The sequence below is a fragment of the Aegilops tauschii genome, chromosome 1 (assembly GCF_002575655.3).
Source record: "Aegilops tauschii subsp. strangulata cultivar AL8/78 chromosome 1, Aet v6.0, whole genome shotgun sequence".
NCBI classification, from domain to species: domain Eukaryota; kingdom Viridiplantae; phylum Streptophyta; class Magnoliopsida; order Poales; family Poaceae; genus Aegilops; species Aegilops tauschii.
In genome coordinates this window covers 45,238,199-45,310,287 of record NC_053035.3, presented here as the reverse complement: position 1 = coordinate 45,310,287, position 72,089 = coordinate 45,238,199, and the positions used below count along the sequence as shown (strand labels likewise).

Genomic DNA, 72,089 nt, shown 5'->3' with positions numbered 1-72,089 from the left:
ATAAGCAATATATAAGTATGCAACAGAACGATCGGAAGAGAAAAGCAAGACATTAATAGCATCGATTACATCTAAGTTGAACGACTCTCGAAACCAAAGAGACATACTACAAGTTTATTAAAGTTTAATTACAACATGAGCCAATCGATGTTTCAGAACTAGACACAGCATCACTGCTTTCGACTCGACTCAAGGGACTGGAGCGTGGATGAAGCCGCCGTCTATCGTGGGAGTCATGAAACAACGGGCGTTGTCAGCCTGCATTTGTAGGATTGTGTCGATGTCACTGTTGGACGGTTGATTTCTGAGGTAGAACTGCCCCGAGGTACGAAGGACATCTTGATGGATGATTTCCGCAAACTCCGACTGGATGCGAAAGAATTCTTGTCTGATGTCCGCGTCCTGGATTGCCGACACACTCGCGGCCCAATCTTTGAGTCTACTCGGTAGCAGAAGTTGATGATGGTCCCGTACGATCGCCCGCATGTGATGGATGGCGTAGTAGGCACCCTTCTGACCGCCAGGCGGCTGCTTGACGCAGCAGAACGTCGTATTGTGGGAGAACACGTGCTTGCCGTACTTACGAATAGGCCTGGTGAAGGTGCCTCCAGATTTGACGTAGCCGGGGAGAACATCATCAAGAACCTTCTTGACATTTGTGTAGTCTACGTTCGACTGACGGTCCGGGTCGAAATACGTCGCCATGGAATATTTGGGGCTTAGGAGGATGAGCGTGCAATGTGTGTCACTGCAGAATACACGGAATGTTAAAAGAAAAACGATCGAAATCTAAGAATTCATATGTTACGGGGCGGTTGAGGGGAGGACTTACTCGGGAAAGTAAGGCACGAGGAAGTTATCCTTATCTTGGTTTGCCAGAATGACGCCTTCGAGGTAAGAACTCGCGACTTGCCGGTCCCCAGCGCTGCCCAAGATCTTGGCACGCATGTAGAAGGGGTCGACTATCACGATGTCCGGGGTCTTGTCGCGAATGATCCGCATCTCCATACTCAGCGAAAATAGCCGAACGAAGGTGTAGTGCAGCGGATGAAGGTTCAACATAGCGTGGATGTCATCAAACCGCAGGACGATCGTACCCCCAATGGAGTTATCCACAAAGCCCTTGCCCTCTGGCACCTTGGCCGCGAAAACCGGGTATGCCACATCCTTCTCTCCGAGACGCCGCTTCTCCAAAGAAAGAACACTGTCATGCAGACTCCGCATAGCACCGGTTGCAGCATCGAGCATATTTCTCGGTAGCATCGGCCTACCCGCCACATGCACCCTCCTCGAGATATGCTCAGTTGAAGGTGGCCCGTCCTGAGCACGGATCGTACTCGGTGCCGGCTGGCCCGCACCCTTGTTAGTCTTTCTTTTGCGTGCCTTCTTCTTCTCCTGTAATGGGACCGAGTTCTGCTCACAGACCGCCTTCTTGAGTGTGTTGGGGCTGATCATATTTCGCACCTCGCCTATCTGAGGCTCGGTGAAGTCGGCAGCTGGAGGCGTCTCCTGAGAGCTGAACTGCAGACGACGCCTGTTGCAACTTGGCTTCTCCGCGGTACCAGCTAGATCGCGCACGTCTTTTGTTGGGTTGGGTTCTTGAGAAGGAGGCCCCATGAAGTCGCCACCGTACCCATGATCGGCAAAGTACTGATCGACGTTCGCAAATGTATCATCGTCGTCGTCGTTCTGATCCTGTGCCATATGCATGTTTGGATCCAGTGGCATAGGGATGTCCGGCACCGTTGCGGCGGTCTGCCATGGGGCCGACTTGGCGCCGGCACGACTGGCGGTGTTGTCTTTGGGGTGGTGTCCCCCGCCCCCAAACGAATCTGGCTCTTCGGCCAAAGCAGGGGCCAGCTCAGGCAGGCGCTGAGGGTCATCACGTCATCATCGTCGGCCCCGATGGGTCGAATCGGAGGTAACAACTCGTCGCAGCCTGGCAGCACCCGAACCAGTTGAACCCTAAACAAGTTGGGTGGCATTTGGGTACCGTGGAACAAGGGGTTGCCCGGTTGAACGATTTTGCCCTTGGCGACATCGACCAACTCGTTGTTCACGAAGTGCAGGAGAGTGCACGGAACGTCGGCGGCGCCCTGCGAAAACATGTAGGGCGTTAGGGATGCCCAGTCAAAGGCAAGGAGATGAAGTCCTCGGCCGAGAGAGGCTTAATTAGTTACCGTGATGATGGCGTCGAGCTCGGCTAATGTCGAGGCACCGCCAACGGCGGGCGTGCAGTTGACGGAGGGGCCGCTTGCTGCAGAGGTGCCGGCCGGCGTACACCCGGGTGCATTAAGCTCCCGTGCCGGCGTCGGAGACACCAATGCCGCCTCCGCCGGAGACACCAATGGCCCCGCCATCGCGTTCTGCGAGTTGCTGGCCGTGAAGCTAGGAATCGGGGGCGGCCCCTGTTGGCCGCCCGCAATCCACGCACTAATCCCCTGGATCAAGGTAGGCACAATGGCGGTGATCGTCGCTCCGAGTTGTTGTTGCACTTGCTCTTGGACAATCTCCGGAATCCGCGCCACCTGTGCCCTGAGTTCTTGAACCTTGCGCGCCTGGCTTTCCGAGCTGGTCTTTTTCTCCTTTCGCCCACCAGTGTTATAGTATGACGACCATTTCGTCGACAAGCCTTTGCCGGCCACACGACCAGCTGACGTCGGCTTACTGAGCTTATCCTTGTTCTTCATTACATTCAACGCCCTATTTAGAGTGGTGTCCCAAGGGTTGCTCTTAGTCGACCCCGCGCTACTGCTTTCAGTCGCCTGCGGAAGGAATGTGAACCATTTAGAAATTTGGCTTCATTAATTAGAATGCAACCATATGGAGCTAATTACGCGGGGGTGTATTCCTTACCAGAACAAGCTCAAGCGCCCTGGTCTTCGGATCCGTGGTAAGCTCCTTTGTTTTCGGGTCCTTCTTGTACCGGGCCCTGACAAAGTTCCTGGTCTGCTTGTCACCGTATTTATCGAAGAGGGGCGGTAGGCCTTGATCGGCACGGTCCGCCTCCTCCTTGTCCCATATAGGCTCCGCCACTCTGTAACCGCCGGGACCGAGTGTGTGTTCTCCTAAGTTCAGCTCCCGCATTTCTTTCCCCCACTTACTTGATTCGGAGTTTGCGGTGCTCGAGCAATTGATCTTGAAGTCGTTGTAGTCATCTTCGGTGATCGAAGGATTTTTCTCCTTGATCTTCTCATAACTCTCACCTTTCTCGATCATTCTCTTCACATTGCTTTTCCAAGTAGACAGGGCCTTGCTCATCTTCGTGAGGGCAGCATTGTTCACTTTATTCCCTTTGAGGCTTGTGTTTTCAAATTCAGCGGGGAACTTGTATCGTTCGTGCAGCTTCGTGAAGAGGAGGTTGCGCAAATTCCCTCGGTCAGGATGCCTCAGGTTCTCGGTGTTGATCGAGACGGTGCTCCGGAGAATGCACCCGAGCTGAAGCGAGTACCCCTTGACTATTCGTTCGGGCGCCGTTGGATTCCCGTCGGAGTCCACTTCAGTAACTTCCTCCTTGAGGGTGCAGAGCACGGTCGGGCGCCGGTCCTTCCGTTGCCTCTTCGGTTGGCTGCCATCTGTGCGTGCGCCGCCATCATCAGTGGTGGCATCCTCGGCGGCACCATCAGTGGTGGCATCAGTGGGGTCATCCTCGGCGGTACCATCAGTGGTCTCAGGATCGGTGGGGAAGGCGGCGTCCTCATACAAGTGAGGTTGTTCCTCCGTCTCCTGGGACAGCTTCCAGAATGCCTTGACGCCCGAACCCCCGGCCTCATCGTTGTTGGCCATGTTTCTCTCTAAATAGGAACAAAGTTTGGTCAAAAAGTTGGTTATTGTCAAGGAACAAGATCATGGTCTCATCATTTAGGGTTTATCGACACCGAGGCATCCTAAAAGCTAAGCTTTTATCATTGAGGGTTTTTCGACGCCGAGGCACCCTAAAAGCCTAAGCTTTCATCATTTCGGTTTTTATCGACACCGAGGCACCCTAAAAGCCATGCATTAGTCACAAGTACGCCGGGGCACTTGATCCTACTTAATTAACTACTAAGATACCCCGACCCATGCATTAGTCACAAGTACCCCATATGTCCTATTTTTAGCAAAGTCATGCTAAAATTCACGGAAAATTTCAGCATGACCTTTGCTGAAAATAGGACATATGGAGTACCCGAATTTGCCGGAACGGAAATTAATCGACATTCCGGCAAACTCAAGGGCCTCTCGGGTGGACAAGGCAAAAAAGGCCTCCATCACAACATGGAAAATACATTGGCATGTGAAGAGGTGAAACAATATATGCATCTCCAAGCAGTATCATTCAACATTTTGGACAAAACACTACAAGCAACATGAGACACTGAAAACAATTGCTACCAATGAATCTACACTTCTATAACAAAATAAATCAGAAACTTAGTCTGTCATCATTAGGCAGCCACCATTAGTTATTCCGTTATGTTAAAGCAGAAATAGAAAAATAGACTGAAAACACTAAAATCAGAAACAAATCCAACTGTACAGGCCAATGCATATAGGAAAAGTGAGGGGTTGAACTTCATTTTTTTCCAGGTTTTCTTGGGTGTATGAGGTCTGCTCTAATTTGTTTTGAAAAGTGAACCTGCTGTACTGGCCAATGCATATAGGAAAAGTGAACCTGCTGTACAGGCCAATGCATATAGGAAAATTAAGTCATGGAGAGTTGTTCATGATGTTCCTTGCCTTTTTTTGTCGAACTGTACAGGCCACTTAGCATGAAGGAGCTTGATCAAATTGAGAATCAAACAGAAATATCGTCAAGCATATCAGGTCAAAGAAGGCAAAAAACTTGTTACATAAGGTAAGGTTCAATAGCTTCAGAACTTTTTCTGTGATACAAATACTGCTTCAGTTTAAGAACATGTCTTAGTTTTGAATTCTCTTAGTGAAAACCTACTTCAGAGCATCAACACAAGTTGGGATACACAGCCAGACAGACGCACATGAACATAAATGAATTCAGATCTAAAAAACTCATACAAAATTCGTTTTGCAGGAATTCGTTTACTCCCTATGCACACTCTATCAGTATAACAAACTTCCAACTAAACAAAGAAAGAAACTACGGGTGTTGGTAGCAAGAAACAATGCAACCACCTGAAAACTTCTTATGTTTCAGTCAATCATCACAACCAATATGATTTGCTTGGAGATTCAGAGCACAACCATGATACTGAGGATATCAGAGTGGTGGAGACATTGACTGCAATAAAGAACAATTTCAGTTGCCCGTGCTGATAAGCACTCCCTTCCATCGCATGAGGTTGATTCAGATAAAACAACATCACCGGATAAAATCTCAGTTGCCTGTGAGAACAAGCTCTTCTTATTTAGAGCAGTGACTCAAGATCTTAATTGTGACCATTCCAGCTATGCAGGTTCATCTCAAAACAATACTAAAGGGCAGCCCCAGTGCATGTAGCTCCTGCTTGCGCAGGGTCTGGGGTATCTCAAAACAACACTGCAAGATAAAATTATACATCTGAAGATGACTAAAAGAGAACTTTTCTGCCTCCTTAGATCTATCAAACGAAAAAGTGTACAAAATGGGTTGTCTTTGAGTGGAATGCATTTTCTCAAGGTAAAACAATCCAAGGTAAACCAGATATAAAGTTGTATTCCTTTATGCTGATCTTGACCATCAAAACTACTCCTCGAAAACAATTATAATGACCTGGTGTTTATAGTGATTCCATCAGGACTCGTGCATAAGCTACTCATAGTGTACAAGCTGATTTCTCTTGCTAACCCCATCCTCTTTAAAAGGCAACCGAAACAAACAAGACAAGAAACACAATTATGTTCCTGAGCTTTCTTAGTTTTCCCATGAGCACAAGAAATGAGACGCTACTAAATCAAACAAGAATTAGCAATTGTCATAATGAACATGAAGCAATAGACAAGTCCGGGTGGTGGTGGAGCTCACGGGGGCGGTGGTGTGGACGGGGCGACGAGGTGGGGCGACGAGGTCCGGGTGGTGGTGGTGCGATGAGGTCCGGGAGGCGACGAGGTCCGGGTGGTGGTGGTGCTCCGAGGAGACGAGGAGAGCGGCGCCGAGGAGACGAGGACGACGGGGCGGCGGCGTCGGGAGAGGAGAGGGCGGCGTCGCGGCGTCGGGGCGTCGGGGCGTCGGGAGAGGAGAGGGGAAGGGGATCGAGGGCGAGGGCGAGAGAGGGGATAGGTTTGGGCCGGGGATAGGAGAGGGGAAGGGGATCGAGGGCGAGGGCACAATACTAATGGCGCACCACCCCTCGGTGCGCCATTAGTATTTTTTTTTGATTTCTGCTCGAGCCAACAGGTTATCTTCCACCTGACCTGATCCACACCAAGTTCCCTCTACTAGCTCGACTGGTCAGCAGCCAGTTCTCACACCAGGAGGTCCTGGGTTCGATTCCCAGGCTCCACAATTTTTTTATGCATTTAAAATGTTGTTTGATATTTATTTGTGTTTAAATATGTTCAAACTTGTTTAAATCATAACAGTAATATTTTTCAACAGCTCGTCTATTTCCTCGCCGCTCCTCGTACGCGGGCGTCCTCGGGGTTCGGTTTCACCATCGAATAGATCCTTGCGTTTTTTCCACGGGTCATCGTCGCGAAGCCACCTTCGATGTCCCATGAACACGGTTTTCGAAGACCCGGGATCTCTATCTACTGGCGATACGTTGTGTCATCCATGCACCTGACGCATCCAGAAAATCCGTGGACCACCTGCCCCGCGACATATCCGTAACCGAGATAGTCGTGCACCGTCGTGAGCGGCGCGGCTCTCATAGGGAAATATTCTTTCTCTGCGGCGTCCCACGTATTGGCTGGCGTTTTCCACAGCGTGTCAAGCTCCTCTTTCAGCAGCCCCAGATACAGATTGATGTCGTTCCCTGGTTGTTTCGGTCCTTCAATTAGCATACTCATGTGAATGTATTTCCTCTTCATGCACAACCAGGGGGAAAGGTTGTACATCCACACAAACACAGGCCAGGTGCTATGTGTGCTTCTCTGGCTGCCAAACGGATTGACTCCATCGGTGCTCGCGCCCAGCACGATGTTCCTTGGATCGTTCCCAAATTCTAGGTCTTCGAAGTTCAACGCTTGCCACTGGCTCGCATCCTTAGGGTGACTCAGCATCTTGTCTTTTTTATCTATCTCCAGATCATTTGCGTCATCTTCTCGCTTCTTCTCCTCCCTATCCGCGTGCCAACGCAGGAGCTTTGCTACCTTAGGGTCCGCGAAATACCGCTGCAGACGAGGAGTGATCGGAAAGTACCACACCACTTTTCGAGGAGCTTTCTTCCTCTTCTTGTATCGAGTGACGCCGCACACCGGACATATGGTAGACTCCGCGTGCTCGTCCCGATAAATGATGCAATTGTTCATGCACACATGGTATTTCACGTGCGGTAAATCCAGAGGACACACGATTTTCTTCGCCTCCTCCAAACTGGTCGGGCACTTGTTCCCCTTGGGAAGACGTTCGTGCCAGAATGACATGTTCTCGTCGAAGCATGCGTCGGTCATTTTGTGTTTTACCTTCATCTCCAGAGCCATGAGCGTTACTTTCAGGCGGGTATCCTCGGGCCTGCATCCTTCATACAATGGAGTAACCGCGTCTAACTCAAGTTGATCCATCTTGGCTTTCTCTCGGGCGGCAGCTCTTGCGTTATCCGTCTGCTTGAGAAGCAGCTCTTGAATATGAGGGTCCTGCACCCAGCCCATCGATGGTCCAGCGTCGTCTGCTCCGCCGGCATCATCATCTTCATGATCATGCCCGTCGTCTGCTCCGGCATCTTCCTCATCATCATGTCCTGCATCTTCTACATGATGACTGTGTACAGCATCACCGTCGTGATCATCTCCTGGGGATTCTTCGTCTTCTCGCCCGCCCGAGCCGCGGTGGTTGTCTTGCTGCCCTTCCTCATTTCTTGCCCGGCCCCCATGGACGACTTCGTAGTCATCTTCATCACCTTGCCACTGATAGCCATCCATGAAACCACGCAAGAGCAGGTGGTCCCGCACCTGCCCGGATTCCGGGTCCGCAATAAGGCTCTTCAGCTTGCATCTTCGACACGGACATCTTATCTCCGTCTCGTTCTTTTGAAGCATCTCGGCCTTCGCGGACCTCAAAAACCTATTCACGATGCCTTCGGTCATCATGCGGACCATGGTCGCCTGCGGGGTAGAGCAAAACGATATTTTAGAACCAAGAAAAAATTTGGCATGACTTTCCCTAAAAATAGGACCAAAAAGAATGCTTAATGCCAAAATTCTCGCCGAAACGGAAATGAATCAACATTCCGGCAAAATATTGGCAACTATCGCATTTCAAATACCGGTACACCTCCAAACACAAAAACATATGCAACACCACAAACATATGCAACACCACGAACATACATAGATCTAGCTAGGCCATAAAAAGTGCATGTGCACATTGTTGTAGGGAGAACAACATAAATATAGCTTCCCCCCTTACTTACCTATCAAAACAAGGTAATTTAACCACTTAAATTGAATGAATCTATGGTGAAAATGAGGTGAAAAAGAGGAGGCACCCGAGACAAGGAGGAGGTGGAGAGAATGAAGTGGGGAGAAAGTGAGTGTGGGTAGGAGAGGCTGTCCAAAATATCTTGTTGCTGCCCACTTACTAATGGCGCACCAACTCTAAATGCGCCATTAGTAATCCAGGTTACTAATGGCGCACCTTCTGGTGGTGCGCCATTAGTAGTTTTGCAAAAAAAAAAAAACATACTAATGGCGCACTGTTCCACCGTGCGCCATTACTAGTTTAAACTAGTAATGGCGCACTGTGGAACAGTGCGCCATTAGTAGTTTTGCAAAAAAGGGAATAAAAAATATAATAGAAAAAACAACATTAGTGGCGCACTTTCCGGCAGGTGCGCCATTACTAGTTACAACTAGTAATGGCGCACTGTGTCTGGATGCGCCATTAGTATGTTTGGACAGGCGCACTAGTTAAAAAAAATATTGATACTAATGACGCACCCTGGGCCAGGTGCGCCATTAGTAGTTTCAACTCTAATGGCGTATCAGAAGGTGGTGCGCCATTAGTATATACTAATGGCGCACCGCTTGTCTGGTGCGCCATTAGTGTCAATCCCATCTATAGCCCTTTTTCTAGTAGTGTATATTCGAAAGAATACCCAGTCTTACAATTAAGGACATGGCCCTGTAGAGAATAAAATATGGATTTCTGCTTGACAATAAAATTGGATATTAGAGAATGGAAGGATTCCAGTAAGACAATTTTCACTAACACTAAAGTAAACAATAAAATATTGATAAATAAGGGCAGCTATCTGAGTTGGAACATTGTCTGGTCTACGTGATGCGATTATCGGGTTTTTTCCCTATCATTTGTGATGCTACTGGCATGTAGAAACAAACTGAACCTCAGATGTGTTATATTTTGTGTTTGAAAGAATATCCAGTCTTACAGTTAAGGAGAGAGCTCTGTAGGGAATGAAATGGGGAGCTAACAACGGTAAGACAAACTTTGTACTTGGTGAACCCATCTTTTGGACATAATTGAAAGATTAAGCAAGGGGTGTGTGAGAGGACATAATTTGCATACCTTGAGAAGCTGCAGTGTAGTTGCACTTAAAGTATGCCAAAAAAATCGGTTCCTGTTGGTCTTCAATTATTGTGGCACTTTATAATATATGTCAGCCTCTTAGAAAAATGAGATATTGTATATGACCATAGTAAGGCTTCACCACTGGTAGACTCAGAATACTGTAGGCTTGATTCAACAAAGAACTTAGTACATGCTTTGATGTACAAACATTGATAGAGATTATGTCATCATGGAAGATACACTACACAAAAGTAACATAATCAACTTTCTGAATTACACAATGGTCATGATCACCTCAGAAGTGTTTTTTTTCTGTATCTCTTTGTGCCATTTTAGTGCTAGCAACACTACTTAATCAGTTTCTATATGAGAGTGGCCTTTTAACACCGGCACCCGCTTATCATGACCGTGCAGTCAATACGTATCTCGTTGGGATATGTGCCTCGCACTGCAATTGTGTTTTATTTAGCAGGCCTAGTTTGAACAGTAATGCTAGTCTAACGAGCATCGCAGCTGCATACGGTTCTTTCTAGCTGCATGAATTGATTTGACTACACAACTTTAGCCCAGAATCTTACTCCCGTAGCTAGATTCCAGTGCATGCTCCTACTTCCCCATGCACACACTGTACAAGGCACGACAAGTCACATCTGAGATGTCCGTGCACAGTTCAATGTTTTGCTCCTGTGGTGAAACTTTTACTGCATCATGGAGTTACCGCATTGACAAGTCGCTAGCTTACAAAAATATTGTTGCATGTGAGCTGCCAGGGGTGTTCCTATGTGTCGTCAAAAATAAGAGATTAAGCAATCATTCGTGTTTGTTCTCCTTTTTATATTTTTTTGTGGTCACTCTGGAAAGAACAGGAACGCGCCTCTAGCACACGTCACACAGCAGCAGGAACAGTGACCGTCATGTCATACGAGGCATCCTAGTAAAAAAATTGTGCCTATTGCTCAGTCCTATCTGCCATCATTAGAATAGTCAAATGGGCTGACAAAACTGACCGCAGCTGCAAAAGGTCTGTCCCTGGTTAAGCCTCAGCACGAATCGAACGGCGCTGAAAGGGCCTGATAAGGGGTGCCGGGGCTCCCGGGTGCTACCACACCTTTCTCTTTCTATATACTCCAGTACCACTATAGATTGACACCTTCTTTCGGTATAGTTGATTGCAATATAAATAAACTGAGCAGGTAAATACACAAGAAATGATGATCTTCTATAAAGTAATATTGAACATCAATTATACCATAAGTTACCTAAGCACTGCCAAAACTTTAATTAGATCACCTTTAGCTTTGCTAGTAGGAATTGTAATAATTTAGCTCATGTACTTGCACACAAAGGATGTTCCATGAACCTGTATGATGAGCTAAATGCAGACAATGTAACTGCTGATGTAAAAGCTTTAGTGGCAAGCGAGTGTCCACGTAGTAATGCAGATTTTGCATTTCTTTTCAAAAAAAAGCACTAATAATCACTACAATATATTGTCTGACTGAATATTAGGTGGTTCTGCAATGATTAGACAAACTCGAATCTTTTTATTTGCATTCATGAACCAGCTGTAAACCACTGCGGTGTGAGTTATGAAGAGTTCCATTCTATTTACTCTATAAATTTCCGTAAATATGTTTCAGATGCAGTCCAGCGACACTTTTAGTCTATGTTGTTTTTTATTTTTGGGTGCTCTATACTCAAGTTGCTTCAAGAATATGGTTACAGCTACACAATTAACAATTCAGCAGGAGCAAACATCCCAGAACCACGGCAGGCCAGATGAATATAACCACCTGCCTACCTGGCTACATGTTCTAACACTTCCCATCATTGTATGATGCATATGCACTTGGTCTTAAAGATGAGGTTTTTTGGGCACAGGGAGAACATATGAAGTGTGTGTTTACGGACATAACTACAAATTAAGCTAGCATAAACTACAATTTAATGTGCGAGCATGTAAGACATGAATAACAGTTCCAGGAAATATGTATTTCTTTCTCCTTTTTTCTACCAGAAGCTATGGGTCTCTCAAACTGCCATGTTAGACAGAAAGATGTGTATACTTTGGCATGTATTGGGACTTACTTTTGTTTGACGGTGCACCTCGAGTGTTTTGTGATTTAGCGTGAGCATGATAAATATTTGGCTGCATTTTCTATACTTGCACATTGTTTTGTAGTACGACAAATGGACAATCATTTGATATTCAGCCTCATGGGTTGTGGGAAGAAGCTACGGCCGTAGCCCGTAGGAGAGTGGAGGCGCGTGTTGATCAAACGTCGTGCCTGGCTCGAGGGGAGTAGTGTTGCAGATGAGCTTATCAGGACAAGTTGCCCAGGACCCCAAGGCGGCCGATGAACTCGAAGAGAAGCAACCTCGTGGATGTGTGACTGCTCACCTTTGCGATCCCTAGACGCTGGCTTCCGCTGCCAGGCCAGTCATCTTGGAATCCCACTCGAGCAGGTCATCATGGTCGTGGCTGGCAATGCTGCGCGCTTCACTTGGATCTCGCTCGAACGCGTCAGTTGGATCCCAATAAAATCACTTTTGTCCACTTTCGTACTGCACCAGTCAACATATTACGAATCTACTTCATCGCTTGATAATCAAATATCAACTTGTTTAACTTGAATACTTTTATCCTACGCTTAGGTGCACAGTTTGGAAGTAATGATAGAAACATCAAAATAGAGCAGATGCTGCCGGTTGAACATGAGAAATTTAGAGTAGGATATACTCACATTGTAAAGTAAAGTTAGAAGAATATCCTCTTTTGGATGTTACTATGTGCCAAATCATAAATCATGGTATAGAACATGCCCTTCATCTACAAATTTCAATAGCTGGAAAAAGAAAAATAATTATAGTTCACATGAAAAAGATAAGCAGGACTTATAAGCAAGACTTATAATTCTAGAGCACAAACCAAGTATTGCAATCTCATTTGCTAAGTGGATTTGATAAAACTTTCCAAATCGCATTAGAAAAATATTATTGTAATTTGACCTGACAGAGAAAAGAGATCAAGAAAACGTTACACTTCTAACTGATGGAACCACCGGCTTGTCACCCGTAGCCTGCACACATTAAAATCCCAAGAACAATCTCTCTCATAACGAGAAGGAGGATTTTCCTGTAGGTACATAGGCTGCCGAACCATCTGGCCGGGAGGAGTGCTAGCGGCCGGTGATTGAATTCTTAGTGGGCGAACCCAAGGTGGAGAGTTGGTGCTAGCGGCTGGAATCAAACTCTGGCAGGACACACGGACAGAGAGATGAACAGACAGAACAGTGGCCTGTCCGCCGCTGGATCGAAGTCGTCGTGGTCGCGGCCGGCAACGCCGTGCACTTGGCTTGGATCCCGCTCCTGGACAGATCACCCGCGTCGCCCGGCATGGCTCGCGCGCTTTACCATCCTGCTCGAGCGCGTCGCGCGCGTCGGGGGCGGCTGGATTCCCCTGTCACCGATCCACCTCCTCCACCTCCTCTGTCCAGCGAGCAGCGAGCGGACGATCCACATCCCCTGTCGAGCGAGAACACGGTGTTAGCTTAATTGGCTGGCATAACCAGCCCAGTTTACCACAGGGCTTGGATTCGGCCTCTGGAATAGCAGTCCATAGGACAGCTGGGCCAGTTGCGGAAGAGTTGATTTTACACATTAGATCTGACGGCCAGAAACGTTTAGATCGCGAAAAGGGACGACTAGAAACCCAAATCGCTGAGAGAGCTCGCTTTAGGCTCGATTATACTGTCCTTAATAGATGATAAGTGATTCAGATAAAACAATGAAATGCAAGATTGTAATAAATCTTAAATATGACCTTGTTGAAATTAGCAGAAGATCCAAGAGGAGCTGACAATGCATCCTGGATTGTTTCATATCTTCAGTTACTTTGTTAATTCCACCCATAGTCTTTTGAATGCACCAATATTCCAACAATATGCATGTATGAATCAAAATGTCTAATTTGCAAGGCTGAAAAGCTACACATGATGCATCTGCAAGACCGAACGAAATTGGAGATTACACTGACAAAGCATAATTAAAGTAAGTTGGGCACAAGAGAAAAGCTCCACATACAGTGAGTTGGCATAAAGTAAGTTGGGCACAAGATACCTGACAAGTATACCATAGACAGATGGAGGAAAGATGATCACATGACACGCTCAACCAAGCCTCCTCCCATTTTTGATGAAAACTCAACACTGATGTAAAATGTGCTGCAAAGGAAACTCGTCTATGTGGCTTCTCTGAACAGTTTACACTGCCATCAAGAGAAATAACAAGGGGTCCTTGCCCACAAGCCTTCCACAATCTACCCATCTGTATCACTAACCATAGTCAAAAATCATTATGATGAAAACAAGGAACACCATGAAACGACTTAAAATTAACAAAATGACCAACAAAAGGACCACACTTCATCAGACTACCCATAGGTTTTCAAATGATTTACATCACTGACAGCAAAAACATCATTGCAACTAACCACGAGTCAAGAATGATTTACATCGATCCGATTACAAAATTAATTCACTGAAATTACACAGGGATTTACATTGAAAGTACACTGACAATCCAGTGTAATTACATATAATAGAAACCTCGAATGCACCGATATGGATACGTGTATCAATATCGGGCCAATACGGATACGTAAATTCGTCATTTTGAAAAAGTGCCAATAGGGATACGTTTTACTATTTATTTATTTTTCAAAAAAAGGGATTCAGAATGTAAACCGTGACCTTTTTACATGCATGGATTCCATGGTTCCATGTTTTCTTTAGCAAATGAGCAGAAACTCTAGAGTAGCTACTCAAAGCTTCATGACCACAGTAGTCGCATTTCCATTTAGTGTTGCCCCGTCCAGGTGATTTCTCTATGATTTGAACATGGCTCCACAATGGTGCCCTTAGACTTGTAGGTACAGGAGGAGGTTCAGCAGGAGGAGCCATATGGAGGAGATGAGAAAAATGAGATCTTCACAGATCAGAGGAGAAAGAAGAGGGGATGAGCTTGGCTGGGCAGGAAAAAGAAGAAGAGGTGTTGGTGAGGAGTAGCAGCTCGTCGCCGGCTAGCCGCCGCTGCCGCCGGCCCTGGGTGCGTAGCTGCTAGGTACGCAGCCACCAGCCGCCGCCTGGTGTGAGCTCGGGAGGGAGGAAAGAAAACTGGGAGGGAAAGGATGGGGGGCATTGGGGTACTAGCGTTGTTGTCTGCCTCTTAACTGGGCTGAGTGGTCTTTTAGATGGGCTGGGCCGTATCCAAAACGAACTGAAAAAGTATCCTTCAAGTATCTGAATTGTTTTAAATCGTTTATTCATGAATACTCCTTGGATACGTATCGGGGGCGTATCGGAGGAGTATCGGTATCCGATACCGATTCGCTAGTTGCCTGAAGTATGGGTGCATTCGAGATAGAAACCAAATAAAGAACCGTAGATTACATGATTATGCACGATAGTCAGCGCAAAAAAAAGTGATGACATACATGTTAATTACACTAAATTTACAGTAGAATTACACTGCAATTTAGACTGGAAAAATACAGTACATAGACTATAAGAACAAAAATTCAGATTAATTACACTTTATACACAGGTTAAACACTGAGTGTAATTATATTGCAAATTACACTGAATTTACAGTGTAATTACACTGCAATTTGGACTGCAAAATTTTAGTACATAGACTGTAACTACAAAAAAATAGGTTAATTCACTGAAAATTACAGTGTATTTACATTGCAAATTAGACGGGAAAGTTTCAGTGCATAGACTGTAAGTACAAAAATTCAGGTTAATTACAAATAATGAAAAGATTAATTACACTGAAAATACAGTGTAATTACACTGCAAATTAGACCGGAAAATTCCAGTGCATAGACTGTAAGTACAAAATTTACAGGTTAGCTACACTAATTTATAATGTAAATTAATGGTGGGGGTTAAGCCCTTGTTCAGTTTAACACAGATTGCAAGTTACAAGAAACGAAATTACAGGGAGAGAAAAGACTATATACCAGAACCAACAGTAAAGAATATCACTGTAAATTTGAACTGAAAACTGCATTTGTACTAATACATTTACACTGGACTACAAATGAAACTATACTGAAAATCCACTCAAAATTACACTAGAAATTACAATCCCAAACACTGAAACTAAAACTGAATTTTTTTTAGACCAACACGTACACATCACGAGACTCAACCGACTAGGAGATTCAACATTTGCATGCCTACATCTATCATCATTAAATTACTTTCTCTATGTACTGAAAAATTCAGTTAATGTACCACCATGTAAACAAAAGTACAACACACTGGAAGCACACAATTCAGTTAAATGTACCACCATCTACACTGTAAGTTACACAGAGATATCGTGAAATTTGAACAGAGATATCACTATAGACTGCAAAATAGTACAGACCAAACGACTGTTGCTTAATATGAAGAAATTCAGTCCAGAATAAAACGTAAAAATTACATTTACACTGGCCATTTACAGTGAAAAACCAGTGTAAGATAGACTACTATAGACTGAAACTACAGTAGAGATATCACTGTAATTTTAAACATACTATTACTATTACACTGGCCATTCACTATTGCAGTCTATAGTAGCCAAACAACTGGGAGTGCGGCGAATCTGCACCCGGGCTCAGCTGCACCCACGCTCACGGAAAAAATCAAAACAAATACAAAAAAAATTCAAAAATTCCAATTTTTTTTGTGTGGTAGATAATTAGATGCGTGAGGTTCGCTGAAAAATTCAACTCGTTTGGACATTTGAGCAAGTGTGTGCAAAAAAGACAAAATCGGGGTCTGTAAAAAAGTTTACTGTTCATGAACTGTTTTGACCCGATTTGTCTTTTTTGCCGAGACCTATTCAAATATCCAAATGAGTTGAAATTTGGTGCGTACCTCACGCATCAAATTATCTACCACACAAATTTTTTTTGGAATTTTTTGAATTTTTTACTGACCGGGAGCAGCTGAGCCCGGGCTCCAGGATGAATTATCGAACAACTGGTACTTAATTACAGTGAAATCCACTCAAAATTTTCACTAAATTTACATATGCAACAAGTGGACGAATACAACGAGACAATCAACCAGATGTAGCAAATCGCAGAGATTAGCGAGTGAGGCCTCCAACCAAAATCACCATGCCTCTCTGTCTTCGAGCTCTCGCCGCGGAACGATCCGGTCAAAGGCAGCTACAGGGGGAGAAGACGAAAAAAAATCAAAATGAAAGGAACAGTGTGATTTGGACCCGATAAACGACCCACGCGCTGGGAGAAAAAAAGAAGCGCAGGAATCTCAACAGAGGGATCGACCGGACAAGAAAACGGACGAAAGCGAATTAGTAACATCCGATACTTACCGTGCGGGAGGGGGGCTCCCCCCCGCTCCACTTCGGCCCAAGCCTACTGGTGATGGGCCTCGCCCACTCACTTGTCAGAAGTTAGCATTTATCTTTATACTTGAATTTGGATCACAACATAACAGGTGAAGAAATGAATGAGGAGGAGTGGTGGTGCTACAGAGCTTTGTCTCAAGCGGCCATTCAGTCCACCGACCAAAGCACATTTATTATTTAGCTACCACTGTTCGGTCGTTGCAGGATCTTGGCTCGTTGCGATGGCAGTTGCTCGGCACACGATGGATTGTATCCTCGGTTAGATTACACCATTCTGCAAATCATCACCGTTCAAAGCTGGCATCGTGCAAATTTCGTGCATGCACTGTGTAGTTTCGCTTGTGAGCTAAGCTGACACATGATACTATTAAGTAGACTTTACCAAGGGTGTTTTGGCTCCAGGAGCATATGCTCCTGAAATGAACAAAAGATTCAAAAAAAATGTAAAAAAACAAAAAAAAAATTCTGAATTTTTTTGATTTTTTACACTTTTTTGAATCTTTTGAATTTTTTTATTTTTTACGTTTTTTTGAATCTTTTGTTCATTCAGGAGCATATGCTCCTGGGAGCCAAAACACCCTTGGTAAAGTCTACTTAATAGTATCATGTGTGTTTGTATTTCCTGAATGAACAGAAAATTCAAAAAAAATGTAAAAAATAAAAAACTTTTGAGATTTTTTGTAGATGTTTGTATTAGTGTCGCAAGCATGCTTGGCAAAATTCATGCGAAACGGGGCAGCAATGTTTCGTCGGTGAAAAAATAAATTTGGGGTGACATTTGGTTTTCAATTTTTTTCACAGGCCAAAATGCTTAACCTTTTTTGCCTCAAAATTTGGACATGAAAATTTTGTCTTGATTTTTTTGACATTTGAAGAATTATTTTTGCGCCCAGGAGCATCTGCTCCGGGAGCCAAATTGAATTTTCAATCTAAAAGGTCTTATAGAGGGAGTACATGGCTTGCTGGGCAGGTGCTCGAAAAGCATTCAAAAATCAAACTATTGTCCCCCCTCAAAAAAAAAATAATCAAACTACTGTACATTGGTGCATTGTTGTGTCCCTCCCATGGCCAAAAGCACGTACGAGCGTCTCTGAAGCTTAGTAGTGCAATATCTCAGCAGCAGACGTAGATAGCATGAGAACCTAGCTACTACTCAGCTAGTAATTCAGGAAAGCTAGATTCAAACATCATATCGCCACATAAGTCAGAGGTTCAGACTAGTCCAAGAGAGACATTGTTACTAACCAGACAATGTATAATACATTTCACACCGACTTCTTTTTTTCATGGATACCTATGGCTACTGAGCCCTCATCATACAAGGAAAAAACAGTCAAATGTCAGCGATACACACTGCTTATTAAGCTTAACCACAGAGCTATAGCCCCTACAAGGGCACCTTTCTCGGCAACATGTAACACAACCTTAGGGTTGTTGCAGGTGTTCTTCCAATGCCCTCCCACTCCGCGGTTCCAGCATTTCTCATCGTGTGTTTTCAACTTGGATTTATAAGAACAACTTGCTGTCAGTTTTCAGTAAAAAAGGTACTTCTCCGCCATTTGGCCAAATGTGGTCAAGTGCAGAATGTATCAAGACAAGATTTGTTTGCCACTTGTTTGTCATTAAGCTTCTGAGTATCTGTGCCATGTGGCTAGTAATGAATGGTCAAAATTACTCTGAAGCTTAATGAGAACATGTTTTCAGTAAAAAAATATTAATCGTGTATTCTGAAAGTTACTGGCACTGCATTGCGGCACTGGGTTATCATCTCTCCAAGCTTGAAGTAGTACTGAACTTTCAACATACTGTACTACTGTAATCAACAAGCGAACATAATCAAAAATTACCCCATGCCATGCCAGCATCCGCCGTGGCCCGCGCCGGCGCGCCCGACCACCTGTGAATTGTCACGACTCACCTCCGCCGCCGCTCGCGCTGAGCTGATTCCCGCATCCGCCGCCGCCGCCTCTCCTCTTCCACCTCGCCGCCCTCGAGCTGCTGTGCTCCTGGCGACGCCGCCAAGCCTCCACTCCACCACGCCCATGTCCCGCATCCGCCTTCGCCGCAGCCGCCTCTTCTCCTCCTGCGCCACCACCCCGCCGCCCGCAGGCTCCTGGTCTCCCCACGCCGCCTTCGCCGCGGCCACAGAGCGCGCCCTCGCCGGGAAGCTCAGCGGGGAGGACGCACACCACCTGTTCGATGAATTGCTGCGGCAGGCCACCCCGGTCCCCGAGCGCTCCCTCAACGGATTCCTTACTGCCCTCGCCCGTGCACCGGACTCCTCCACTTTCAGAAATGGCCCTGCCCTCGCCCGTGCACCGGACTCCTCCACTTTCAGAAATGGCCCTGCCCTCGCCATCGCCCTCTTCAACCGCCTGTGCCGAGAAGAAGCCGGCTCGCGGGTGGCGTGGCCCACGGTCTGCACCTACAACATCCTCATGGACTGCCGCTGCCGCACGCGTCGCCCGGATCTAGGGCCTGCCTTCCTTGGGCGCCTCCTCAGGACGGGCCTGAAGACAAACCAGATCGTCGCCAACACCCTCCTCAAGTGCCTCTGCTACGCCAAACGGACGGATGAGGCTGTCAATGTATTGCTTCACAAGATGTCCGAGCTCGGCTGTGTGCCTGATGCCATCTCATACAACACAGTTCTTAAGAGATTATGTGAAGATAGCAGAAGCCAGGGAGCACTCGACCTGCTCCGGACGGTGGCAAAAGAAGGAGGTGTTGGCTCTCTCGATGTGGTATCCCATGGCACTGTCATCCATGGCTTCTTTAAGGAAGGCGAAACAGGCAAGGCATGCAATCTATTCCATGAAATGACACAACAAGGGATTGTGCCCAATGTGGTGACATATAACTTGATTATTGATGCGTTGTGCAAGGCCAGAGCAATGGACAAGGCAGAGCTGATCCTTCGGCAGATGGTTGATAACGGTGTTCGACCCGATACAGTTACTTGCAGCTCGATCATGTCTTCCCTTTGCAAGCATGGAAGAAGCAAAGAAGCTGCAGAATTTTTTGACTCCATGACTGCCAAAGGCCTCAAAGCTGATGTTTTCTCATATTCTGTTTCATGATATGCCACTGAAGGATGCCTTGCTGATATGATTGATCTCTTCAATTCAATGAAAAGCAACGGTATTGAAGCCACCTGTCATGTTTTCAACATATTAATTGGTGCATATGCTAAATGTGGAGTGATGGATGAGGCTATGCTCACATTTACTGAAATGCGGCGACAAGGAGTGAGTCCGGATGTATTCACCTATGCAACTGTAATAGTCTCACTTTGTAGAACAAGTAGGCTGGCCAATGCTATTGACAAATTCGATGAGATGATTGCCATGGGAGTACAGCCAAACAGACCTGTTTATCAGTCCCTAATTCAGGGTTATTGTATAATCGGTGATGCGGTTAAAGCTAAGGAGCTGGTTTCTGAAATGATGAACAAAGTTATTCCCCATCCTGACATTGCGTTCTTCACTTCAATAATAAACAGTCTATGCAAAGAACGAAGGGTTATGGATGCACAAGTTATCTTTGACTTGGTTATAATGTGATTGTGGAATGTAAGCACAATGAGTGCCAATACAATCTTTTCTAGGGGCCACCTAAGAATATATGATCTCTCCAAAACTGCCACTTTCCTTCATTTCCAGATCTGATATGTATGCAAAGGGTGGATTTACTTTTTGTTTGAGCAATCCGTTTAATATGTCAGGGCAAATGGGTCCTGGAAGAATCGATGATTGAGGTTGCTTATGCTATGTTTGGGAGGAGAACTGCCGCCAGCCTCGCATTGGTTCACCTTGCTTTACACCTCTCCACTTCAGGTACACACAGATGCACAACAAGGACTACCTCGAGTGATGAGTGCCTCCACCATACCCTTCCGTTTTGGTCTTCCGCTTTTTCAAATATCAACTTCTTTTTACCCCATGGAATCCCGAAAATAGTAGAAAGTGAAACTCTTCTCATGTTCTTGCTCACTATTTGAGGAACAGTGTGCTTGAATGGAAACTGACTTTTCAAGGAGTTGGGGTGGATTAGGAGACGTTGTTTAATTAGTTGCAATTGAAACTCTGAGATTGGATGAAGAAGTGGAAATATGAACTCTTAACTATCTGCTGGTGATTGTTCCTTAGGTCAGTGAAAACGTCTTCACTATGTATGTTACTGCAACTACAGTTACATTACAAAACTTGCTTCAGTCGCATAGTTACCTAAGCTTCAGCCGAGTTACTCTTCATATGCAGCCTGTACAAGTTTGGATTTAGCCATTTTGTGGCATAATTTGATATCTACTTCAACACTTCATTCAATATGTCCATGGTTATGTTGTAACTGCATTTAAACAATAGTAGTTACACAATATTTGCATAGGAATAGTTGCACAAGAAACAGGTGTCCATTGTTGCTAACTGATAAAATGGTTTATTTGGTACAGTTTTAGAAGTAATCGTAGTCAACAAATGCTTTTCGAGTGTAAACGTTTGTATACATTTACATTTACAGATTTGTTCTGACATCATTTGTGATCATGGCCTAGTGTGATGAAGCTCTGGACATGGAAATATCCATCCGTAGAAACAGCCAGTGGCGAATCTAGGAACAAAATGGAGGGTAGGCTCAAAGTTAACGCTGAGAGAACTAAACATCATTTTAAAGAAACAAATCATTGCCTCATAATCCCATGGTCCAACTAAACTTCAATTTTTCCAAATTAGCATCGGAAACATGTATTTTCTACTGGAATTTTTTATATTTTTTGACAAATATGAAAATTTAACCAAAGTTTGGATTACACATGCACAAGCTGGGATAGGTTCAGGACTAGTTGCAAAACTATGCATATACTCGTATGTTTTCTCCTCAATTCTTTTTGCGAATCTGCAAATAGTTCCATTGGACACTAAATTAGTTAACAGTGCATCCGGTTCAGTTACCCAGCCAGCAGCCGCCCAGCTCGTCCCTGGCTCCCTCCCGTTCACGACATGCGCCCCACACATGTCGGCAAGCCGGCGAGCTCCTGCAGACTGCATCCCCCGCCTAAATCAGCTGTGGCTACGGCTGAGCTCTACCACAACTGTCTCCCCTGGAGGCACCCTGGTCCCCCGCGGGCGGCGCTAGGGTTGGAGTATGAGCATGAGCGCATGGCTGCCGCCGCTGTGAGTCGCCTGTTCTGTTCTCTGTGGGTGTGCGGCGTTGTTTGTTCGGTACTGGCTAATACATAGGCTGAGAAGTTGGGCCATTGGGCTGGGACGAGATTAGTTTAGTAGTAAAAGAAAAATTTGTTTTTCTGGAGGGTAGGCTTCAGCCTGTCGAAGCCCCCCTGGTAGACTCGCCGCTGGAAACAGCCATGAATAGCAATATAGCATCATTTGGATACTGAGGAAGGTTATCAGGCAGGTTTGTAATATCATCCCTGTCTTGATAACTTTCTTCTTGCTTTTATAAGCTTGTAGAATTGTTTAACCTGACCATGCTTCTTAATAGGAACACTTTTTGGCATGTCCAGCTTAGGGCCTGGACTTCTGTGTCGCATTGACATGGAAGTATCCATACTCCAGAATGCCCCGAAGAAAATCATTGTTAACGGTAGGACTAATTATTACCCGAAACCCCTTTCAAAATACATGGTTCATCACTATGTTTTGAGCATTTTTCTTGTGCTGATGGTGTATGGCTTTTTTCAGACCTATTCCCGCACTTATAGATGGAGAAGGGCTCACTCTAGGTAGAACGCGCCGTCGAAAAACAAAATCTACGCAGGATATTTTTATTTCAAGATCTAATGACCAGAAACGGTTACCAGAGCTGAATCTGGCTCACTGCCGGTTAGAATATAAGAATACTGTCGAACGAAGCAAAATCAGTGAAGATTGTCTGGTTGAAATCATTTTAAATAACAAGCGAGTGTGTCCGCCAAAAGAGATTTTGTTTGAACAAGCACTTGTGTTTACTTATAATGTCGTGCCGTCAAATATATGGTGCATCAGTTATATAATTTGATTTTTGTTTCAAATACTAATATACTCCAGTAAGTTATGTCATGACATTTGTAACATTGCCACTTTGAAATCAAATAAGCGCGGATTTATATCCTTGTTCATTGGAAATTTATCCAGAGCACCTGCGTAGAAGCTTGAATATTCATTCTTTTTTTACTTATATATTTCTGGCAAATCTCAATCCAGAAAAGTGATCAGTTGATGACGAGGCTTTTTGCCCTCGTTGCTCTGATGAAACTTGTTCACGACTTTGGAATGTGAAAACGAATGTGATCTTGAAATTGCCGTGGATTGGGGTTGACAAAATCCCTTGGCCCAGATGGCCTCTTGGCTATGTTTTTGCGATGGCGCTAGTCGTTGCTGCAAGGCGAGGTTTGCCAAGCAGTTCGGAATTTCTTGGAGGGCAAGGATATACCGCCAGATTTTTAAGACACGGTTTTAGTGCTCATCCTGAATGAAGGTGAACTCCCCTAAACAGCTGAACTCCTCGCTCAATGTTGGCCCCATAACCTTATGTGATGTGTTGTGCAAGCTACTCCCTCCGTTCCATATTAGTTGTCGCTCAAACGGATGTATCTAATACGTCTAGATACATCCGTTTGCGCGACAACTAATATGGAACGGAGGGAGTAGCATCTAAGGTGGTCGCAAATAGATTGAAGATTTTTTGCCGATTATGATCTTGGAGACGCAAAGTTCTTCCATGCCAGGTAGACTCATCGCTGACAATGAGCTCTGCAGTGCGTATAAGTGCATCCATTCTATTCGGACCAGGAAGATCGCCGCTTTGTGTGGTCATGCTGCATATGATGAAGGCCTACGGTAGCATGATCTCCCTGGAAAATATGTTGCTGAAATTGGGGTTTTCACCAAGCTGGATCAAAATGGGTATCTCGCCGGCTAGGAAAACTCTGATGAAAAAAAAGGTTTAGAAAGAAACCGCTCTGATTTGAGACAAGAGACTTTGCTTGTCTGGTTTGTAGTACTCCCTATTTCATAATGTAGTGCATATTTTTTTTCACAAGTCAAACTTTGAAGCTGTTGACACCCTTGAAATATGCTTTAAAAAATTAGTCCCAACCTTAAAAAGCTTATTAAACACCGTAAAACTGATTTTGGCTTCCGAGCTCCGGTGACCTTTTTATATCTCTAAAATATTTTAAATTCATGGGTATCAAAAGAAATCCACAAAATTGTCAATGTGTTATTTGGGGGTACGCTATCATAGTGCCAATTTTCATAAAAATGCCAAACATACAAATTCATGCCAACTGCGCCTGCTATGTGGGGATACACTATCATAGACGCTTGAAAACTAGACACAGAGCTAGTAAACCATAATAGGATTAACACTTCTGCTTCGGTACACGAAGCAGAAACCTTTTCTTCGTAGATTCAAACTTCATCTTCCAGTTTCATTTTAGTTTTCAGGGAAAGGAAGCATAGAAGTCGTGTGACAGGAAGAATCACACTCATTCTAAAAAGAAGAGGTAGGAGTAACAAAAAAATCATACTCATCACGAATACGAAAAAGGAAGGCAATTCTCGAAAGTCCCCTTTACTCCCGAGCTCATTTGAGCTCGAGATGAACAGTAAATTCAAAAAAATGAAAGAGATATAAAAAATTCTTAATATTTTTGATGCAAACTTTGACAAATGTTTCGAGTGCCTGCAAATTTTCATCATGAATTGAAATCCCTGGAAGTCATAGTAAAAAAAAATCAAAACCAGTACTTTAAAATTCTTTTGTAAATAGCATTTTTGGACCATTGTTTTTTTGTCATGAGTTCCACGAATGTTATTTCCTGATGAATTTTTGCAAACTAACAAAACATTGATCAAAGTTTGGCACAGAAAAATTTCAGAGTTTTTGAAATTTATTATTTTATTTTATTTTACTGTTTGTTTATAAGGGAGCATTTGAGATCGGGACTGGATACTCCTCGTCCGGCCGTTCTCCCTTTCTCAGTGCAGAGCCAGAGCCGCCGATGTCCCGCATCCCCATCCGCCGCCGCCGCCGCTGCTCATCGTCCTCCACCTAGACAGTGTCCGGCCTCCGCCTCCGCCACTCCTCCTTCTCCTTCTCCTCCACCTAGCCATTCTCCGACCTCTGCCTCCGCTACTCCTCCTCCCCCTGTCCCCCACCTCGCCGATGCCCCGTCTCCGCCTCCGTCGCTTCTCCACCGCGCCGATGTTCCACCTCCTCCGCCGCAGCTCCTCCTCCACCACCACCTCGCCGCCCTCGCGTTCCTGGTCTCCCCACGCCGCCTTTGCCGCCGCCACGGAGCGCATCCGCGCCGGGACGCTCAGCCGGGAAGACGCGCACCACCTGTTCGACGAATTGCTACGGCAGGCCACCCCCGTCCCCAGCCGCTCCCTAAACGGCTTACTTGCCGCTCTCGCCCGTGTGCCCGCCCCCGCCGCCTGCATCAGAGATGGTCCCGCTCTCGCCCTTGGCCTCTTCAACCGCGTCTGCCGGGATGAAGCCGGCGCGCGGGTGGCACCACCCACAGTCTTCACTTACGGTATCCTCATGCACTGCTGCTGCTGCGCACATCGCCCGGACCTAGGGCTTGCCTTATTCGGCCGCTTCCTCAGGACGGGCCTGAAGACAAATGAGATCATTGCCACCACCTTCCTCAAGTGCCTCTGCTACGCAAAACGGACGGATGAGGCTCTGAACGTGCTGCTTCATAGGATGTCCGAGCTCGGCTGTGTGCCTGATGCCATCTCATACAACATTGTTCTGAAGAGCTTATGTGAAGATAGCATGAGTCAGCGGGCGCTCGACCTCCTCCAGATGATGGCGAAAGAAGGAGGTGGCTGCTCCCCCAACGTGGTGGCGTATAGCACAGTCATCCATGGCTTTTTTAAGGAAGGTGAAACAGGCAAGGCATGCAATCTGTTCCATGAAATGATGCAGCAAGATGTTGAGCCCAATGTGTGGACATATAGTTCAATCATTGATGCATTGTGCAATGCCAGAGCAATGGACAAGGCAGAGCTAGTGCTTCAGCAGATGGTTAACAAAGGTGTTCAACCCAATAATGTGACATATAATTGCATGATCCATGGATATTCCACATCTGGGAGGTGGAAAGAGGCTGCTAAATTGTTTAGAGAAATGAAAAGCCGGGGCCTTATACCAGATACTTCTACTTGCAACGCCTTAATGACTTACCATTGTAAGCATGGAAGAAGCAAAGAAGCTGCAGAATTTTTTGATGCCATGACTGCCAAAGGCCACAGAGATGTCATCTCCTACTGTATTTTGCTTCATGGGTATGCCAATGAAGGATGCTTTGCTGATATGATTGATCTCTTTAATTCAATGGAAAGCAATGGTTTTGTAGCCGACTGCCATGTTTTCACCATATTAATTGATGCATATGCTAAACGTGGAATGATGGATGAAGCTATGCTCATATTTACTGAAATGCGGGAAAAAGGAGTGAGTCCCAATGTAGTCACCTATTCCACTGTAATAGCCGCACTTTGCAGATTGGGTAGGCTGTCCGATGCTATGGACAGGTTCAATGAGATGACTGATATGGGTGTACAGCCGAACACAGCTGTTTATCACTCCCTAATTCAGGGTTTTTGTATGCATGGTGATTTGGTTAAAGTTAAGGAATTTGTTTCTGAAATGATGAACAAAGGTATTCCTCGTCCTGACATTGCGTTCTTCACTTCAGTAATTAACTCTTTATGCAAAGAAGGAAGGGTTATGAATGCACAAGTATCTTTGACTTGGTTATAGGCATGGGCGAGAGGCCTAATGTCATTACATTCAGTTCACTGATTGACGGATATGGCTTAGTCGGCCAGATGGGTAAAGCACTTGGAGTGCTTGATGCCATGGTATCAGCTGGCATTGAGCCTAATGTTGTTACGTATAGTTCACTTCTTGATGGCTATTGTAAAAATGGAAGGATCAATGATGCTTTGATTCTGTTCAGAGAAATGCCACACAAGAGAATTAAACCTAACACTGTTACATATGGCGTCATGCTGGATGGGTTGTTCCGTGCTGGCAGAACTGTTGCTGCAAGGGAAATGTTCCATGAGATGACCGAAAGGGGTATACCAGTGAGCATTTCCATATACAATATAATACTTGGTGGTCTTTGTAGAAATAATTGTGCAGACGAAGCGGTCGCACTATTCCAGAAATTAGGAGCAAGGAATGTCAAGTTCGATATTATAACACTCAATACCATGATTAATGCAATGTTCAAGGTTCGGAGAAGAGAAGAAGCTAACGATTTGTTTGCTGCAATATCAGCCAGTGGGTTGGTGCCTGATGCTTCTACTTACGGTATAATGATAGAAAATATTCTAAAGGAAGGATCAGTGGAAGAAGTTGACAATATGTTTTCATCAATGGAGAAGAGTGGTTGTGCACCCAGCTCTCGTCTTATAAATTATGTCATCAGAATGTTGTTGGAAAAAGGTGAGATTGCCAGGGCCGGGAATTATTTATCTAAAGTTGATGGGAAGATCATCTCACTTGAAGCTTCAACTACTTCTTTGTTGTTGTCTCTCTTTTCAAGGGAAGGGAAATACCGGGAAAACATTGAACTGCTTCCTGCAAAGTATCAATTTTTCAATGGATTTGGTTGACTAAAAGATGCATTGCACACCAGACTAGCTTCTCAGAAAGCACAATTAAGTTTTTCTTGTATAAAGCTCCTGCCAGTATAAGAAATCCAAACTGCCTGCTTGTAGCATTGAGTTCATTTTGTTGTGTGTCAAAATCACAAGAATATGAATTATATATGAATCTTTTAATCTTTGTTGCGGGGAAAGGTAGACCAAGTAGTTTAAGATGCTGGTTGAAATTTTCGGGGATTAATTTTTTTTATGACGATTGGGGAAGGTGTACACATATAATCTTCCCGAAGAAGCACAATAAATACTAATACAATCTTTTCATGTATGGTTGATACCAGCCACCTGAGTGTTTATAGTTTCTCTAAAACAGTCACTTTCCTTGAGTGCATATTTGGCAATTTCACTCTCAGTGATCTGCTATGTTTGCAAGGTGGTCTTACTTTTAGTTTGAGAAGTTTGTTTTATATGTCATGGCAAATGGGTCTTGTAAGAATGGATGTTTGAGATTGCTGATGCTATATTCAATTAGCGGATATACGAGCTCATGCTGGACAGCGGGAGTCTCCTACACTCTATGCTACTGTGAGTTGCACTGCTGGAACTTTGTTACATACAGGTGAAAAAAGTATTTCTTTTATGATTTCTTTCTGCTTTACTTCATTGAAGATTCAACTATTTTCCTCACGATGTAGATAAATGTATGGCCAATAATTCACCAGTGCGAGATATTGCATAAGTCCGCATGGCACCGACACCAATGCAGGTGATAGAGGAGAAGTAATCAAAGCATTTGCTTGATGCGAATGTCTTGCTCTCATACATATGGGTCGGGGTGGTAGTGGGCATTCTACTCTATTTCTTTCTGGTAATCTCAATTCTCGTTGCTACTGCTCTGCCAGATTAAGCGTTACACTAATCCAAGCGGTGGCTTAATTCCCTAGTCCTCCGCTGCTCAATGTGCCATTGCTGATAAAATCTCATTCTCACAAGGAGGAGATGCCGCTGTCAGCCTGCGGTGTTCTTACGCCATTCGTCTTCCTCTTGCTCTTTTCTGAATATCAGCTTCTTTTTATCTGGCGGGATCCAAACATAGTAAAAGTTGAACCCTTAACACAATCACACGTTCTTGCTCAATCTTTTATGAACGGTGTTGCTTGGATGGAGACTGACTTTTTAACGAATTGGCATGGATTAGAAGGTGTTGTTTAATTAGCTGGAATTGCAACTCTGAGATTGGATGAAGAAGTGGAAATGTGGACTCTTGAAGTAGCTGCAGGTGGCTGTTCCTTAGGTAAATGAAAAGGGCTTCATTCTGTATGTTGATATAACTATTGTTACATAGAAGACTTGTTTTATAGCTTCAGTCGAGTTACTGTTCATATGCAGCTTGTACAAGTTTGCATTTAGCCATTTAGTGGCAGAATTTGATGTCTACTTCAATACTTCATTCAATGTATCCATCATTTAGTTATGCCCATGGGCCATAGTTATGCCGTAAGCTGCATTAAAACAGTAGTTCCACAACCTGTGCATAGGAATAGTCACACAAGAAACATGATAATAGCTTTCTGTTGTTGCTAACTGATATAATGATTTATTGCTCTACAGTTTTAGAGGCGCAGTAGCTATCAACAAATGATTTTTCAGTGTCAACTTTTGGTATACGGACATTTAAAGATTTGTGCTGACATCATTTGTAATCATGTCCTAGTGTATTGAAGCCCTGGGAATGGAAATATCCATCTGTAGAGACAGCTATGAATAGCGTCATCTGAATACCGAGGAAAGTTGTCATGCAGGTTTGTGATATCGTCCCTATGTTGATACTTTCTTCTTGCCATTGTAAGCTTGCAGAATTGTTTAACTTGCCCATGCTTCTTAATAGGAACACTGTTTACCATGTCTGGCTTAGGGCCTGAACTTCTGTTTTCAAGGATAAAGACTTCCTCAATGCAGGATGCACCAGGAGGGTTTATTTCACTTGGCGCAGTATCATCTTTGGCAGCGAGCTGCTGAAGAGAGGTATGGCAAACCAGACAGCTCAGCTATAGACATGTGGCACAGCAACTAGATACCCTCATACCCAGAGGCAGGAGTTCAGTGTTTGGGTATCCAGTTGCTGTGCTACCATTCTACCAACAGACGGGATGGGCAGAAACTCCAGCGACTGTTCTAGGTGAGTGATGTTGGAGCTTGGAACTGAGGACTACCTGGCATGGAATCTCACAAAAAAATGGTATTTCTCAGTCTGGTCCGCTTCCCACCTAGGAATGCAACAGAAGAAATCCTCAAGAGGGAGTTTCTTCTCCTGCAGTGCGCATAAAGGTTGGATGTATCTTTGTGATTCAGATGTTCCGAATAAGACCAAAGTGCATGCCTGGCTCATCTTTTTCACTTGTGATTGTGCACTAGGGCAATCTGCATACTTGTGATTTTGGCTAGGAACAAGGCTGGAGTTGCCATTGCCGATGATGTCGTGCACTCTGATGGCATTAGGTTTCAGGTGCAAATTCCAGACTGCAGACTCGGTGTCATCTGCAGTTGTTTGCTCCATCATCGTGTCCTTCCTGTACCAAAGAAGCCAGGTCAAATTTCAGTTTGATTAATGGATGATGGCTCGTGTGCGTATTGAAATTCCTTTTCCTTTTCCTGTATGATATTTCACCCAGGTCATATATCCTTCCTGGACCAAAGAAGCCAGCCAGGTCTCCACTTTTCCAACATGTTCCAGACTCCAGAAGAATCAAGTTCAGAAATGGGGAACCATCTCCCCGCGTGGCTTCAGTACGCCACAGATCGTTGCAGTTCTCCCAGTTTTTCATGTACTCCCTCTGTAAACAAATATAAGAGCGTTTAGATCACTATTTTAGTGGTCTACACGCTCTTATATTTCTTTACAGAGGGAGTACCTAGTTAGCTTCATCTGGATAGGAAGCAGGTTCATGGCTCAGCTGCCTCTTGCAGCATGCTGGCATGGATGAAGACATTTATCTGGGCACAGAAAACATTTATCTGGGCACATAAACAAGGCCGGCTGGGAAAAACTCTGTGATGAAAAAAAAGGTGTAGAAAGAAACCGCTCTGGTTTGAGACAAGAGACATTGCTTGTCTGGTTTGTAGTACTCCCTCCATTCCATAATGCAGTGCATATAGATTTATTTTTTCACAGGTCAAACTTTGAAGCTTAAAAAGCTTATTAAACACCGTAAAATTGATTTTGGCTTCTGAGCTCCGGTGACCTTTTTATCTCTAGAATATTTTAAATTCATGGGTATCAAAAGAAATCCACAAAATTGTCAATGTGACACTATCATAGTGCCAATTTTCATAAAAATGCCAAATATACAAATTTGTGCCAATTCCGTCTGTTATATGGGGACACACTATCATAGACGTCTGGAAACTAGACACAGAGCTACAAAACAATGATAGGATTAACACTTCTGCTTCAGTACATGACGCAGAAACCTTTTCTTCTACTTTCTTTGTACCATAATATATGTCGTTTTAGCAATTCAACAGAGGGAGTAGATTCAAACTTTATCTTCCAGTTTCATTTTAGTTTTCAGGGAAAGGAAGTACAGAAGTTGTGTGACAGGAAGAATCACACTCATTCTTTTTTGCGGCTGAATCACACTCATTCTAAAAGGAAGAGGTAGGAGTAACAAAAAAAATCACACTCGTCAGGTTGGATTGCTCCACTGCATACACGAATACAAAAAGGAAGGCCATTCTCGAAAGGTTGGGAGTTGATAAACAGTAGCCATAGGTTCCACCCACCACCACCTCCCTGTTACATAAATAAAAAGGTTGGGAGTTTCTGATATAAACTAATGATTCGAAAAATATCCTGCAGAGCACATCACGAATATGCGTCTCTGATATGCCTGACAAACAACTGATACATAGTAAAACCTGATGAATCATGGGACATTTCGCAAACCTCTCACAAATGTTGATATACATACATAGGCACAAGCACAAGCACAAGCATACACAACTCATTTGTTGAGCTACTCCTTTGCAGCTCAGCACTAAAGCCTATGCACGAAAATCTCTTCATCAATTAGTGGTATACCCTCTCCATGTTGCCTTTTTTTTTGAGCATCAGTATAGACACAAGCGCTCATATACACGCGCATACACTCACCCCTATGAACACACACACGCATACCTTACCCCTATGAGCACTTCCGAGAGACTGAGTCGGCATATCATCTTGAGATTTACGAAGTCACCATAGGCGCCTCGTCGTCGACGGGAACGTCTCCTCCCACTGAAAGCGCATCGCCGGAAAATCCTGAAATAAATTCAGAAATAATGCGAGCACCAGGATTTAAACCCTGGTGGGTTGGGAATATCAGTGTCCACCTAACCATCTCAACCATAGCCCAGACGTTCAGTTGATGCATCACGCTTTCCTCCAAAAACAAAACAAAAACTGATGCATCATGCGGCTGGACGGGTAGAAAGAAAAATTAACTATTTCCTACCTTTTTCCCAACCCCTAAATAAACTATTGCCCCTATAAAATACTAATTTATTATTATTGTCACAAAAGACTAATTACCTATTAATTAATTTGGGGGGGGGGGGCTATTAATTAAATAATATACACGAGCAACATTTAAAAATGAAAATGAACTCATATTAGCTAACATGTTTGCCCATACATGTATTTAAATTTCTACAACTAATTTTTAATAAAAAATGGTTTCACAATTTATTTTATTTTTTATCAGTTTTATTTATATATTTTTTTTTGGTGGATTCGTTTTTCTTCATGCTACTTGTGTAACTGCAGCATGTCCACCGATCGCACGCTCGCAGTCACAAGTTCGTCGGTCGTGCACAACTATATGTTCACCTATCTTTCATAGGTGCCAATAAGGGCACTGGAATTATTTTACCCGTGGGGTTGAGTGCTGCTAAAACATGTTAGGGAGGGTCAGAAGATTATTTTAAAACATGTCCGACAAACATGACTGCCGCCGAGGTGTCTCCTTGCTCCTCCCTCACCGTCGCCAGTGGGTGCGGCCAGGCGAAGCCTGGTCGTCGCCTGCTGCTGTGGGGCCTCTCTTGCTTCCTCGCGTGGGTGCTGTGGCGCGGGACGGGGCGCCCTTGCCGGGATGCGGCGCGGACGGCGGACGCCGCAGCGCGGCGGCGCGCCTGTGCTCCTCTACATCCCCGGGCTCCATGGTGGTGGTGGTGGGTACCCTCTCGGTCGTGTGGGCGGAGAGAGGTGTATCGGCGGGTGGCTCAGGCGTTTGCTCTTCTCATCGGCATTGGCGACGCCCCGATCCGGACCTGGGGTGTTGGGCTCGTCACGCTTGTCCTGGAGACCTCATGGTGGCGCGGGTGGCTCGGCATATGCTAGGATGATGCATTGTTGTTGTTGTTGTGTTCATTATTTGCTTGTCGGCACAATAGCTGTAAAAAGAGATATTGTCGATGGAAATCACAAACTACCACTACTATTGCATTATCTAGAATAAAAGTCCTGTACTTGAAAAATACTTCAGAACAGCAGAGGGTACATTTTGCTTGTAAGTATGCGTTCCTGTCTGCCAGTTTTTCATGCACCTAGTTAGCTTCGTCTGGATAGGAAGAAGGTTCATGGCTCAGCTGCCTCTTGCAGCATGCTGACATCACATGGACGAAGACTCCTGCATGCTTGGCGCAAAAAAGACATTTATCTGGGCACATAAACAAGGCCAACTAGGAAAAACTCTGGCGAAAAAAAAGTTTTAGAAAAGAAACCGCTCTGATTTGAGACAAGAGACTCTGCTTGTCTGATTTGTAGTACTCCCTCCATTCTATAGTGTAGCGCATATTTTTTTTCACAAGTCAAACTTTGAAGCTATTGGCACTCTTGGAATATGTTTAAAAAAATTAGTTTCAACCTTCAAAATCTTATTAAACACCGTAAAATTGACTTTGGCTTCCAAGCTCCGGTGACCTTTTTATCTCTCAAATATTTTAAATTCATGGGTACTAATAGAAATCCACAAAATTGTCAATGTGTTATTTGGGGATACACTATCATAGTGCCAATTTTCATAAAATGCTAAACATACAAATATGTGCGGATACACTATCATAGATGTCTGCAAACTAGACACAGAGCTACTAAACCATGATAGGATTAACACTTCTGCTTCGGTACACGAGGGAGAAAGCTTTTCTTCTAGATTCATACTTCATCTTCCTGTTTCATTTTAGTTTTCAGGGAAAGGAAGCATAGAAGTTGTGTGACAGGAAGAATCACACTCATTCTAAAAAGAAGAGGTAGGAGTAACAAAAAAATCATACTCATCACGAATACGAAAAAGGAAGGCAATTCTCAAAAGTCCCCTTTACTCCCGAGCTCAAATGAGCTCGGGATGAACATTAAATCCAAAAAAATGAAACAAAATTAAAAAAAATCTAAATTTTTTTGTTGCAAACTTTGACAAATATTTTGAGTGCCTGCAAATTTTCATCATGAATTGAAATCCCTGGAAGTCACAGCAAAAAATATCAAAATCAGTACTCCAAAATTCTTTCGTAAATAGCATTTTTGGAGCATTGATATTTTTTTTTGCCATGATTTCCACGAAGGTTAACTCCTGATAAAATTTTGGAAACAAACAAAACATTTGTCAAAGTTTGGCACAGAAAAATTTAAGAATTTTTGGAATTTATTAATTTTTATTTTACTGTTTATAAGGGACTGGATACTCCTCGTCCGGCCATTCTCACTTTCTCAGTGCAGAGCCAGAGCACGCCGATCTCCCGCATCAACATCCGCCGCCGCCGCTCATCGTCCTCCACCTAGCCAGTGTCCGGCCTCCGCCTCCGCCTCCGCCTCCGCCTCCGCCACTCCTCCTCCTCCACCTAGCCATTCTCCGACCTCTGCCTCCGCCACTCCTCCTCCCCCACCTCGCCGATGCCCCGCCTCCGCCTCCGTCGCTTCTCCACCGCGCCGATGTTCCACCTCCTCCGCCGCAGCTCCTCCTCCACCTCCACCTCGCCGCCCTCGCGTTCCTGGTCTCCCCACGCCGCCTTTGCCGCCGCGACGGAGTGTGTCCGTGCCGGGACGCTCAGCCCTGAAGACGCGCACCACCTGTTCGACGAATTGCTACGGCAGGCCACCCCGGTCCCCGAGCGCCCCCTCAACGGCTTCCTTGCCGCCCTCGCCCGTGCGCCCGCCTCGGCCGCCTGCATTAGAGATGGCCCCGCCCTTGCCGTCGCTCTCTTCAACCGCGTGTGCCGAGAAGAAGCCGGCCTGCAGGTGGCAGCGCCCACAGTTTGCACCTACAACATCCTCATGGACTGCTGCTGCCGCGCGCATCGCCCGGACCTAGGGCTTGCCTTCTTTGGTCGTTTCCTCAGGACAGGCCTGAAGACAGAACAGATCACCGCCAGCACCTTCCTCAAGTGCCTCTGCTACGCCAAACGGACGGAAGAGGCTGTGAACGTGCTGCTTCATGGGATGTCCGAGCTCGGCTGTGTGCCGAATGCAATCTCATACTCCATTGTTCTGAAGAGCTTATGCAAGAATAGCATGAGTCAGCGGGCACTCGACCTGCTCTTTCAGTGTGGTGGCATATAGCACAGTCATCCATGGCTTTTTTAAAGAAGGCAAAACAGGCAAGGCATGCAATCTATTCCATGAAATGATACATCAAGGGGTTGATCCTGATGTGGTGACGTACAACTCGATCATTGATGGATTGTGCAAGGCCAGAGCAATGGACAAGGCAGAGCTAGTCCTTCGGCAGATGGTCGATAAAGGTGTTCAACCCAATACAGTGACATATAATTGCATGATTCATGGATATTCCACATCAGGGCGGTTGAAAGAGGCTGTTAAAATGTTGACAGAAATGACAAGCCGTGGTCTTGTACCAGATATTGTTACTTACAATTCGTTGATGACTTCCCTTTGCAAGCATGGAAGAAGCAAAGAAGCGGCAGAAATATTTTATTCCATGACTGCCAAGGGCCACAAACCGAATGCTGCCTCGTACCGTATTTTGCTTAATGGGTATGCCACTGAGGGATGCTTTGCTGATATGATTGATCTCTTCAACTCAATGGAAAGCAATGGTTTTGTATCCGACTGCCATGTTTTCACCATATTAATTGATGCATATGCTAAACGTGGAATGATGGATGAAGCTATGCTCATATTTACTGAAATGTGGGAAAAAGGAGTGAGTCCCGATGTATTCACCTATTACACTGTAATAGCCGCACTTTGCAGATTGGGTAGGCTGGCCGATGCTATGGACAGGTTCAATGAGATGACTGATATGGGTGTTCAGCCGAACACAGTTGTTTATCACTCCCTAATTCAGGGTTTTTGTATGCTTGGTGATTTGGTTAAAGCTAAGGAGTTGGTGTCTGAAATGATGAACAAAGGTATTCCTCGTCCTGACATTGCATTCTTCAGTTCAATAATAAACAGTCTATGCAAAGAAGGAAGAGTTATGGATGCACAAGATATCTTTGAATTGGTTATAAGCATAGATGAGAGACCTGACGTCATTACATTTAACTCACTGATTGATGGATATGGCTTAATTGGCCAGATGGATAAAGCATTTGGAGTGCTTGATGCCATGGTATCAGCTGGCATTGAGCCTAATGTTGTTACGTATAGTTCACTTCTTGATGGCTATTGTAGAAATGGAAGGATCGATGATGCTTTGATTCTATTCAGAGAAATGCCGCGCAAGAGAATTAAACCTAACACTGTTACATATGGCATCATACTGGATGGGTTGTTCCGTGCTGGGAGAACTGTTGCTGCAAGGAAAATGTTCAATGAGATGATCGAAGGGGGTATACCAGTGAGCATTTCCATATACAATATAATACTTGGAGGTCTTTGTAGAAATAATTGTGCAGACGAAGCAATCACACTATTCCAGAAATTAGGAGCAATGAATGTCAAGTTCTATATTATAACACTCAATACCATGATTAATGCAATGTTCAAGGTTCGGAGAAGAGAAGAAGCTAACGATTTGTTTGCTGCAATATCAGCCAGTGGGTTGGTGCCTAATGCTTCTACTTACGGCATAATGATAAAAAATATTCTAAAAGAAGGATCAGTGGAAGAAGTTGACAATATGTTTTCATCAATGGAGAAGAGTGATTGTGCTCCCAGCTCTCGTCTTATAAATTATATCATCAGAATGTTGTTGGAAAAAGGTGAGATTGCCAGGGCCGGGAATTATTTATCTAAAGTTGATGGGAAGATCATCTCACTTGAAGCTTCAACTACTTCTTTGTTGTTGTCTCTCTTTTCAAGGGAAGGGAAATATCGGGAAAACATTGAATTGCTTCCTGCAAAGTATCAATTTTTCAATGGATTTGGTTGATTAGTTGATGCATTGTCTATGCGGTTAACTCAGCATTGTTGAACCTTTTGCTTTCCACAAGGCCCTCCTGCCAGTAAAAGATATCCAAATTGCCTGCTTGCAGAAAGTAGATCTGTCACTATTTCATTGAGTTCATTCTGCGGTGTGTCAAAACCACAAGAATTTGAAATGACTATGGAACTTTTGATCTTTGATGGGTGAGGAAAGTTAGACCAAGTAGTCATGAATGGTTGCAATTTTGGGGCTAATGGCTTCTGATTGCGATTAGGGAAGGTAACCACAATGAATACTAATGCAATCTTTTGTAGCAGCTACCTGAGATTTTGCAATCTCTCTAAAACAGTCATTTTCCTTTATATGCATGCAATTTTAGCCATGTCATTCTCAACGATCTGCTCTGTATGCAAGTGGATTTACTTTTACTTTGAGATATTTTCTCTATTGTCAGGGCGAATGGGTCCTGGAAGAACGATGTTTGAGCGGGCTGGTGCTATGCTCAAGTATTGGATATACAAGTTCATGCCACTCTACGCTGCCAGTTACACTGGTGGAGTCTGTTGCGTACACATAGGAGAAATATTTTCAGTATGATTTCTTTCTGTTTCACTCCATTGAAAATTCAACCACTTTCCTCCCCAAAGAAAAAACTACTTTCTTCATGATGTAGGTAAGGTACGGCAAAGAATTCACTGCTGTGACCTTTAGCTTCAGTGCGCGTGACACCAACTCCGCCTTGGGTGACAGAGGAGAGAGAATTGATGGATCTGATTGATGAGACCATCCTGCTCTTGTACACGTATTGTTGTGCATTCCTCTCCATTTCTGCTGTCCTCAATTCTCTGTCGCTACTGCTCTTCCATAGTAAATTGTTCCAAGAATCCAAGCTGCGACCTTTACCTGTCAATTGGTCATCCAGTGCTCAACGTTTTGTTGCTGATTAAATCACACTGAGTGGGGCGAGGCACTGCTGCCAGCCTCGCATCGATTCGCTGTGTTTACGCCTCTCCGCTTCAGGAGCTCACATATATACAATGAGGTGTGTGCCAACACCATACCCATTAGTCTCCCTCTTTTCTTCCTCAGACCCCAGCTTCTTTTTATCTAGTGTACTCTCAAAAATAGTAGAAGGTCGCTCTGCCCTTCTCACGCTCTTGCTTAAGCATGGATGGACAGCGCCGCTTAGATGTAAACTCTGTTTTAAGGAATTGAGGTGGATTAGAAAGCGCCGGTGAATTTACTAGAAGTGGAAATATGGAACTCTTGAAGTAGCTGCAGGTGGTTGTCGCAAAAGGCTTCATTCTGTATGTTGCTGAAACTTTGGTTGATAAAAAATTGGTTCAGTAGCATATCTAGCTAAGCATTCAGCCAAATTACTTTTTGTATGCAGCTGGCGTAAGTTACATGTTTCTCTATACGGTGTTATTTGGCATTATAGTCTGTAGTGTTCAGCTGTTACCTGCATTATTAAAACAGTAGTAGTTCTGCAAACGCAGAAACAGGAACGCAGACATGTTCCTGTTGTTGCTAACTAGTAGTACTAAGCAATTAATTGTACCAATGCTTTGTTTGCTACAGTTTTAGAGGCGCAGTAGTAATTTGAATTGTCATATGCGATGAGGTAGCTAGCACATACTATGTCGATCCATCCATCTGTTTGACCTACAGATTGGTGTAGCCAGATTACCTCAATTGTCTATAATTGGTAGCAGGTTAGTACTGGCTGGCGTACATGCAATTGTCTTCTCACGTGATCGATCAAAGCAGCACGCACGTTGGACTAGTATGTCATTTGGTCATGCTTGATCTTAATATGAACACTATTTGCTATGTCCAGCTTACAGGATACACTTCTGTTCGCAGTGACTTGGAAGTATGCCGTATGTAATATATCCAGGTGCCCTGAAGAAAATAACTTTGGACGGTATGATTAGTTGGTTCCTGAAACCCCATGGACTTATTTTTCAAAATACATGTCTATCACTAATACTTGATCGTATTTTGTGTGTGCTGATGGTATATGGCTTCTTTCAGAACTGTTCCCGACGGATAGATGGGGAAGAACTCACTGCAAGTAGAACTCACCACACGGAAGTTCTCTTTTGTGCCTTGCAAGATCTAATGGCCAGAAATACTTTCAACACCTGAATCTGACCCACTGCTTTGAATAGAAGAATACTGTTGAATTCTGCAAATTCAATGAAGTTTGTCAGGTTAGAATCAGTTTAAGCACCAACTTTGTGTGTTACACAAAAGAAATTTGTCTGAACAAGCACTTGCTTTTACTTATAATGTCATGCCAACCATCTGTGGCGCTTTAGTTATACAGTCTAAATTTGATTTCTTGTGCTCAAGCAATGATGCACTCACAGAAGTGTCTCATGGATAACGGAGGAGTAATCTGTCGACAACAAGGTTTCTCTGGCCTCGTTGCGCAGATGTCTCCTCCGATTCAATTCTGAGCAAGTAATACGTGCAGTACTTCCATTTCCAAAGGATCGATCCTGCTTCCTTTGCTATCTTCGACAAATTGATAGCGCATTCCAGGTTCTGCCAGTGCCAAACCTTGTACTCTTGCATCCAATCAGCCAATAGGAAATGTGTCTCATTGATTTAACTCTTAAGCATTCCTCTGATGTATCATCTGTTGATGAGCTTACTTTGGAACGGGAAGAAATGCGATCTCTGAACCAGCATGGTGTGACTCTACAGTTCATCTTTTTTTCTTTACCTGTGATTATGCTTGAAAGATTTGCATGGACATATTGTACTTTCTAAACAGTTCATGTTTCTTTACTTGCCATGCACACTCGATTATGCGAGGCCTATAGTCTTATATTGCATATGGATTTTTGTGTCACATACATAGATGCTAAGCATATTTCTTTCCGTTTTCTATACAAGCAGGAATAACATGAGCTGTAGATGTATCGAGGCTGTGAAAGTGCGCCATACTATATACGTCAATGGACTCTGCCAAAACCATCACGCGGCTGCAACTGATTGAGCAACTGAACTGCAGCCTCCCCGAGTTTCATCCTGTGATATGTTCTGGAGAGAACTTCATCTGGTGATTATGAAGAAGAATCAGCATAAGTTAAGAACATCTGATTGGAAATAGCCCCCCGTAGCTTCCTCGATGACTTTACAGATGCGATCTGCATACATATATAGTACCTTTTTCCCAAAGGGTTGTGATGAATACTAGGATCTTACGTAGAAGGAGCAATGAATTGTTGTATTCTGTACATACGCGACTATGCACGTTCAATTTTCAGCAGGTAAATTTGTAGGATTTTCTATACATAAAAGGAGAATGACACAAAGGAGTAGTGCCGGCGGCAGAAGTCATGAAGAAATTCCTGAGAAAAGTTTCATTATAAAAGTCATGCAAAACTCTCTCTTTGCAAGTAAATCCTGAAAGTATCTGCAGATACATATGCATAAGTGAGTACCCGGTGAGGAAACTCACCCAATTAATTAATAATGAAGAAAATATTCGTTTTTTTATCCAATGAAGAAAAGATTTGTTGCCACTTCAAGTGTACCAGGATACACCAAATGGTGTTGCAGCGCAGATACCTTAGTTCTCAAGAGTCCACCTTCTAGACTCCTGCTGCGCACCGATTTGGACTCGTCATTAACGGCTACTCCCTCGTAAAGAAATATAATAGCGTTTAGGGAGTACCAGGAGCGTGACGGATTGATCTAATCTAATTGTATGTTCGAGCAGCCCGGCTGGTGTTTACACTGGGGCGTTGAGGTAGATGACACGCCTGTGACACGCGTGGGGTCTCTGTTTAGCCTGTGTGCCCATAGAAGGTACCGATCCCCATGCTGCCTGAACAGTCTCCATGAAACCATCAACTTTAGGCCAAAATGCTTCAAAGCGGAAGCGCCGGCCCACCCTCCAATCGGTATTAAGCTCAAGGAGCAATGGGCAAGGTTAACATTTGAGAAAGCATAGGCTTTCCTACACCCTCTTATCTAGCCATTCATTTCTGCATCAAGATTCATGCGAGCACTTTTCTCTTTTTTGTTTCTCCCAAATAAAATAACATATGAACTTCAAACTTGGCAGCTCAACAAAAATTTCTAACTAGAATGTTGGAAAAAACTTTCAGAATTTTTCGTGCAATATAAATACTAAAAAGTACATTTTTTAATACAAAAAATCTAATTTAGTATATTTATGTTTAACAAAAAAATCTGAAAGTTTTTTCTCACATTCTAGTTAGAACGTTTTGGTGTCTTGCAAAGTTTGAAGTTCATATATTGTTTCGTTTTGAAGAAACAAAAAAGAGAAAATCTGATGTAAGAAGTTAGTTGTGTAGCACGGATCTTAAAGCAACATTGTAGGGTATGGATAGGAGGTGTTCAGAAGCCTGAGCTTTATAAATCCGCGTCCCAACGGGCAATGGTCGAATATGGCCGATCCCAAGGCTCCTAGAAAGCAGGAGGGGTGGAGATCATCCCAGTCGTTCGTCGATAACACATGGTCAATTTTCTCCAGAGTGGCAAGCTGTCGTTGGTTGGACCAGGTGTATCTTCTGCCGTTAAGGTACACCTCCTTCAATTCGAGTCTATTCAGCATGGACCGGAAGCGAGACATGATCCTCCTATTGATCGCCTGGTTGTTTTTGTCTTGGTCGCCGGACAGAGAACAAGACCTAAGATAAGATGCAAATTCGCCACCATAAAATAAAACCTTGCCAAATTCCAACAATCACCAAAATTGTTAGGCCCACTTTGAGTAATATATTCAGGTGGAGGGACTCCTCCCCCGGTGATTCTTAAAAAAACAAAAGGATAATCGGCCAACTGATCATTGAGCAACTTTGGCCTCATAGGGAGACAACATCTGAACGCTCCCGATAACACTCGAGAAAGGAGTCAGACCGAGCACCTTCAGAGTTCGGAAAATGTTATTAATGCTCAACATTTCAAATGCAGGAGCTAATGCAAAACGAATGCATCCGTTAACACACTGATATATTCCTGTTTATTTCGTCCAATAGAGTAAGTATTATAGTACAGCTTGAAAATTGGGCTCTAAGCACAGCAGCCACAGTAACTAATGTACACAGGCAGGCAGTTTTGGAGCAAACATGCTTCGCCGCTCCTCTCTACAACACATTTGGAGGCTAATTCACGGCACAACAACTCAGCAGTAAGTGGAGGATCAAAAAAATACTGTACTGGGATTAGAATGTAGCGACATTCTATCTGGGGGTGGGGTGGTATAAGTAGATAGATATACAGACGGACAGTCCTCAGCTTTGGATCTTCTCTACCTTGGCCTTGATCTTCTGCTCGAGGACCGCCTTCTCCGTGTCGAGGTTGAACATCCTGTTGAGGGCGTGCATGTTCTCGAGCGTCTCGTCCAGGGTGCGGCTGTCGCTGCCGTCGCACCTCAGGTGCTGCAACGGGCCGTGAAGGAGCTTGTTCACGATGCCCGTGCTCAGCTCCTCGATGGACCTCCTCATCTTCTTGTTGAGGTTGTCTTCCCCGATCTTCTGCAGGCACTTCTCGAGCTCGGACGCCCTGATCCTATCGGCGTACGACCTCAGCTTCTTGATGGTTGGGACCGTCTCCAGCGAGTCCCTCCAGGCCTCGAACCGCTTCAGTTCTTGGGTGATGATTGCTTGGGCCTCCATTGCTTTCCTCACACGGTCTTCCTTGTTGGCCTCCACCACCTCTTTGAGGTCGTCGACGTTGTATACCCGTGCGTGCTCCACTTCGGATAGACACGCGCCGACATTCCTTGGGACGGATATGTCGACGAAAAGCCGAACACCACCCATGGCAAGAGAAATAGGAGGAAGTGCCTCCGCATGCTCCTTCGTGAATAATAAGGATTCGGATGCTGTGCTTGTGAACACGACATCAGCGTCAGCAGCGGCTTCGTACATCTCCGTGAGAGGCCTGTACACAATCTCGATATCTTTCATCTCTTCGCGGATGGCATCCACCCTTTCCACCGAACGGTTCACCACAACAACCTTCTTGCATCCTTTGGCAATCAAATGTTTGACCACTAATTTTCCCATCTTGCCAGCGCCAATCAAAAGCATCCTAGCTGACAAGCACTCAGACTTTGGAAGCTTCATCATGGCCAATTCAACCGCAGCTGAGCTGACAGACACAGCACCAGCTGATATGTTGGTCTCACAGCGGACGCGCTTTCCAGCTGTGATTGCATCCTTGAACATCCTATCAATGTTCTTTCCCAAGCCCCCGCTGTTTTGCCCATTTCTAACGACTTGTTTAACTTGAGCAAGGATTTGTCCTTCTCCAAGAACCAAAGAGTCAAGCCCGGCGGACACCTCAAACAGATGGCGCGTGGCGTCACTGTCACGCAGCATAAAGAGATGCTCCCTTAGCTCGGAAGCAGGGATTCCACTTTTCTGCAAAAAAGAACAGCATGATGAGCATTAGAGCTTTCATTGACAATACTGCGCTCTTGAGCAACCAAAAAGGGCTAAGCAGTTCAAACAAGCATTTGACTCTCCTCTCACCTTTGACATCCAGTCTACTACTTCTCTAATACCACGGTTCCATGATAAAGCCACCACATATATCTCCATTCTGTTGCAGGTACTAAGAACAGCAGCCTCTTCAATATGATTCAGACTGGTGAGTTCTGAAATAGCACGGGGCCATAGTTCCTCTGCAACAGCAAGTTTTTCACGCATGTCCACTGGTGCTGTGTGTACACTGAGGCCTATTACAGCGATGCTACTCTTTTCCTTCATGTACCCTGGTAGTGAAAATAGAAAACATTGTCACATACTGCAAATAGACACACTTTTTTTAAATGAAAGAATGGAACTAATTAAGTTTGAATGCAAATCACCATAACGTTTTTTTAGCAAGGATGCCAGAGCTCTGCCCATTCATTAAAGTAGGAAAAGAAGTTTGTTACACAGCTTGCCACAGCAAGCAAGCACAAAGAAGGAAAAGAGGAAAGAAGTTTGTTAGCACAAATCACCATAACAACTTTCCCTTTTTAAGCACAGAAGATGCAAGAGCTCTGCTCATTCATGAAACGAGGAGAGGAAGTTCGTTAGCACAAACCGCCGCATGAAAGTTTATGCCACAGCAAGCAAAAATAAGCAGAAAAGTCAAATCACTTGAGTAGGAAGAAAAAGTAGTGCTTAAATATCCTCCTAAGCCAAAACAAACAAGCAACTTTCTACAGGCGATCAGACTAGTGTACAAGCAAAGCCAAGCAACACAGGGCAAAGTCCTCATGAGCAAGGGTCACCGCGTCGACTAGACGGAGCTGATCTTGATTAAAGATGTGTCGGTTCCGCTCCTTCAACAGCTACCTTCACTACATAATGATTTCTTGATATGTTGTAATTATATAAGGGGTATATTGTGTGCTTACACTAGTAGAGTCGCACACATCTACAGTCTGAATCAAGTAATTGCATACTTCGAATCTTGAAGTTTTAGCAGCGGGAGACTCAGGTTATTACAGAACAAAACAACAAAGAGAACCTGAACCCACTTTTTCCTGTAATTGGTCAATATCTGATACCTGAAGCATGCAACAACTAGTGTCCATTCTTACCTTGTTATCTTGTATGATGTTAGTAATTAGCAATTTTAGTCAGGTAGGCAGGCTCCTTTATTTAGGCTGCAACAAACACTAATTAACACATTTTTGTTAAGCTCCTATACCAACCATACTGTAGTGCTAATGGTCTGCCAATCAATCTGTGAAGCGCGTGCCTCCAAGATCTCAGTTACCACTAGAACTTGCGAACCTTTCGACACTCGGTGCAGAAAAAGAAAACTAATCGACAGGATATCACACAATCTCCAAGTCCAATTGTCTTTGGTTGTGTAAACCTGAACAGATAGGCTGTGAACACAACTAATTAGTAGTAATGATAGATCAATAGCCTGTAAGAATGCTGCATGTGCTCACAACAATCAATGCAAATTGGAGGAGGGGGAAGGGACTCACGGTCTGCGGAGATCTTGAACTGCTCGAGCGCGGTGATGCTGGCCGCCTTGGACGCTGCCTGGGCATCCCCGCCGGCGTCGCAGCGCACGACGACGCCGGACCGCCTCCGGCCGCCGGCGGCGACAACGGCCCAGGGGCACGCCGCCTTGGCGCTGGCAGCGGCGGCGGCGGCGAATGCGCCCGCGGCGGCCGTGGCTGACGTCGCTCCCGCCATCATCAGACCACCAAGAAAATGCAGCGGCGGCCTTCCTCCCTTCTCAGCCCGGCCCACGAACGTAGGTAGGTAGATTGATTGATACAGATAGATAGATAAAACCGGAGAGAGCGCGGGGAGATCCTTATACGGCCGCTTCTCCCTCTCTCCCCCGCCGGCCGGTGCGCGCGTTCTCGGAGGGACGATGAGCCGCCGCGTCGGAGGGAGGATGAGCCGGCCGGTGCGCGCGCTCTCTGGGACGAATTTTGTAATGCGCGCGCGTGTTGGGTTGGGTGTGGGTGGGGGGTTGGGTTAAGCCCACATGCGGGCCGGCGTGGAAGAGAATCCGGGAGGGGAGGGGAGGGGATGAGGGGCGCGTGCTGGCCTCCGGGCGCTGATTGGCTGCGCCGCCCGCGCTCTATCCGCTCCCCTTATCGCTGCGACGCCGCGGCGGATTGCTGGCGATCTCTCCTCAGTGGGGACACGCCGGATTCCTGGCGGGGTGGTGGTCGTGGTCGTGGTGGGCACACACACACGGACACGGGTCCGCATGGCCGCCTCACGCCCGCATCCGCGGGGTGATGATGGCCGGGCGTGTCGGCGTGCTGGCCACACTCCGTCCGCCGTCCCCGGCCCCGGCGGTCACAATCGTAACAGAGTTGATCACATTTCAACACAACACACAGACGATTCTCAAAAAAAAAAAAAAAAAACACACAACACACAGACAATTTAAACGTGTGACATCAAGAAAGATGCTGACCCAAGATCCACAAAAGCTTTGTCCTCCTCGATCTTGCACTTCTCCGTCCCACTCTTCTTCTTGATTACTCGGCTCTCCTCAACCTCCTCGATCTCGTTCACCACCTCTGGGTTCTCCCGTTTGAGTATATGCATTGACATCGCAATGCCATCAAGCCCGAGTGTGTGCTTGTGGTATCGGCCGAATCCACCCCGTCCTCAGCCGCCGGAGGTGAGAGGGGTGGCGGTGCGGCTGCAGGACGCCGCTTAGAGCATCTCCAGCCACTCGGCCCCCCGGGACGCCGAAAAAGCGCTGTCTGGGGCCAAGCCAGCGTTAATTTCGGCTTAGGGGCGAACGTGTTCCCAGTCGCCACCCCCAGGTCGCCCCAAATCGGCACAACTCGGCACAAACACCGCACAGACTCGGCGATTTCATTCAAATTTATACAAAAACAAAAAAACATGATTAAAAAACAAGCACACCTAGCCCTACTACGTCGCTGCCGCGCCCGCCTTCTACATGTCGAGTGTTAGAAGGGAGAGAGAGGATTGGTGGAATAGTTCGTTGTATTGCTTGAGCCTCGTGGGCATATATATAGGAGTACAAGACAAGGCAGGAACAAATCCTAGTCTATCATATACTTCCTAATATACATTATACTCAACATCCCCCTGCAGTCACAACGGTAGCGACGTAGACGGTGAGACTGGAGAAGAATCCGAAGGCAAGCCGACGGACCCCCCCCCCCCCCAGTCGTAACGGTCGACGCATCGCGGAGTCGTGGCTGGAGTGGCAACCGGCGAGGTTGCTCAAGCAAGGCGGTAGCCCTTTGTGCCGTTTGTCGATGTAGCCGAGAGCGTGGGTGGTGGAGCCGTGGTCGAGGTAGCCGTGTGAAGAATGCCGTGGTCGATGTCGAGTCGGGGTAGCTGGTGTCGAGGAAGTCGCCGTGGAGCCGCGGGCAAGGGGGCGCCGAGTTAGCATGGGCGCAGTGGTGTCGAAGTAGGGGTGCGCCAGGAAGAAGATGTTGTTGACGACGCGTCGCCGCGGGTTTGCCAAGCCCGGGGACACATCGTGGACGAAGGCACGCACCGGTGTTGCCAGCACCGGACATGCGTAGACGGACGAAGACGAAGTTGACGAAGCGCCGACCAGGCTTGCCAGGCTCGGGGACACGTCGTGGATGAAGGCACGCATCGGTGTTGCCAGCACCGGGCATGCGTAGACGAGGGACCTGCACGCCATGTCGGAGAAGTCGGAGGGGCCAGCAGAGAAGAACTCAACGACGATTGCGGCGTCCATCGGCTCGGGGCCGATGTCACCAACGGTGGTCGGAGTAGACGAAGAGGTCGGGGTAGATGACGGCGACGCTGGCGACGGGCTGGTGCTTGGACGAAGACGAAGGGGGTGTACGAGCGGCGGCGGCGGCAAAAGAAGAGCGGCGACGGTGGCCTGACGGCGACGGCTAGATTAGGAGTGCGGTGGCGGTGCTCGAAGTAGGCGAAGAACCCTGACAGCGTGACGAAGACCAGCGCGAACGGTGGCGTTCCCGCGCCAAGGAAGATGACGCGGCTCATACCACGAGAGGTCGACGCGTGGTGACGACGGAGTGGACCGCGGGCCGCGGCGCTGCGGCCCGAAGGGGCGATGCAGCGGCGGCAGGCGGGTCGGGGCGACGGCGGGAAAACCTCGGGGCGGCGGCGGGGACCGCGGGCCGCGACGCTGCGGCCTGAAGGGGCGACGCAACGGCGGTTCGCGAGTCGGTGCAGTCGCGGGGACGGCCTCGAGGCGGCGGCGGGGACCGCGTATCGCGGCACTACGGCCCGAAGGGGCGACGCGAGGAGAACCACAGGGCGGCGGCGCTGCGGCCCGACGGGGCGACACAGCGGCAGCCCGATGCTCGATCGGTGGAGAGGGGCGCTGAACTCGGGGACGATCTTCACGGGACCTGCGGAGGCGCGCGTAACTGACGGGCCAGGTCGGTCGCGCGGCGTAGATGAGGCGGATCGCGGCGGCGAGCTGGTGATCGAGCCGATCGCGCGCGAGGTAGGGGACGCCGCTCGGTGAAGGCGGAGTCCGAGATGAAGCCGGCGACGACGGACGGCGTGGGACGTCGTGCAGACGAGCTTGTCAGCACCGACACCCGGGCTGCCAAAGCAACGCCGGCGCCTGGGCAGCGAGGCCCGAGTGACCAACGGAGCAGCGGCGCCCAAGTTGAGGCAGCCGACGAGCCTGACGCAGCCGTCCCGACGCAGCCGAGGACGAGGCCGGCGAGGTGGACCGCCGGGTCGCCTTGCAGACGCGGCGGATGCGGGTGATGTGGATCGATGGGCGGGCCGGCGCGCGAGCGACGGCTATGATTGGCCGTCGCATGGGCCGAGGCCGCCGGGTCGGGGCGATGCAGGTGTCCCGGTCGAAGCAGGGCGGTGACGGCCGGCGCAGGGCGACGGGCGGACGGACGCGCGGACGGCGGTTGGCCCTGACGGGCCGCCTCGGCACGCGTGGCCGCCGGGTCGGAAGAGAGGCCGGCTGGTAGCGTCGGGGTCGGAGTAGAGGCGCTCGGGGTCGATGGCGGCGGTGGGCGACGCAAACCGATCAAGAATAGATCGGAAAACCAAAAAGAAACCGCGCGATCAAGATGACCAGCGGGAGAGAAAACCCCGGAGCAAGGCTCGGGGAAAAGACTCTCTAAGGCAGCCGGTCAACACGACCGGCGGACGAACCCTAGGTACGGGCGGCGCGGCCCCCGGCGGCGGTCATGGAGGCCGACCGCCCCGGGGGTGGCGTGCGGGTGCGGAAGCGGCGACGGCTAGGGTTTAGGATCGACTTGCGATAGATACCATGTTAGAAGGGAGAGACATGATTGGTGAAATAGTTCGTTGTATTGCTTGAGCCTCGTGGGCATATATGTAGGAGTACAATGATCAACTTGAAGTACAAGACAAAGCAGGAACAAATACTAGTCTATCCTATACTTCCTAATATACATTATACTCAACATCGAGGAGCCTGCAGAACGGGTGTAGTCGCCGCCGCCGTCGTCGTCATCATCATCGTCGCCGCCGCCCTGCGTACCGCCGGAGCCGCCGTCGTCCCTGCTGCACCCCTCACCAGGGTCGCCCACGCGCGGGGGGTTGGACGGCCTGGGCGCATCCTCGTCATCGCTGTCGAGGACGACGACGCCGCCCTCGTCGCGTCCGCGACGCCGAGCTTTGATCTCCTCGTAGGCCCGGTGCTTTGCGCTCCACCTGCTCGCGGACGTAGTCCGCCTTCGCCCACTTGAGGGCGGTCTCGTCGGCGGCGGCCATCTCCTCGTGCTCCTTCTTCACGGGGAGCAACCCCGGCTCTGTCTTCGGCTGGACGAGGAGGAGGGAATGAGGGGAGGGGCGGCCGTCCTCGTTGATGACGAGGGCGCCGCTGCGGGTGCGGCACCCAAGCGGCGTCTCCTGCGGCTCCGGCTTGACGGGGCGGAGTGCCGGCGACCCGGAGGAAAGCAAGCTGGAGCCTGACGACGAGGAGGTCGCCGTCTCCATTCGCCGCGGCGTCCAGGAACTACCGCGGTGGCGAGAGAAGGACGGGGGCGTCGGGTACTCGAGGCGCGGCGTGTTGTCGGCCTCGAGGGTGCGGCTGGGCATGCCCCACCATTTGCGCCGCCCGTCGACGTTGAGGCGGCCGTGGGGCACGGTGCCGTTCACGGAGGCGACTTGGTCGGCGTGGCGCGGTCAAAGTACATCGTCCACAACGTGTGGCTGTCGGCCGAGTACGTCGGCTCGTTCCGTTGCGCCTCCGACAACGACGAATGGATGCGCGCTATCTCGGCGCGCCGTTCGGCACCTGGACGCCGCCAGCGCTCAGACTCCACAAGCCCGGCACGCGCATGTCCGGAGGCGCCGGGTAGCCGGCCTTGTAGAGGAGGTGCGTCTTGTCCTCGCGCAGATGGCGGCCGCCGTAGTCGTTCACCGCCGCGGTGTCGCCTGTGTAGCGCTCGCCATTGCTCGTCGGCGGGGAAGAGTGGGAGAGAGAGGTTATGGTGGCGAGTTGTGGTGTTCACCGGCGAGGAGGTCGGCTTTTATAGACGAAGACGGGCGGTGAGAAGCTGCCCGCCGGGTGCCGCGTGGCGGGAGCGGGTGGGACGCATGTCGCGGCGCCTTCACTGTGCCACTCGTGAGGCATCAACGGAATGCTGACCGGCGCGGCAGCCTTGACATTGATTCCCGCGGGAACCAAGGCGATGAAGACGACGAAGGCGGCGAGTCGCTGACTCGCCGGACCCACTCCCTTTCGCGCCAAAATTGTTTCCCCCGACGCCCCCTAGCGCGCCGGGTTCGGCCTGGGTCCGCCGGCGCCAAAATCGGCCTGAGCTGGCAAAAAATGGGCTTCCGGGGCGCGGCTGGGCCGAATTTTTGGCGCCGGCGACAAAAAAGGGGCCTTGGGGTCTGTTGGGGGCGCGGCTGGAGATGCTCTTAGTGCTCCCTAACACCACAGTAGGTCGAGGGGGAAGCGCCAGGGTGGTCGTGCGCGGTCTTCTTTATCTTCGTAGCCGCCACCACCGTGTTGTCGACCGCCTTAGCCTATGGACGACGGTCCTTTTTTCCACATAGCTTGGGCAAGGGTGGTACGGTTGTGACGGCGGAGTGGCTACCAACAACCATCAGCGACAATGTGTTGTCGATGATGTTCCTCCCTTGTTGTCGTCGTTTCAGTGGTAGCGCGTGTCAAATTCATGACCGACGTTGGGTCTTCAGCACCGGTGATGGTGTCCGTGGGTGTGGCGGGGGACGACCTTTCCATTCCGTCGGTCATCAGGGAAGGGGCGGCCAACGGTGAGGATAGGGATGGCGGCGTCGGGGTAGGGAGACTGTGAGCGAGCAGGAGGTAGGCGGCTTTTTGCTCAGACTACCCACGGTTGAACTAACAATGAGCGGCTGGGGGAGTTTTGGGGACAGGGTCATATTTAGGGAAAAGGTCATGTTAGCTACCCCTTAATCCCCTAAACGAAATGTTTCATCTGTATTTGTGGGGCAGCAAGGGGTGGTGAGGAGTCCTCCTTCGTGCGAGCCGGTGAGCTGCCCTCCTCGGGTTAGGGATGGACGATGACATGGCAGACTAAGCGAGATCTAGGACAAGCAGTTGGGAGGAAGGTGAGTATTGCGGCAAACATCAGAGCAGGGCAATAGTTATAGGCGGTCGACGTCTAGAGGGACGTCATGGGAGAAGCAACGGTCGAGCGCCGAAATTAAATGCCAGCCTGATGTGGCGTGTGAACAGGAGAATGTTCAATGTTGTGCCACTATCAAGCACTACAGAATGTTCAATGTTGCGCTCCAACAGCACTAAGATATGGAACTTCATGTCCTAATATCTCTTCTCCATCGTTCATTGGTCTAAATTGATCTTTCTCTACGTCTAGAGATCGAACTACCATAGGAGTTTTGGATGGATAGGATTTGTCCATATTGAATTTCTCCAATATTTTCAGGATATAGGCAGTTTGATGAATCAAAATACCCGAGGGAAGGTGCTTAAGTTGTAGTCCTAAGCAAAATTTGGTTTTACCCAAATCCTTCATCTCGAATTCTGTCTTTAGGTGATTGCGTGCTGATACGTCCATTTTGCATCATGCTTTTATATCGTATTTATTGCATTATGGGCTGTTATTACACATTATGTCACAATACTTATGCCTTTTCTCTCTTATTTTACAAGGTTTCATGAAGAGGGAGAATGCCGGCAGCTGGAATTCTGGGCTGGAAAAGGAGCAAATATTAGAGACCTATTCTGCACAACTCCAAAAGTCCTGAAACTCCATGAAAGTCAGTTTTGGAATATATTAAAAATATTGGACGAAGAAAGCACAAGAGGGGGGCCACCCACTGTCCATGAGGGTGGAGGGTGTGCCCTACCCCCTGGGCGCGCCCCTGCCTCGTGGGCCACCTGGAAGCCCCCCGATGCCCATCTTCTGGTATAAGGTGTCTTTCGCCCTGGAAAAAATAAGAAGGAAGCTTTCGGGACGAAGCGCCGCCGTCTCGAGGCGGAACCTGGCGAAACCAATCTAGGGCTCCGGCGGAGCTGTTCTGCCGGGGAAACATCCCTCCGGGAGGGGGAAATCGTCACCATCGCCATCACCATCGATCCTCTCATCGGGAGGGGGTCAATCTCCATCAACATCTTCACCAGCACCATCTCCTCTCAAACCCTAGTCCATCTCTTGTATCCGATCTGTGTCCCAAAACCTCAGATTGGTACCTGCGGGTTGCTAGTAGTGTTGATTACTCCTTGTAGTTGATGCTAGTTGGTTTATTCGGTGGAAGATTATATGTTCAGATCCTTTATGCACATTAATACCCGTCTGATTATGAACATGAATATGATTTGTGAGTAGTTACATTTGTTCCTGAGGACATGGGAGAAGTCTTGTTATAAGTAGTCATGTGAATGTGGTATTCGTTCGATATTTTGATGAGATGTATGTTGTCTTTGAAGGAAATATGCCCTAGAGGCAATAATAAAGTTGTTATTTATATTTCCTTATATCATGATAAATGTTTATTATTCATGCTAGAATTGTATTAACCGGAAACTTAGTACATGTGTGAATACATAGACAAACAGAGTGTCACTAGTATGCCTCTACTTGACTAGCTCGTTGAATCAAAGATGGTTAAGTTTCCTAGCCATTGACATGAGTTGTCATTTGATTAACGGGATCACATCACTAGAGAATGATGTGATTGACGTGACCCATTCCGTTAGCTTAACATTTGATCGTTTAGTTTATTGCCATTGCTTTCTTCATGACTTATACATGTTCCTATGACTATGAGATTATGCAACTCCCGAATACCGGAGGAACACTTTGTGTGCTACCAAACGTCACAATGTAACTCGGTGATTATAAAGGTGCTCTACAGGTGTCTCCGATGGTACTTATTGAGTTGGCATAGATCAAGATTAGGATTTGTCACTCCGATTGTCGGAGAGGTATCTCTGGGCCCTCGCGGTAATGCACATCAATATAAGCCTTGCAAGCAATGTGACTAATGAGTTAGTTGCGGGATGATGCATTACGGAACGAGTAAAGAGACTTGCCGGTAACGAGATTGAACTAGGTATTGAGATACCGACGATCGAATCTCGGGCAAGTAAAATACCGATGAAAAAGGGAACAACGTATGTTGTTATGCAGTTTGACCGATAAAGATCTTCGTAGAATATGTAGGAGCCAATATGAGCATCCAGGTTCCGCTATTGGTTATTGACCGGAGACGTGTCTCGGTCATGTCTACATAGTTCTCGAACCCATAGAGTCTGCACGCTTAACGTTCGGTGACGATCAGTATTATGAGTTTATGTGTTTTGATATACCGAAGGTAGTTCGGAGTCCTGGATATGATCACGGACATGACGAGAAGTCTCGAAATGGTCGAGACATAAAGATCGATATATTGGACGACTATATTTGGACATCGGAATGGTTCCGGGTGAGATCGGGCATATACCGGTACACCGGGAGGTTACCGGAACCCCCCGTAAGGTATATGGGCCTTATTGGGCCTTAGTGGGAGAGAGGAGAAGGAGGGAATTCCTTATTTGACACTACCTTAAAATGTGGTTCTCTATTTGGCCCTGAAGAAATTTTTCTTCCCTGTTTGACATCTGCTCTAAATTTCTTTTCCAATATGACACATTAGTGCATTTTGTTCACCAACGGTGTTAAAGACAGATGTGAAAAGACCTTTTTACCCCTGGTGCATATGGTGACCAAAAATCTGTACATGACAATATCTGCAGTTATGTTATTGAGTCAACCAGGGTCTTCGGTTGCATGCATGCAGCACCAACAGCTTCCATGGCGTGCAAGGACTAGGTAGTTTCCGAGTTATTTCCTGTAGTTTTCCTTAACGTTGAGGAACTTGACTAGAAGTAGACTTTAGCTGTGCAAGCAATTACGTAGTAGTTGCTAGGAAGGTGCTTTGCATGGTCGTGGTAGTAGTCCCATAAGTGACATGCAAGTACGTAGGAATTTCAATGTGTGTGTGCTGTGTGCACGTCCAGCCCGGCCTATAAAAGGACCCGGCTCCTTCACTTGTAAGCAAGCTTATTCAGAAGCAAAAGCATTCAGCTTCCACTAGTAGTACACCACCGTGTCTCCTCACTAGTACGTGAGTGTGTGTTCTTGGTAGTCTTCGTGCTAGTGTTCCTCGTCCAGATATTCTGCTCTTTCCTTAGTCTGGTACTAACTAGTCTATAGTTCGGGCTAACATATGTTACATATTTGGTCATGTTAAATGATCAATTGAGACCCCATAATTTGGTCAATGAACTGATTTCAATTCAAAAAATTGGTGTTGGTGCTCGTCTTGTACGGCCGTTGGTGCCGGTGTTGAGCGGATAGTGGTTGAATGTACTGTGCTCCGAGGACTCCGACGCCGCCGAACGCCTCCGCGAGATGCGAGTGTGATGGATGGGTGTGGGCGTTGGCGAATGGATGGATGTTGTGAACGATGTATGGTTCCCCTCTCTGGCCGTGCGTGAGTCCTGCGAATGGCCTTGTGCCTTTGTATTTATAGGAAAGGAAGATAGACAAAGTGCGAGCGTTTGTTCCGATCTTCGTGGAAGGAAAGAGATATGAAATCCCGTCTACGAGCTCCATTGCCGGTATTTGTATATGTGCATGTACATAGTAGAACTCAACCATATTTAACACGCCACGGCCAGCCCAGACTATACTGGTGCATTCATGCATTAGTCAAGTATTCGGGTATTTAAAGAAGTATAATACGGGCCGGCCAGGGCGCTGGTATACGAGAACTGACGCGCGGACATTTAGATATATGTACGAGTAGATGAGACATCAGCAGGAACTACTCCGTACCTCTACATGTGCAAGGTTAGCTAGCTACATGATCAAATACGTAGACTGATGCACGTATGTAATCGGCCAGTATAAGTGTGTGTGAACATGCATGCATGCATGGTACGTGAAGCAACCGGGCAATTAAGTGTGTGCATGCACATATGTATAACCCTAAATGTGCGTGTAACTTGCACTAAAAAATGTAACTGGACTTAGCTTTCTCAAAGTGACAAGCACAAAAACACGGCAAACAACACAAACGAGAGGAACGGCTAGATCGGGATCGGGATATTTTCTTTTGTTCGATGTGGGCTAGCGACTAGCATAGGGGTATTTTGGTTCATCCATTTTTTTTGACGGAACAGTGTAACGAAATCGACGGCAATATCACGTAAGGAAAGAAATTTAGACTACATGTCAAATAGGGAAGAAAAGTTTCTTTAGGGTCAAATAAGGAACCACATTTTAAGGTAGTGTCAAATAAGGAATTTTCTCGAGGAGAAGGGAGCAAAGGAGGGGGCGTCCCCCAACCCCAATCCGAATTGGGAAGGGGGCCAGCCCCCCTTTCCTTCCTCCTTCCTCCCCCTTCCTTCTCTCCTAATCCAACTAGGGAAGGGGGGGGGGGAATCCTACTCCCGGCGGGAGTAGGACTCCCCTTGGGGCGCGCCTAGGAGGCCGGCCTCCTCCCCCTCCTCCACTCCTTTATATACGGGGGAGGGGGGCACCCCATAGACACACAAGTTGATCATTGATCTCTTAGCCGTGTGCGGTGCCCCCCTCCACCATAATCCACCTCGGTCATATCGTCGTAGTGCTTAGGCGAAGCCCTGCGCTGGTAGCTTCATCATCACCGTCATCACGCCGTCGTGCTGACAAAGCTCTCCATCGACACTCTACTGGATCGTGAGTTCGTGGGACGTCACCGAGTCGAACGTGTGCAGATCGCGGAGGTGCCGTACTTTCGGTACTAGGATCGGTCGATCGTGAAGATGTACGACTACATCAACCGCGTTGTCATAACGCTTTCGCTTATGGTCTACGAGGGTACGTGGACTACACTCTTCCCTCTCGTTGCTATGCATCACCATGATCTTGCGTGTGCGTAGGAATTTTTTTGAAATTACTACGTTATCCAACAGTGGCATCCGAGCCAGGTTTATGCGTAGATATTATATGCACGAGTAGAACACAAGTGAGTTGTGGGCGATACTAGCCATACTGCTTACCAGCATGTCATACTTTGATTCGGCGGTATTGTTGGATGAAGCGGCCCGGACCGACATTACGCGTACGCTTATGCGAGACTGGTTCTACCGACGTGCTTCGCACACATGTGGCCGGCGGGTGTCAGTTTCTCCAACTTTAGTTGAATCGAGTATGGCTACGCCCGGTCCTTGTTGAAGGTTAAAACAACACATACTTGACGAAATATCGTTGTGGTTTTGATGCGTAGGTAAGAACGGTTCTTGCTCAGCCCGTAGCAGCCACGTAAAACTTGCAACAACAAAGTAGAGGACGTCTAACTTGTTTTTGCAGGGCATGTTGTGATGTGATATGGTCAAGACATGATGCTAAATTTTATTGTATGAGATGATCATGTTTTGTAACAGAGTTATCGGCAACTGGCAGGAGCCATATGGTTGTCGCTTTATTGTATGAAATGCAATCGCCATGTAATTGCTTTACTTTATCACTAAGCGATAGCGATAGTCGTAGAAGCAATAGTTGGCGAGACGACAACGATGCTACGATGGAGATCAAGGTGTCGCGCCGGTGACGATGGTGATCATGACGGTGCTTTGGAGATGAAGATCAAAGGCACAAGATGATGATGGCCATATCATATCACTTATATTGATTGCATGTGATGTTTATCCTTTATGCATCTTATTTTCCTTAGTTTGACGGTAGCATTATAAGCTGATCTCTCACTAAATTTCAAGGTACAAGTGTTCTCCCTGAGTATGCACCGTTGCGAAAGTTCGTCGTGCCGAGACACCACGTGATGATCGGGTGTGATAAGCTCTACGTTCACATACAACGGGTGCAAGCCAGTTTTGCACACGCAGAATACTCGAGTTAAACTTGACGAGCCTAGCATATGCAGATATGGCCTCGGAACGCTGAGACCGAAAGGTCGAGCGTGAATCATATAATAGATATGATCAACATAGTGATGTTCACCATTGAAAACTACTCCATCTCACGTGATGATCGGACATGGTTTAGTTGATATGGATCACGTGATCACTTAGATGATTAGAGGGATGTCTATCTAAGTGGGAGTTTTTAAGTAATTTGATTAATTGAACTTTAATTTATCATGAACTTAGTACCTGATAGTATTTTGCATGTCTATGTTATTGTAGATAGATGACCCGTGCTGTTGTTCCGTTGAATTTTAATGCGTTCCTAGAGAAAGCTAAGTTGAAAGATGATGGTAGCAACTACACGGACTGGGTCCATAACTTGAGGATTATCCTCATTGCTGCACAGAAGAATTATTTCCTGGAAGCACCACTAGGTGCCAAACCCGCTGCAGGAGCAACGCCAGATGTTATGAACGTCTGGCAGAGCAAAGCTGATGACTACTCGATAGTTCAGTCTGCCATGCTTTACGGCTTAGAACCGGGACTTCAACGACGTTTTGAACTCATGGAGCATATGAGATGTTCCAGGAGTTGAAGTTAATATTTCAAGCAAATGCCCGGATTGAGAGATATGAAGTCTCCAATAAGTTCTACAGCTGCAAGATGGAGGAGAATAGGTTTCTCAGTGAACGTATACTCAAAATGTCTGGGTATAATAATCACTTGATTCAACTGGGTGTTAATCTTCCTGATGATAGTGTCATTGACAGAATTCTTCAATCACTGCCACCAAGCTACAAGAGCTTCGTGATGAACTATAATATGCAAGAGATGGATAAGACAATTCCCGAGCTCTACTGCAAAGGGACTGGTCACTGGAAATCAAGAAGGAGCATCAAGTGTTGATGGTCAACAAGACCACCAGTTTCAAGAAAAAGGGTAAAGGGAAGAAGGGGAACTTCAAAAAAGAATGTCAAGCAAGTTGCTGCTCAAGTGAAGAAACCCAAGTCTGGACCTAAGCCTGAGACTGAGTGCTTCTACTGCAAAGGGACTGGTCACTGGAAGCGGAACTGCCCCAAGTATTTGGCGGATAAGAAGGATGGCAATGTGAACAAAGGTATATGTGATATACATGTTATTGATGTGTACCTTACTAATGCTCGCAGTAGTGCCTGGGTATTTGATAGTGGTTTTGTTAATAATATTTGCAACTCGAAACAGGGACTACGGATTAAGCGAAGATTGGCTAAGGACGAGGCGACGATGCGCGTGGGAAATGGTTCCAAAGTCGATGTGATCGCGGTCGGCACGCTACCTCTACATCTACCTTCGGGATTAGTTTTAGACCTGAATAATTGTTATTTGGTGCCAGCGTTGAGCATGAACATTATATCTGGATATTGTTTGATGCGAGACGGTTATTCATCTAAATCAGAGAATAATGGTTGTTCTATTTATATGAGTAATATCTTTTATGGCCATGCACCCTTGAAGAGTGGTATATTTATGTTGAATGTCGATAGTAGTGATACAGATATTCATAATATTGAAGCCAAAAGATGCAGAGTTGATAATGATAGTGCAACTTATTTGTGGCACCGCCGTTGAGGTCATATTGGTGTAAAACGCATGAAGAAACTCCATTCTGATGGACTTTTGGAATCACTTGATTATGAATCACTTGGTACTTGCGAACCATGGCTCATGGGCAAGATGACTAAAACGCCGTTCTCCGGAACAATGGAGCGAGCAACAGATTTATTGGAAATCATACATACTGATGTATGTGCTCCGATGAATGTTGAGGCTCGCGGCAGGTATCGTTATTTTCTCACCTTCACAGATGATTTGAGAAGATATGGATATATCTACTTGATGAAACATAAGTCTGAAACATTTGAAAAGTTCAAAGAATTTCAGAGTGAAGTAGAAAATCATCGTAACAAGAAAATAAAATTTCTACGATCTGATCGTGGAGGAGAATATTTGAGTTACGAGTTTGGTCTTCATTTGAAACAACGCGGAATAGTTTTTCAACTCACGCCACCCGGAACACCACAACGTAATGGTGTGTCCGAACGTCGTAATCGTAATTTACTAGATATGGTGCGATCTATGATGTCTCTTACTGATTTACCGCTATCGTTTTGGGGTTATACTTTAGAGACGGCTGCATTCATGTTAAATAGGGCACCATATAAATCCGTTGAGACGACACCTTATGAACTGTGGTTTGGCAAGAAACCAAAGTTGTCATTTCTTAAAGTTTGGGGTTGCGATGCTTATGTGAAAAAGCTTCAACCTGATAAGCTCGAACCCAAATCGGAGAAATGTGTCTTCATAGGATACCCAAAGGAGACTGTTGGGTACACCTTCTTTCCCAGATCCGAAGGCAAGACATTCGTTGCTAAGAATGGATCCTTTCTAGAGAAGGAGTTTCTCTCGAAAGAAGTGACTGGGAGGAAAGTAGAACTTGATGAGGTAACTGTACCTGCTCCCGTATTGGAAAGTAGTTCATCACAGAAATCTGTTCCTGTGACTCCTACACCAATTAGTGAGGAAGCTAATGATGATGATCATGTAACTTCAGATCAAGTTACTACCGAACCTCGTAGGTCAACCAGAGTAAGATCCGCACCAGAGTGGTACGGTAATCCTGTTCTGGAGGTCATGTTACTTGACCATGACGAACCTACGAACTATGAGGAAGCGATGATGAGCCCAGATTCCGCAAAATGGCTTGAAGCCATGAAATCTGAGATGGGATCCATGTATGAGAACAAAGTATGGACTTTGGTTGACTTGCCCGATGATCGGCAAGCCATCGAGAATAAATGGATCTTCAAGAAGAAGACTGACGCTGACGGTAATGTTACTGTCTACAAAGCTCGACTTGTTGCGAAAGGTTTTCGACAAGTTCAAGGAGTTGACTACGATGAGACCTTCTCACCCGTAGCGATGCTTAAGTCCGTCTGAATCATGTTAGCAATTGCCGCATTTTATGATTATGAAATTTGGCAAATGGATGTAAAGGCTGCATTCCTGAATGGATTTCTGGAAGAAGAGTTGTATATGATGCAACCTGAAGGTTTTATCGATCCAAAGGATGCTAACAAAGTGTGCAAGCTCCAGCGATCCACTTATGGACTGGTGCAAGCATCTCGGAGTTGGAATAAACGTTTTGATAGTGTGATCAAAGCATATGGTTTTATACAGACTTTTGGAGAAGCCTGTATTTACAAGAAAGTGATTGAGAGCTCTGTAGCATTTCTAATATTATATGTGGATGACATATTATTGATTGGAAATGATATAGAATTTCTGGATAGCATAAAAGGATACTTGAATAAGAGTTTTTCAATGAAAGACCTCGGTGAAGCTGCTTATATATTGGGCATCAAGATCTGTAGAGATAGATCAAGACGCTTAATTGGACTTTCACAAAGCACATACCTTGATAAATTTTTGAAGAAGTTCAAAATGGATCAAGCAAAGAAAGGGTTCTTGCCTGTGTTACAAGGTGTGAAGTTGAGTCAGACTCAATGCCCGACCACTGCAGAAGATAGAGAGAAAATGAAAGGTGTTCCCTATGCTTCAGCCATAGGCTCTATCATGTATGCAATGCTGTGTACCAGACCTGATGTGTGCCTTGCTATTAGTTTAGTGGGAGGTACCAAAGTAATCCAGGAGTGGATCACTGGACAACAGTCAAGAACATCTTGAAATACCTGAAAAGGACTAAGGATATGTTTCTCGTTTATGGAGGTGACAAAGAGCTCGTCGTAAATGGTTACATTGATGCAAGCTTTGACACTGATCCGGATCACTCTAAGTCACAAACCGGATACGTATTTATATTAAACGGTGGAGCTGTCAGTTGGTGCAGTTCTAAGCAAAGCGTCGTGGCGGGATCTACGTGTGAAGCGGAGTACACAGCTGCTTCGGAAGCAGCAAATGAAGGAGTCTGGATGAAGGAGTTCATATCCGATCTAGGTGTCATACCTAGTGCATCGGGTCCAATGAAAATCTTTTGTGACAATACTTGTGCAATTGCCTTGGCAAAGGAATCCAGATTTCACAAGAGAACCAAGCACATCAAGAGACGCTTCAATTCCATCCGTGATCAAGTCAAGGAGGGAGACATAGAGATTTGCAAGATACATACGGATCTGAATGTTGCGGACCCGTTGACTAAGCCTCTCTCACGAGCAAAACATGATCAGCACCAAGACTCCATGGGTGTTAGAATCATTACTGTGTAATCTAGATTATTGACTCTAGTGCAAGTGGGAGACTGAAGGAAATATGCCCTAGAGGCAATAATAAAGTTGTTATTTATATTTCCTTATATCATGATAAATGTTTATTATTCATGCTAGAATTGTATTAACCGGAAACTTAGTACATGTGTGAATACATAGACAAACAGAGTGTCACTAGTATGCCTCTACTTGACTAGCTCGTTGAATCAAAGATGGTTAAGTTTCCTAGCCATTGACATGAGTGGTCATTTGATTAACGGGATCACATCATTAGAGAATGATGTGATTGACATGACCCATTCCATTAGCTTATCATTTGATCGTTTAGTTAGCTTAGCACTATGATCGTTTAGTTTATTGCCATTGCTTTCTTCATGACTTATACATGTTCCTATGACTATGAGTTTATGCAACTCCCGAATACCGGAGGAACACTTTGTGTGCTACCAAACGTCACAACGTAACTGGGTGATTATAAAGGTGCTCTACAGGTGTCTCCAATGGTACTTGTTGAGTTGGCATAGATCAAGATTAGGATTTGTCACTCCGATTGTCGGAGAGGTATCTCTGGGCCCTCTCGGTAATGCACATCAATATAAGCCTTGCAAGCAATGTGACTAATGAGTTAGTTGCGGGATGATGCATTACGGAACGAGTAAAGAGACTTGCCGGTAATGAGATTGAACTAGGTATTGAGATACCGACAATCGAATCTCGGGCAAGTAACATACCTATGACATAGGGAACAACGTATGTTGTTATGCGGTTTGACCGATAAAGATCTTCGTAGAATATGTGGGAGCCAATATGAGCATCCAGGTTCCGCTATTGGTTATTTACCGGAGACGTGTCTCGGTCATGTCTACATAGTTTTTGAACCCGTAGGGTCCGCACGCTTAACGTTCGGTGACGATCGGTATTATGAGTTTATGTGTTTTGATGTCTCGAAGGTAGTTCGGAGTCCCGGATATGATCACGGACATGACGAGGAGTCTCGAAATGGTCGAGACATAAAGATTGATATATTGGACGACTATATTTGGACATCGGAATGGTTCCGGGTGAGATCGGGCATATACCGGTACACCGGGAGGTATATGGGCCTTATTGGGCCTTAGTGGGAGAGAGAAGGGAGCAAAGTAGGGGGCACCCCCCCAAGCCCAATCCGAATTGGGAAGGGGGCCGACCCCCCTTTCCTTCCTCCTTCCTCCCCCTTCCTTCTCTCCTAATCCAACTAGGGAAGGGGGGGGGGAATCCTACTCCCGGTGGGAGTAGGACTCCCCTTGGGGCGCGCCTAGGAGGCCAGCCTCCTCCCCCTCCTCCACTCCTTTATATACGGGGGAGGGGGCACCCCATAGACACACAAGTTGATCATTGATCTCTTAGCCGTGTGCGGTGCCCCCCTCCACCATAATCCACCTTTGTCATATCCTCGTAGTGCTTAGGCGAAGCCCTACGCCGGTAGCTTCATCATCACCGTCATGACGCCGTCGTGCTGACAAAGCTCTCCCTCGACACTCTACTGGATCGTGAGTTCGTGGGACGTCACCAAGCCAAACGTGTGCAGATCGCGGAGGTGCCGTACTTTCGGTACTAGGATCGGTCGATCGTGAAGACGTACGACTACATCAACCGCGTTGTCATAACGCTTCGGCTTACGGTCTACGAGGGTACGTGGACTACACTCTCCCCTCTTGTTGCTATGCATCACCATGATCTTGCGTGTGCGTAGGATTTTTTTTGAAATTACTACGTTACCCAACAGTCTTTCCTCTAGTGGTGTTATGTGAACATCGACTACATGACACTTCACCATTCTTTGGGCCTGGGGGAAGGCATTGGGAAGTAATAAGTAGATGATGGGTTGCTAGAGTGACAGAAGCTCAAACCCTAGTTTATGCGTTGCTTCGTAAGGGGCTGATTTGGATCCATATGTTTCATGCTATGGTTAGGTTTACCTTAATTCTTCTTTTGTAGTTGCGGATGCTTGTGAAAGGGGTTAATCATAAGTGGGATGCTTGTCCAAGGAATGGCAGTACACAAGCACCGGTCCACCCACGTATCAAATTATCAAAGTAACGAACGCGAATCATATGAGCATGATGAAAACTAGCTTGACGATAATTCCCATGTGTCCTCGGGAGCGCTTTCCTTTATATAAGAGTTTGTCCAGGCTTGTCCTTTGGTACAAAAAGGATTGGGACACCTTGCTGCACCTTGTTTACTTGTGTTACTTGTTACCCGTTACGAATTACCTTATCATAAAACTATCTGTTACCGATAATTTCAGTGCTTGCAGAGAATACCTTACTGAAAACTGCTTGTCATTTCCTTCTGCTCCTCGTTGGGTTCGAGACTCTTACTTATCGAAAGGACTACGATAGATCCCCTATACTTGTGGGTCATCAAGACTCTTTTCTGGCACCGTTGCCGGGGAGTGAAGCAACTTTGGTAGGTGGAATTTGGTAAGGAAAAATTTATATAGTGTGGTGAAATTTACTGTCACTTGTTACTATGGAAAATAATCCTTTGAGGGGCTTGTCCGGGGTATCTTCAACCCTACCAGTAGAGCAAAGAGTTGCTCCTCAACCTACTGAACCTACTGAAAATGTTTATTTTGAAATTCCTTCGGGTATGATAGAGAAACTGCTAGCGAACCCTTTTAAAGGAGATGGAACATTACATCCCGATATGCACCTAATCTATGTGGATGAAGTTTTTGGATTATTTAAGCTTGCGGGTTTGCCCGAGGATGTTATCAAGGAGAAGGTCTTCCCTTTATCTTTGAAGGGAAAGGCATTGACATGGTTTAGGCTATGTGATGATATTGGATCATGGAACTACAACCGATTGAAATTGGAATTTCATCAGAAGTTTTATCCTATGCATCTGGTTCATCGTGATCATAATTATATATATAATTTTTGGCCTCGCGAAGGAGAAAGTATCGCTCAAGCTTGGGGAGGCTTAAGTCAATGTTATATTCATGCCCCAATCATGAGCTCTCAAGAGAAATTATTATTCAAAATTTTTATGCTCGACTTTCTCTCAATAATCGCTCCATGCTCGATACTTCTTGTACTGGTTCTTTTATGATGAAGACTATTGAATTCAGATGGGATTTATTGGAAAGAATTAAATGCAACTCTGAAGATTGGGAACTCGACGAAGGTAAGGAGTCAGGTATAACGCCTAAGTTTGATTGTGTTAAATATTTTATGGATACCGATGCTTTTCGTGAATTTAGCACTAAATATGGACTTGACTTTGAGATAGTAGCTTCTTTTTGTGAATCATTTGCTACTCATGTTGATCTCCCTAAGGAGAAGTGGTTTAAATATTATCCTCCCATTGAAGTAAAAGTGGTTGAACCTCTTAAAGCTGAAGAAAAACTATCACTTATAATGTTGATCCTATTGTTCCTACCGCTTATATTGAGAAACCACCTTTCCCTGTTAGAATAAAGGATCACGCTAAAGCTTCAACTGTGGTTCGCAAGAGTAAAGCTAGAACACCTACACTCCCTGAGCAAATTGAAGTTGAACCTAGTATTGCTATGGTTAAAGATCTCTTGGTCGATAATTTGATGGGCATGTTATTTACTTCTGTAATGAAGCTGCTAGAATTGCTAGACCCGATACTAAAAAATAAACATAGACCTATTGTAGGCATGCCTGTTGTTTCTGTTAAAATACGAGATCATTTCTATCATGGCTTTGTGATATGGGTGGTAGTGCGAGTGCAATACCTCATTCCTTATACGAAGAAATTATGCATGATATTGCACCTGCTGAGATAGAAGGTATTGATGCTACAATTAAGCTTGCCAATAGAGATACTATTTCACCAATTGGGATTGTTAGAGATGTTGAAGTCTTGTGTGGGAAAGTTAAATATCCTACTGATTTTCTTGTTCTTGGTTCCCCACAAGATGACTTTTGTCCCATTATATTTGGTAGACCCTTCTTGAATACTGTTAATGCTAAGATAGACTGCGAAAAGGATATTGTTACTCTGGATTTAGGGGATATGTCTCATGATTTTAATTTTGCTAAATTTCGTAGACAACCCCATGATAAAGAATTGCCTAGTAAAGATGAAATTATTGGTCTTGCTTCTATTGCCGTGCGTCCTAATGATCCTTTAGAACAATATTTGCTAGACCATGAAAATGATATTATGAATGAAAGAAGGGAAATCGATGAAGTATTCTTTAAACAGTGACCTATTTTGAAACACAACTTGCCTGTTGAAATTTTAGGGGATCCTCCTCCACCCAAGGGTGATCCCGTGTTTGAGCTTAAACCATTGCCTGATACTCTTAAATATGCTTATCTTGATGAAAAGAGGATATATCCTGTTATTATTAGTGCTAACCTTTCAGAGTAGGAAGAAGATAAATTATTGAAAACTCTGAAGAAGCACCGTGCTGCTATTGGATATACTCTTGATGATCTTAAGGGCATTAGTCCCACTCTATGTCAGCACAAAATAAAATTGGAGAAAGATGCTAAACCGGTTGTTGATCACCAACGACGGTTAAATCCTAAGATTAAAGAAGTGGTAAGAAATGAAATACTAAAGCTTCTGGAGGCAGGTATAATTTATCCCGTTGTTGATAGTCAGTGGGTAAGTACTGTCCATTGTGTCCCTAAGAAGGGAGGTATTACTGTTGTTCCTAATGATAAAGATGAATTGATCCCATAAAGAATTGTTACAGGTTATAGAATGGTAATTGACTTCTGCAAATTAAATAAAGCTACTAAAAAGGATCATTACCCTTTACCTTTTATTGATCAAATGCTAGAAAGATTATCCAAACATACACATTTTTGCTTTCTAGACCGTTATTCTGGTTTCTCTCAAATACCTGTGTCAAAAGAGGATCAGGAAAAGACCACTTTTACTTGCCCTTTCGGTACCTTTGCTTATAGACGTATGCCTTTTGGTTTATGTAATGCACCTGCTACCTTTCAAAGATGTATGACTGCTATATTCTCTTACTTTTGTGAAAATATTGTTGAGGTTTTCATGGATGATTTCTCCTTGTATGGAACTTCTTTTGATGATTGCTTAAGCAACCTTGATCGAGTTTTGCAGAGATGTGAAGAAACTAATCTTGTCTTGAATTGGGAGAAGTGCCACTTTATGGTTAATGAAGGTATTGTCTTGGGACATAAAATTTCTGAAAGAGGTATTGAAGTTGATAAAGCTAAAGTTGATGCTATTGAAAAGATGCCGTGTCCTAAGGACATTAAAGGTATAAGAAGTTTCCTTGGTCATGCCGGTTTTTATAGGAGGTTCATTAAAGAGTTCTAAAAAATTTCTAGGCCTCTGACTAATCTCTTACAAAAATATGTTCCTTTTGTCTTTGACGATGATTGTGTAGAAGCATTTGAAATACTTAAGACAGCCTTGATTTCTGCACCTATTGTTCAGCCATCTGATTGGAATTTACCCTTTGAAATTATGTGTGATGCTAGTGATTATGCTGTAGGTGCTGTTCTAGGGCAAAGAGTTGATAAGAAATTAAATGTTATCCAATATGCTAGTAAGACTCTAGGCAGTGCCCAGAGAAATTATGCTACTACTGAAAAAGAATTTTTAGCAGTTGTATTTGCTTGTGATAAGTTCAGACCTTATATTCTCGATTCTAAAGTAACTGTTCACACTGATCATGCTGCTATTAAATATCTTATGGAAAAGAAAGATGCTAAACCTAGACTTATTAGATGGGTTCTCTTGCTACAAGAATTTGATTTGCATATTATTGATAGAAAGGGAGCTGAGAACCCCGTTGCAGACAACTTATCTAGGTTAGAGAATGTTCTTGATGACCCACTACCTATTGATTCTAACTTTCCTGATGAACAATTAGCTGTCATAAATGCTTCTCGTACTGATCCATGGTATGCTGATTATGCTAATTACATTGTTGCTAAATTTATACCACCTAGTTTCACATACCAGCAAAAGAAAAAGTTTTTCTATGATTTAAAACATTACTTCTGGGATGACCCACACCTTTATAAAGAAGGAGTAGATGGTGTTAATAGACGTTGTGTACCTGAGCATGAACATGAACAAATCCTACACAAGTGTCACTCTGAAGCTTATGGAGGACACCACGCTGGAGATAGAACTGCACATAAGGTATTGCAATCCGGTTTTTATTGGCCTACTCTTTTTAAAGATGGCCGTAAGTTTGTCTTGTCTTGTGATGAATGTCAAAGAATTGGTAATATTAGTAGACGTCAGGAAATGCCTATCAACTATTCACTTGTTATTGAACCATTTGATGTTTGGGGCTTTGATTATATGGGACCGTTTCCTTCCTGTAATGGGTATACACATATTTTAGTTGCTGTTGATTACGTTACTAAGTGGGTAGAATCTATTCCAACTAGTAGTGCTGATCATAACACTTCTATTAAGATGCTTAAAGAAGTTATTTTTTCGAGGTTTGGAGTCCCTAGATACTTAATGACTGATGGTGGTTCACATTTTTTTTCATGGTGCTTTTCGTAAAATGCTTGCTAAGTATGATGTTAATCATAGAATTGCATCTCCATACCACCCACAGTCTAGTGGTCAAGTAAAATGGAGTAATAGGGAGATTAAATTAATTTTGCAAAAGACTGTTAATAGATCTAGAAAGAATTGGTCCAAGAAACTTGATGATGCATTATGGGCCTATAGAACTGCATATAAAAATCCTATGGGTATGTCTCCGTATAAAATGGTTTATGGAAAAGCATGTCACTTACCTCTCGAACTAGAACATAAGGCATATTGGGCCATTAAAGAGCTCAATTATGATTTCAAACTTGCCGGTGAGAAGAGACTATTTGGCATTAGCTCACTTGATGAGTGGAGAACCCTGGCCTATGAGAATGCCAAACTATTTAAAGAAAAAGTTAAAAGATGGCATGACAAAATGATACAAAAGCGTGAGTTTAATGTAGGTGATTATGTTTTGTTATACAACTCTCGTTTAAGATCTTTTGTAGGAAAACTCCTCTCTAAATGGGAAGGTCCTTACGTTATAGAGGAGGTCTATCGTTCCGGTGCCATAAAAATCAACAACTTCGAAGGCACAAATCCGAAGGTGGTGGACGGTCAAAGAATCAAACATTATATTTCAGGTAATCCCATAAATGTTGAAACCAATGTTATTAATATCGTAACCCTAGAGGAGTACATAAGGGACACTTTCCAGAACGTTTCAGGCTCCGAAAAGGAATAGGTATGTAGTACGGTAAGTAAACCGACTCCAAAACAGTTCTAATAGCAATTTTTCTCCGTTTTGGAATAGTTAAGAAAATAGGAAAATAATAAGTAGTCTGAAAGGGACACGAGGCATCCACGAGGGTGGAGGGCGCGCCCTACCCCCTGGGCGCGCCCCCTGCCTCGTGGGCACCTCGTGTGCCCTCCGAACTCCGTTTTCATGCACGATACTTCTTTTGGTCGATAAAAATTCACTATATAATCTCCCGAAGGTTTTGACCATCGTACCACGCAAATATCTCATGTTTTTGTTTCGAGCTGTTTTTCTGACAGATTCTAGATCACCATGACGTCTTCAAGCGCCCCTAAGGACAAATGTTTCGAGAAGGTCATCAACCCCTACCTCGCGGAGGTGCTGCAACACCCTCAAACCATTGAGATGCGTGAGGGGGTGCTGCACATCCGCGATGTTGAGGGACCAAGGAGGACCAGAAGCGTGGAACAAGACTCGAAGCAATGGAGCAACAAGTTTTCAAGTGCCAGGGGATGGTGGAACACGGACTCAACGCCAACCACATGATGATCGCGGAGTTCACCAACAACCACAAGCTGGATGCCAAGAACATTGGGGAGACCATCTTCAAGCTTCACGAGAAAATCGAGCACCTCCAAGCCCAGATCTATGACCTGCAAAACCAAAACTGTGAGTATGAATATAGATTCAAGAGGATGAGTTTGGCTGCAGATTTGAGGATCCCGGAGACTCGATCATCCTTCTATGATGGTGAGCCTATGCCTTGGAAGATGGACGACAAGCCTACATCACCAACAACTCCATCATCACCACCTCCGAAGAAAGAGACATAAATACATGGGTATGGGCACTCCCCTTGGCAACTGCCAAGCTTGGGGGAGGTGCCCCGGTATCGTATCACCATCACACTTCTATCTTTACTATTTTTCTTAGTTCGATCCTTTTGGTTATATCTTGATCCAGTAGAATAAAGTTTAGTATGATCTAGCTTTGAGTTTTTGTGTTGGTCCCAATCTATGTAATCGTGTCCGTGAGCTATATATAATAAAGATTAGTCTTGAGTCGAGGGCTTGATTATCTTGCTATGATCTTGAGGAAATAAAAGAAAAAAGAAAGAATAAAAAGAAATAAAGAGATCATATTGATTTTATGGAGAGTAATGACTTCACATATAAAGAGTATGATGAATAAAAGTTGTTGAGAGCTGACAAACATAGTTTTGGTCATCATTGCAATTAATAGGAAGTAATAAAGAAAGAGAGGTTTTCACATATAAATATACTATCTTGGACATCTTTTATGATTGTGAGCACTCATTAAAATATGACATGCTAAAAAGTTGATGTTGGACAAGGAAGACAACGTAATGGGTTATGTTTTCTTATATCCGAAATAAATTATATTGTCATGGATCATCCAACATGTTGAGCTTGCCTTTCCCCCTCATGCTAGCCAAATTCTTTGATCCAAGTAGAGATACTACTTGTGCTTCCAAATATCCTTAAACCCAGTTTTTCCATGAGAGTCCACCATATCGACCTATGGATTGAGTAAGATCCTTCAAGTAAGTTGTCATTGCTGCAAGCAATAAAAATTGCTCTCTAAATATGTATGATCTATTAGTGTGGAGAAAATAAGCTTTATACGAGCTTGTGATATGGAAGAAATAAAAGCGACGGACTGCATAATAAAGGTCCCTATCACAAGTGGCAATATAAAGTGACGTTTTTTGCATTAAGATTTTATGCATCCAACCATAAAAGCACATGACAACCTCTGCTTCCCTCTGCGAAGGGCCTATCTTTTATTCTTGTCTTATACCTTATACAAGAGTCATGGTGATCTTCACCTTTCCTTTTTACATTTTATCCTTTGGCAAGCACATTGTGTTGGAAAGATCCTGATATATATATCCAATTGGATGTAAGTTATCATAAACTATTATTGTTGACATTACCCTTGAGGTAAAAGGTTGGGAGGCAACACTATAAGCCCCTATCTTTCTCTGTGTCCGATTAAAACTTCATACCCATACGTATTGCGTGAGTGTTAGCAATTGTGAAAGACTAAATGATAGTTGAGTATGTGGACTTGCTGAAAAGCTCTTATATTGACTCTTTCCGATGTTATGATAAATTGCAATTGCCTCAGTGACTAAGATTATAGTTTGTTAGTTTTCAATGAAGTTTCTGATTCATACTTTACATTGTGAATAGATTGTTACTTTAGCATAAGAAATCATATGACAATATATATATATATATATATATGTTGCTATTCTAAGAATGATCATGATGCCCTCATGTCCGTATTTTATTTTATCGACACCTCTATGTCTAAACATGTGGACATATTTTTCGATATCGGCTTCCGCTTGAGGACAAGCGAGGTCTAAGCTTGGGGGAGTTGATACGTCCATTTTGCATCATGCTTTTATATCGATATTTATTGCATTATGGGTTGTTATTACACATTATGTCACAATACTTATGCCTTTTCTCTCTTATTTTACAAGGTTTACATGAAGAGGGAGAATGCCGGCAGCTGGAATTCCGGGCTGGAAAAGGAGCAAATATTAGGGACCTATTCTGCACAACTCCAAAAGTCCTGAAACTCCACGAAAGTCAGTTTTGGAATATGTTAAAAATATTGGACGAAGAAAGCACCAGAGGGGGGCCACCCACTGTCCACGAGGATGGAGGGCGCGCCCCCCTTCCTCGTGGGCCACCTGGAAGCCCCCTGATACGTTTCCAACGTATCTATAATTTTTTATTGTTCCATGCTATTATATTATCCATCTTGGATGTTTTATATGCATTTATATGCTATTTTATATGATTTTTGGGACTAACCTACTAACCTAGAGCCCAGTGCCAGTTTCTGTTTTTCCTTGTTTTTGGGTTCTATAGAAAAGGAATACCAAACGGAGTCCAATTGACCTGCCAATTTTTGATGATTTTTTATGGACCAAAAGAAGCCCCTGGAGTAAAAGAGTTGGGCCAGAAGAGTCCCGAGCCGTCCACGAGGGTGGAGGGCGCGCCCTACCCCCTGGGCGCGTCCCCTATGTCGTGGACGACTCAGAGACCCCCCTGACGTGAGACCAACGCCAAAAATTCCTATAAATACAGAAACCCCCAGAAAGAAACCTAGATCGGGAGTTCCGCTGCCGCAAGCCTCTGTAGCCACCAAAAACCAATCGGGACCCTGTTCACCCTGCCGGAGGGGGGGATCCCTCACCAATGGCCATCTTCATCATCCCAGCACTCTCCATGACGAGGAGGGAGTAGTTCACCCTCGGGGCTGAGGGTATGTACCAGTAGCTATGTGTTTGATCTCTCTCTCTCTCTCTCTCTCTCGTGTTCTTGATTCAGCACGATCTTGATGTATCGTGAGCTTTGCTATTATAGTTGGATCTTGTGATGTTTCTCCCCCTCTACTCTCTTGTAATGGATTGAGTTTTCCCTTTGAAGTTATCTTATCGGATTGAGTCTTTAAGGATTTGAGAACACTTGATGTATGTCTTGCATGTGCTTATCTGTGGTGACAATGGGGTATTCTATCAATTCACTTGATGTATGTTTTGGTGATCAACTTGCGGGTTCCGTGACCTTGGGAATCTATGCATAGGGGTTGGCACACGTTTTCGTCTTGACT

At 45.4% G+C, this 72,089-nt stretch overlaps 2 protein-coding genes and 2 pseudogenes across 3 annotated transcripts; 3 read left to right on the top strand and 1 right to left on the bottom strand.

Annotated features, from left to right (window-relative positions):
- Nucleotides 1–18,853: 18,853 nt before the first annotated feature.
- Nucleotides 18,854–23,048, top strand: LOC109758770 (uncharacterized). Its single transcript, XM_073507443.1, has 2 exons — nucleotides 18,854–22,660; nucleotides 22,759–23,048. The coding sequence occupies exon 1, from the start codon at nucleotides 18,910–18,912 to the stop codon at nucleotides 20,137–20,139; it is 1,230 nt and encodes a 409-aa protein (XP_073363544.1). The 5' UTR covers nucleotides 18,854–18,909; the 3' UTR covers nucleotides 20,140–22,660; nucleotides 22,759–23,048.
- Nucleotides 23,049–25,022: 1,974 nt separating this feature from the next.
- On the top strand, nucleotides 25,023–30,823 carry LOC109758776 (uncharacterized; annotated as a pseudogene).
- Nucleotides 30,824–34,443: 3,620 nt separating this feature from the next.
- LOC109758775 (uncharacterized) lies at nucleotides 34,444–40,440 on the top strand (annotated as a pseudogene).
- Nucleotides 40,441–42,026: 1,586 nt separating this feature from the next.
- LOC109758780 (glutamyl-tRNA reductase 2) lies at nucleotides 42,027–45,916 on the bottom strand. 2 transcript variants are annotated; one of them, XM_020317644.4, is made up of 3 exons: nucleotides 45,034–45,916; nucleotides 43,574–43,815; nucleotides 42,027–43,462 (listed from the first exon to the last, which is right to left on the bottom strand). In XM_020317644.4, the coding sequence occupies exons 1-3, from the start codon at nucleotides 45,248–45,250 to the stop codon at nucleotides 42,329–42,331; spliced, it is 1,593 nt and encodes a 530-aa protein (XP_020173233.1). In that variant the 5' UTR covers nucleotides 45,251–45,916; the 3' UTR covers nucleotides 42,027–42,328. The 2 variants fall into 2 exon arrangements, with proteins under 2 accessions (XP_020173233.1, XP_020173234.1); XM_020317645.4 differs by having other exon boundaries at nucleotides 43,912–45,695.
- Between the last annotated feature and the right edge of the window lie 26,173 nt (nucleotides 45,917–72,089).

Coding starts and splice junctions, on each gene's coding strand:
- LOC109758770 (XM_073507443.1), top strand. CDS start 18,910: ATGCCATGCCAGCATCCGCCGTGGCCCGCGCCGGCGCGCCCGACCACC.
- LOC109758780 (XM_020317644.4), bottom strand. CDS start 45,250: ATGATGGCGGGAGCGACGTCAGCCACGGCCGCCGCGGGCGCATTCGCC. Junction 43,816..45,033: donor GTTCAAGATCTCCGCAGACC/GTGAGTCCCTTC, acceptor TTTCACTACCAG/GGTACATGAAGGAAAAGAGT. Junction 43,463..43,573: donor TAGTAGACTGGATGTCAAAG/GTGAGAGGAGAG, acceptor TCTTTTTTGCAG/AAAAGTGGAATCCCTGCTTC.